We start from the raw sequence: 72,089 nt of genomic DNA on the forward strand, positions 1-72,089 counted from the left end.
TTCCTCTTGCATCAATATTCAATTTCGTTTTAAATTAACAAGATATCTCTTAAAGGTGTTTTGGTGTAGATAACATTTTCAAAGCATTTTGCATGGGAATATAAATTGGGAAAATGTTGAATAGAACAGAAACTTTGTTATTTTTCAACTTCATACTTCATTCAATAGCAAAAAAAAATGTGATTCAAAAGCACTGTGAATGAACATCCTCTGACTTTCATACGACATAGTGCAGGCAATATGGCATGCATGTAGCTTTCGATCGGTATATCACACGTTTTGTGTGTTGCTCTGGTTTCGAGAACACTTCGACACAAATTTCCATTTAAGAAGCAAACGTCAGTAGTAAAATTACAAAGAGTAAGTGTTCTCGAAAATTAACGATCACAGAACTGTCTATGCTTTACAGGACGAACATATATTACATATGTCTATGCATAAACAAACAAAATATCTACCGGATATTAAATAAACGTTTAAAGAGAGAAAACAAATATGGCAAACGTCAGTAGTGCGTTTAGGAATGGCAAACGGCAGTAGACGAATAAATGCAGGCTTTAAATTAATGAAAACATGTGAAACAATATAATGTTAGTGCTAATAAAATTGAAATGATATATAACAAGTTAAGATTGATGTGTTTAAATTAATGAACGACATATATAAATTCTGTGACAACAAAAATGAAACTAATGTTAAAGTGATATTATGTGCATCTAACCATCAAGTAAGCAGTTTATAAGGTGTCTATCGCAAACCGTTGTTTATTTTTGGTGTTTTCACATCATATACACTTATATTTTGTTAATGCAGCATCAACTATTAAAAAATATCCCCGGAAAGAGAAATATAATGCTTTTGGAATATCACCGTACTTTCGTTTTGAAAACTGACGACAGGAATGATTCGATGAACAATGTGAATATAAATTGAGTTTTATGCAGATCGTTCATACGACACAAAGACACTTATTTTGTTTTACGGATCATTCGTTACGTTCAAACAAGTAAATAGTATAAGTCACACATCAATAAGATTGCATATTATTTTATTAAAGTGATATTATGAATTGAGCTGAAAAAAAAACAGGTCAAAAGAGTTAGTTAAATGTGGTTAATTACCAATTATCTGCAACGCATCTTGCTACAGTTGTTTATAAAAAATATATATTAATTCGATAATTTACGTGACTGGTGAGTCCTCTTAGTCGAAATGATCCGTAAACCAAAATATATCTAATTTATATTACTGGATATGTAATAGGTAGTAGTACCTCCTTTGCATACACAAAATATTTTTTTATGCACAAATGCCTTTAAACAATTATAGAACGGATTTACTTATCCTCCGAAATTCATCGAAATCAGTGATCAGTGATATGTGGAGGGAATGTGTGGATAATTTTGCTCTCCACAACATGCATTTAAAATACATCTTTATCTGAAACAAAATAGTTATTATAGTGCAACATGTGTATAAATATCTAGTGAACATTATAAGAAGTGAAATGTTTGAAAACTTATGGGATAAATTAGTAGTTTGAAGAAGTTTCTACAGAAGAATATTATATATTTGTGTGACACCTGAGAGATTACCTGTATATACAATAAAACATCACCTTGAACAAACCCTTGGACATCAAGGTGTAGAAAGGATTAAAAAAAGGACTATAGCTTTTGATAAGTGGTTGCCAATTATTGCCCAATTATTTACTTTGATACCCCAGGCAAGAAATACTGTACTGTAACAATTGTAATAATGAGCAAAGAAAACAAAAAACCAGAAAAACTAAACTTCGCGGGAACAAACCACAGACAAAGCCTGCAGTCAAGAAATATAGGCCAGATACAAGTGGCAATAGTAACTCAAGCATGGAGGAACTTAACTCAATAAATATACAACTTCAAGCCATGACTAAAGGCATCTCCAACTTAAGGGAGGATCTCAAAGGCATGATCAAAAAAGATGAAGTCGAAATGCTAATAACAAACACTGTGACAAATCTCAAAAAAAAAACTTGAAGAAAACACAAACAAAAAAATAGAAAAATTAATCAATGAAAAAGTGAATGAAATGCAGGCCAAAATCGACAGCATTGATTTTGATAACAACCACCTCATAGAAAAAATAAAACAACTTGAAAACAATAATGAAATCAACAAAACAACACTGCAAGAACAAATTGACAAAACCAATGAAATAAGCAAAACCGCACATAAAAAAGCTAATTACATGAACAGTGCTCACGAAAAACACATAAAAATCCTAAATATCCCGGAAAAAAGAGGAAGGAAAACGAAACTCACTGAAAAAAACTGTCAGTGAGATCCTAAAGATCAACACAGAGGTCGACCTACAGCCAATAGATGTCGTGGCCATGCACCGCATCCCAACCAAAATGGGCAGATCCGCCCAGTGATAATCAAATTACGTAACAACTCCGTGAAATCTGCCATCATGCGAAAAAGGGCACCAATGAAAGCAATGGGTACAGGCTGGTGGATGACGTAACAAAACCCAACCAGGATCTCATCAACCGTCTTCTACTGCATCCGAATATCGACAGTGTGTGGTACTTTAATGGGCGGTCTATGGAAAAACTGTTGCAGAAGAACGAATAAAGTTTGATATATATGACAATGTTAATGATGTCATAGAAAAACTTCAGGCAGCATAGAAGAAACGGCGGGAGCAGCCAGTAAGAGTGATGACATTTGCAAGCTAAAGTGGTATGTTCCACATCTTACATGTTTTATGATTGCGTTTTTAAATACAAATTAATGCCTATATTATATGTTGAACCAGCTTTTATGTGTATGGTTTTTTCTCCTCACAAATTGTAAATAACTGTTCTAACATTTAAATACCTTCCTTTGTAATAACCATAAAACTTATTGAAAAATAAATAAATGAGAAAACTACAATCTATAACAAAAAATCATTTTGATAAGTAAAACTTGCCAAACGTAAACGTAAACAAAGATACAAACTATATTATAATCGGTTAAACTCTAAAGCTGCTATAGATTTTTGCCTTCTATTTTTAAAGTGTACCCTTATAGTCTATATCTATCTATACCTTAAAAAGATCATAGTCCTTATCAAATTTCTTAAGTGTATGGTAGTTTTATCTCCTGAGTAGCACAACAAATCATAAATCTATACACAGGTGACGCAATGGCATGAAAGCATTTATCAAATGTTTATAGTAGAAATACTTATTTGTATGTAAGTCTACTTTAAAACTCATAAATTAATGCTTCTTTGATATTATTGTGTTCAATGTAATTAGACCTATTATATATGAAGGGATTGTGATAAATAATCTGTGTAGTTATATCCTATACTATAGTATATTCAGGATGAATATTTGGTTTTTCCTATATGTACATTATAGGTCAATTGTTCAAAATGAACTGTTGTTGCATAACTTGGGGTACATCAAGGTACATTATCTTGCAGCTTTCTTTGCCAGTACTGAAAAAAATTAAACATTGACACTTACTGTTATTCTAACAATTTATCAACTAAAAACATGTGTATATATGCGCTCTGTATATGCTTGACAAGTTTTAAGCTGCAATATTGTTTTTATGAATTACATTATCATTACTAAAGAGGTTTCAATATTCGACCATTTAAATAATCACAGAATGTAATAACAGTTAATCAGTTGTTGTTAAAAATACATATACTAGTATCTTAGAATCAACATAATAGTATTATACACCTATGCCCAGTGTATTGCTATTTCACAAAACTCATGCAGTAGTATAGACCTATGTAGGCCAATTAATAGGACTCTAGTGTCCTTGTATACTTTATTTGATGACAACTTCATTTATCAGGGATGTTTTGTACCTTGCTTTAATTATATGATTAACACATATGTTTTTGGTTGTTATAAGCATGCGTAGATGTAGATTTTATAAAAAAATATGTTTAGATAAAATAAGTTTTCATTACAAAAATTGATGACAATCCTTTATTTATCAGGGATGTTTTTGTACCTTGCTTTAATGACATGATAAACACATATGTTTTTGTTTGTAATAAGCAAGTGTATGTGTATATTTTGTAAAAAACAAGGCTAGATAAATTAAACTTTCCTTGTCAAAAGTTTTTCGCAATGTCTTAAATATGAACGTTAATGTAAATTCTTATTCTATCAGGGATGCTTTCCACCCTACTTTAATTATATGTAAACACATGTTTTTGTTGTAATAAAGCATGTGTATTAGTAGATTTTATAAAAAAATATGTTTAGATAAATTAAGCATTCACTTAAAAAAATTATTGCATAATGTATTAAATATTAAAATAAGAAACTTCTGAAAAGAATGCAGAATTTACTGGCCATCAAAATCTGTTACAGCATGGAGATATACATTTTTTAGAACATAAATAAGTTTTGATACATGTTTTAAATATTGTCATGTCTATAAATGAATGTAATTGATATCTGCAACAAGTGAACGTTGATGAAAATTCTTATTATCTGAGATATTTTTCCTTTCATTTAATTGTATGATTAACACACGTACATGTGTAAAAAGTATGTGTAAATGAATGTAATTGATATCTGCAACAAGTGAACGTTGATGAAAATTCTTATTATCTGAGATATCTGCAATACACGAATGTTGATGAAAACCCTTAATTTAATATATCTGGTGATGTTTTCTCTTCCATAAATATATGTTTAGCTCAATGTATTTGTAATAAGTATGTTTAAGTGTAGATTTGTTCAAATTATCCAACTTTATTGCTAAATTAATAATTATTTAAATTATAAACATATTAAAAGTAGAAAGAAAAAATGAACCATCATACATTGTTGCATTCGGGTTTTATTTGTGTGAATCATGAAGACATTAGTTTGTTTGTCACATGTTTATGTTTCACCATACATAATACATCACCCATAAAATTACATATAATATATTTTTCATATGTTGTAAATCATGTATTTTAATGTAAATAAGTCCCTATGTTTGATTGTAACCACAATCATTCATTATACCTCAAGCCTCCTTTTGTACTTTTTGTTATTTTATTTTTATATTGTATGTTTGTGTTTAAGTTGCTGAATTGTTTGTGTCTAAACATGCAGAAGCTGATGATTATTTCTTTTCTTTTTCTTTCTTTTCACTTCTTCATGTCTATAGAATCTTCATATTTTTGTTTCTCTAATTTTTGTTTTCTATTTTTGTATGTATGTATGGACATCTTCAAAATAGAAACTTACTGGACAAACCCACATACTAATATTTACACACCCTCCCTCTCTTTAAATGATTAAACTATGCACTCTGAACGTAAAAGGGCCTAAACAATAAGACAAACGCATTAAAAGCTTCAAATGGTTAGACGAAAAAGAATATAGTATATGCCTACTATAAGAAAGTCACTTGACACATACTTTAGCACAAACCTTAAAAGATGAATGGGACGGAGACATCTATCTTAGTGGACAACATACCAATAAACAAGGAATTGCCTTTCTGATAAAAAATAATATAGGGATCACAGTCAATAACTTTAACGAAATATTAATTGGCAGACAAGCAAGTATAGATATCAAAATACACGAAACAGAATAAACATTATCAATGTTTACGGCCCTAACATAGATGATTCCACATTCTACGAAACATTACAATCCTTATAATTAATAACCAAGATAAAAACATTATAATCGGTGGTGATTTTAATACTGTTCTTAGCCCATTATTAGACAAAAAGAATGGAAACCTTTATACTCATCCTAAAAATAGAAACATTTTAAATAACATATTGAAAACCTACAATATGATAGACATCTGGCGTACAATATATCCAAACGAAAGCAAATTCACCTGGCACTCAAACACAAAACCAACAATATTTTGTAGATTAGACTATTTTTAATATCTCAATCTCTTTGCAACATTATTGACACATGTAACATAAAACCAGGATTTATGACTGGCCACTCTCTAGTTGAAATTTAAACGTGTACAATATACAACCTGAAAGAGGCCCAGGATACTTTAAAATAAACAACAGCATCTTATTAGATACACAATATCAAACAGAAATAAAACAGGAAATATTAAATACAGTTCAAAATAATAAAGATGCAAACCCAAACACCTTATGGGAAGTAATTCAAGGAAATATACGTAACACAACAATAAGATACACATCATTTAAACAATAAGAAACACATAAACTTGAAACGAAACCATTGAAACACTTGAAAAACAATTTGCATCAAACAAACACAAATGATACCACCGACATTGAAAACGAAATAACACTAAAAAACAAATATTAGATGGAATCTATCATACACATCTCAATGGAATAATACTAAGAGCGCGTGCTCAGCATGTTGAACACAATGAAAAAAAACACAAATATTTCGCAAACATTGAAAAACGTAGAAGTGAACAAAATACTGTACACAATTAGTAGTCAATGGCAAAGATATAACAAACAGAAACTCAAATACTAGAAGAACAACGTTTATTTTTCGAAACCCTCTATAAACCGAACAAATGTTGAAAATAACACCCTTTTTAAAAATACACATCACGCTTTAAACCAAGAGGAAAACAACTGTGCGACGGATTGCTTAATGAATATGAATGTGGATTAGCCCCCTAAAAGAAATGCAAAATAACGAAAGCCCAGGATCTGATGGCATCACAATCGAATTTTATAAAATATCTGGACATGATATAAAAACACACCTAATAATTCGCTAAACTACGCTACAAAAACAAGGTATTATAATCACTTATTCCAAAACCCTGGAAAAAACTTAGAATCCCTTATCAAACTGGCGCCCGATTAGCTTTACTAAACAATGATTATAAAATTGCAACTAAAAGTATAGCAAACAGAATAAAAAAAATATTACCTTCAATTATTGCAAAATCTCAATCTGGTTTCATATAAGGACGTTATATTGGTGAAAACGTTCGTCTTATCCAAGAATGCATAAACTACTTCAACAATTCAAAATAGTCCTGGTCTAATATTCTTTGCAGACTTTGAAAAGGCATTCGATTCGCTTGATCATTCATTTATGTTCTCCTGCTTAAAAAATATGAACTTTGGTTGAAAGTCTCATTCAATGGGTCAAACTATTCTATACCGATATTAATGGTGTAATCATTAACAATGGCTTCTTTTAAAACAGTTTAACATCGAACGGGGGTTCGACAAGGATGTCCACTTTCATCATCGCTATTTATTATTTGCATCGAGTATCTATCACACCACATCCAATCAAATAAACACATAAAAGGCATATCACTAGAACCTGACGAAGAAATCATACAATCCCTATTTGCTGACGATGCAACTTACTTTTTAAACGACAATTACGATTCTTTCCATAACCTAATAGAGTCGCTTACCCTTTACGGAATGACATCGGGTCTAAAACTAAACAAAAGTAAATGTAACTGTGCTACGAGTAGGTACATTAAAACAAAGTAATGTTCTATATAAAAAAGAAATGAAATTTAATTGGACATCCGATGAAGCCACAACGTTAGGAATTACTTTCACAAATAATGAAAAGGATACAGTTCTAAAAACATACTACCTAAATTACAGAATTTAAAAACTGCTTAAAATCATGGCATCATCAATAAACTTACACTAATCGAAAAAACACAGTATTGAAAACGTTTGCACTTCCTAAATTAATATATGTATTAACAGTTCTCCCAAATCCACCAAATGATGTTATTAACGATATAAAATCAGCAATATTTAATTTCATATGGGACGGTAAGCCTGATTAAATAAAAAGAACTCAGTTAATTCAATCAGTAGAAAATGGAGGTATCCAATAACGAACATTGACATCATTCTTGAATGCAATCAAATGCAGCTGGGTTTAAAAGATACTAGATAAAACCAATACGAGTAAATGGAAATTATTCTACCAGAAAATCCTAAAAAAATATGGTGACTCCTTACTCTTTGAATGTAACATCAGCAATACTATCTTACATGAAATTGCAAACGAAAAAACATATTCTGTCAGATGTTCTATAGCGTGGAGTGATGTCATTCATAACTTAGAAACCAAAACCAGCAGTAAAACAATATTATGGAACAATAAAGCACATAACTTCAAACAATAAGACGTTTTTCTATAAAGAATTGGTTTGAACGAAGCATTAAATATGTCGACCAATTATATGACTATAGAATTAAGGATTTCTACTCTTTTGATAATATATGCTACATATACGGAATACCTTCAAATAATTTTCTGAAGTACTTCACACTAATCAAAAGCAGACCCATACATATTAAAATCTGAAATCAATACAAATAATACACCATGTACTCAAACACATTTGTAGAAAACATACTTGGAAGAAAAAACTAAACAAATAAAATATTTTACAAACTACAAATAAAAACCCTACGGAAAACTCCAAAATCCAAAATAAATGGCAAGTCCTTTTTGGAGAAAATGAACTTAATTGGAAACACATATTTACCATGCCATATAAAGCAACTATTGAAAGCACACTGAGATATTTCAATATAAATACATCCATAGAATTATAGCTACACATAAATATCTCTTTAAATGCACATTATCTAACTCAAATATGTGTGACTTCTGCATGTGAAAACATTGGAAACTATAGAACATCTTTTTTGGGAGTGCAACACATCCAACCTATTTGGAATCAATTAACATCTTTCTTGAACAACAGCAACTAACATTAAACTATCTTTCTTAAATGTAAGTTTCGGAATTAACTCATTGAAATCAATAGACGGTAATAATATTGTGAATTTTATGGTTATATTGATGAAATATTTATCGTAAACATGAAGTACAAAAAACAAGTACCAAATTTTAATTGTTTCGTCCATAGTCTTAGACTAAAAATCCAGATTGAGAAAGAAATAGCCCTCAGTAATGGACACCATTACAATCTTTGAACAAAATGGAATCGGAGTAAATTCTCATAATGTTTGTCCACTTATATACATTTTCACTCTTATGTTAGTTATCTTTCTAAAATAGTTTTTTTTTTTATCTTTCTAAAATAGTTTTGTTTATTTTTTCTTTTCAATCTGACAAGATCATTGTGAATATACAACAAAACACACAAATCCAGTATGCTTTCTTCCGACTTTATACAACTCATCATTTTTCATAACTATTGCTCTGTTGTTCTTTTCTTTTCTCTCTAAAAAAAATACATATATATATTAGCATATCTTGTATAACATGTCTGAACTTTATTGCTTTATACAATCAGTGTGTTGTATGATCATATACATGTTTACATTATATGTATGATAATTGAATAAAAAAAAAAAGGAAAAAAAAAAAAAAAAAAAAAAAAAAATTCATCGAAATCTATCGGCAACTTCTCCAAGCACATCCAACTTCTCACAGCATATCGGGTTTCCGGGGGTGATATTGATGTAGAAGAACGATAAATGGCACAGGCAAATTGAGGACAATGCATTCCGTGTTTATGTATTGTTTGTGTAAATGCGTTGCTGGAAATTATAGTATATGTATTTTCAAATCGTAGTAACAAACATCTTGTCGTTCATTTTATGAAGACCCACCTGTTTGGACCATACAAAAATAACCATGTTATGACGTCGACGTAAAAAACATGCGCCTGCGATAGAAACAAACATGTTAATTAAAACACCGTCTACTATTTTTATAAATGACATATTTTGTTACAAACCTAAGACTGAATAAGTGATTCATGTTTTAAACCATGTTTTTTTCCGATTGTATCACACTAACAAATAGACTAAACTGAATGTTAACGTAATTGTCATTAATATATTTACTATGACGTTAGCGTGAACAAGACAGTACTTTGTAAGCGTCTTATTGTCTGTAATTTTCGTGTCGTTCATTAGTTATAATTTTATGTGTAGACGTCTCAAATGCTTTAGACATAAACGAGATAAACCCATTAAAATTAAATACTGTAAAGCGCGACACGTCATCTCCTAATAATAAATAATGTTTTATGTTTGGATTTTCAATCCACATTTTAATCTTACGATACGTGTATGTCAATGAAAAGACACGTTACTTTGAAATTTAATACTGACAGCTTTACAAATAATACATAATAATAATAAAGGGCTAAGTCCCTATACTTACAGAACTGGTGGAGTATAGTTAATACATCGCCCAAACTAGAATTATATAAACATATTAAGTCACAATACGAACACGAATCATACTTAGACAACCTATGTGTGAGCAAATTAGGCGCAGTTTTTTCCCAACTTCGTTCCGGAACCCTTCCGATAGAAATCGAAACAGGCAGAATATCGCGGTATAACAAGAGAACAACGGCTTTTTCCAATTTGCAATACTGGTGAAATAGAAAGCGAATTACATTTCCTATTTAAGTGTCCTGTATTGCAGAATATACGAAAAACCAATAATACAACGTAAATGTTTCATAAACCCAAATATACAAAAATTGGTTATAATGCTGTCAAGCAAAAATGAACAGACAATAAAACAAACTGCTTATTACATTGTTAAAGCACTTGAAACGCGAAGATTAATTCTTGATATTTTATATAACCTAATTTTAGGGTTGCCACAGGACTAGCTTTATTTTTAAATAAATGTAAAAGTGTACTTCTGCTTAAAATGTAGTCTCTTACCGAGAAAGTCCTATATTTCGTTTCGATAGGCTTACTACTGGGTATTCAATTACTGTCAATTAACTGTAGGCCCTACCTATATAACCTAATTTCAGCTATACAACTTGTAACATCCTATTCGCTGGCTCCTCCTTTTTGTAGGTTATATACAGGGGTTATACCGTAATATATCGTTAATATACTAAATACCATTTGTTTATGTGTATGTATGCATATAAATAATATATATTTATGTACATGTGTGAATGTGCATGCGTTTGCGAATGCGTGTGTTTCGGAAAAAAGAGGCGAATATAAATCCTTTGGCTCTACTACATGCAAAAACTGTATAATGTTGTAGCATGCCATTGTAAAGCATTGTTCACCACTCGACAATATGTTTATATGCTATGCCAACCATTTGTGCACACACAATTGTTTTGCATGAATTGTAATGCATATGTATATGTGTCAGGGGCCGGAGGCCTTTATCACAAATAAACAGATACAGATACAAGTAATAATTTTGCAAGCTCCGATTTATTACAATGGGTAATTTTGTATTCATACATTTGCAGAACTATTTGGTCATTTGTGATTAAAACTATTAAAAAATGTCATGATGAAGTTGCATTTGTTATCGTTCAACATTGGTCAATTTAATGTTTAACATTTAATAGGCTCAAACTGATTGTTACTGAAATCTTAATGGAGTTTGCTCACAAACAGTTCTGAAGTTAGTTTTGTAAAATTCGACAACATTTAAATAATGCAACTTATTAACCACGACATTGTTAAGGAAATATAACACAGGGCAAAATAATAATTATGTTTTTACAACCTGAAGCTGGAAATGCACAAACCGGTACGTCAAATTGCGGTGAAATACGATTAGCCAAAGCACGATCGGATCAAAGCATAAATCTGTTTTATCAAAAAAGAACGCAACAAATCCTGACAACATCATTAATTTCAGTTCTAAAACGTCGACATATGCAAATTCACATGTGGTTATCTGTCACTCTTTAAGCACTTTATGTACAGTTGTGTTTGTCAAAGTGTAATGTAATGTAATGACATTTCCGCAGGATTTCCGGATGCAACAATTTTTTTTCGTTTTTGTGACAGTAAACCATTTATCCTGCTAGGTTGTTCACGACATCAGGTGACAGGTAGGATCTACACTGCAGTGAGCATTGACAATAATATGTATGTTGTTCATTACATACTGAAAAATATGACAATTATAGATCGAAAAACATGACCGTACCACGATACTATATTTTCAATAATTTTGCATCCAATCTTCATGTACCTACGACAATGTCTATCGTTAACCTGATTTTAATTAGTTAAAAAAAGACTACTTTCCTTGGTCAATGATTGTTTATAACGACATTTACAACATATACATCATTTTATGCTAGTATCTGCAGTCAATATAGTCAAACAGTGTTACTGCACGTAAACATAACCGTGATTTATCGAAATTGTGTATAATTCAGCTACATTGTTGTCAGGATTATGGGTCTTTATCAGTTACATTGCGCAATAATACTAATAGCGTGTGTTAATTTTCAACTGAATATGTAGAGAAACTAGAGAGATATGAACGTCTTGGACGAAAATATTAATTTTAATATCGTCTTTAACACAGAATTTTACCTAACGTGTTCAAGAACGAAAGGGTTCTTAGAAGGCTGGTCACAATCATAATATGAACTAGAACACCTATGTGAAGTTTCACATAAACACTATCAGTTGTAAATGCAATTCAAATCGAACAGAAAAATGCGAAAAGGTTAAATTAGTTTACTGCACGATTACTATTTAATTTAATCGATAAACTAATAAGACAACTAATTTTAAGCACTCAAAATTGCTACAAAGTGACAAGTTTTCAAGGCCTTACACCATGTACATGTAAGATACATTACAGATCATTTTCGTTCACCTCTTGAAGATTTATTGATGGTGAAAACCTATTAACGACACTTTGATAGTGTAATTCGAGTTCATTAAACTTATGACACACACATGCGTAGCAATGGCTTTTATTTGCCGCATACTTTGAGTTGCCATTTTATGATAAATATAGACTTTCAAATTTTCAATTCAAGGTCCGATGAATTTGCATTTTAAATTTTAGATAACAATTCTTTTTGTAAAAAAAAGACAGTGCGCGTGTTTAACCTGCGTAATTTGTTCGTTATTGAGTTTTGTAACCCGCGAATTCAAGTACTTAGACAGTAAACATAAACATATTTTCATAGATCGCAAAAATATGTAAGAATGAAACCATCTGTTAAAATTAAAATAACAAATCAATGAAAATCATCATCTGTATATTTTAACTTATTAGTGACTAAACGTACTGTTGCCTAGACAGCTGTGTTTTGGCCTACGCCGTTCAGAGGTTACCGCTGTGTTACTACAGCACGGTACCAGAACACAAGTACAATACGCAAGATATAGAAAGTGGGTGATTAACTTTACAAGATTTCCAATTGGCATCCAATAAAATGACTTAGAAACTTTTGAAAATGGTATTGACTTTTAGCGATCAAAGCAATTTGATGGTAAAGAGAAGATGATTACCAGACTATATGCACTTAAAATCGTCAAGAGTTATTTCAAGTCCTAGATATGCCGTAAGAAGATCTGCCGTCCCGTGTGTGAAGAATGTATATATTAAGAGCACCGTAATCGCATACATGGCATTTCGTCCCAATTCTACTTATTAGTAATGTTGCAGGGATACATGCATGATACGTACTGGCAAATTCGACTGTACAGACATTTCGATTTCAGAATTAAATATCTGGCTTATTTCGCATTTTCCGACACATGTTATTCGAAACTGTTATTTTAATTAATATTGAAATATTTGTATAATAAGTTTTTTACACATTGTATAAAAATTCATAATTATTATTTGACAAATCATATAACCCTCCCTTTAATGTCTTTTTTAAGTATGTTGCCTGCAAAAAGTGCTATTCTTGTTGATTTAAAATAAGCGTTTAATATTATTTCAGAAGAGGAAATATAAAAAAATATTTTAAAGGGTGGTCGGGACAGAAGTAAATACATTATATTTCATTTTCCATAAACACTCAATTTTATGTACTCACCATTCTTACTGAATAAATGCTTTGTTTATGTCCATTTAGGAATTATATAAAGTAAAAGTGCGTGGAAGTCGTTCCTTTTGTTTCACAATATAAACTGCTTCATTAAATTTTTTAACAAATTAATATTAAATCACAATTGCAAATAGTTTCAGACAAAGAACCTTTTATTTTGCAAACTACGCATGCAAATTTAATTAAATTATACAGATATACGTATCTCACAACTAATAATATTCTTATAAATGCCATAAAATATAATAGTTTATGTGAAACGTGTTTATAATGTCTACAAAATTAACCATTTATCAGTGTTTAATAACTGTGTATACATTCATTTTAAAGTCGAACTGTGTGCACCTTTATAAAAACCCCACACCCAGGTCATGTACTAAGGGCGCTCGTTTGCGTAAGCGTATTAAAAGATGTTCGCACCGAGTTGACTCAATAAAGACAAAACACCGAGTCGCACATATTTTGTAAAATTATCGAACATTTAAAAAAGCCTCAATACCACATACAATAACAGATTCAATTGTTTTATTTTTTTATAACGTATTTATAAGAAAATATGAATTTGAATGTTTGATAAGTTCAATAAGTAAGATAAGATCGCTAGATAAGAAAACAATGGGCGAAAAAGTACTTTAGTAAAATAATAACATAAATCTTATGTAATCTTCCTTTCTGATATAAATTAAGTGCATATTTGATGCAGATAAACTACGTTCTTACGCTTACCGTAAAGTTATAGTTTCTATATGTAAAACTGCCTATTAGACAAAACAGCGAGATGACATTTATACACTATGAACCGTCATATTAATAACGTCGTAGACGATGAAAATGACCAGACAAAGGTTATGAAAACAGAACATAATGATTGTGTGACAAACGCGGCTGTTATAAATAAAACGTTTTCACAATAGTAGCAATTCCATTGTATTCAGACGCTGGATTTGGTATCAGAGCCCCTTTGGGCTAACCCCGCCTATAACACTTTTCTCGAGCAAATAAAATAAATTACCCAACTCTTGATTCTACCGTTCAAATGTATAACTGTGTGCCTAGGCTCATGTTTTACAGGTGACGTTTGTAAACAGCCCATGCTAGATGTACATAATGCAGCGAAAGTATACATAATTAAAAAAATCCAAGACATTTTTGCAATTTTGTTAGCAGACTATTATTGTTAAAGTAGGTGTTAACACACATTTTGAAAGATATCATTAAATGTTTTCACTGACACAACGTAAAGATTTAAAATGATATTAAATGCTAAGTTAATCAAGAAAAATACATGCCAAATATCTTCAATGGGTTTCAAAAATAGAACCTTTATGTTATCTAAAGTGCTACCTCTGGCTTATCAGGCTTTCTTTTACAAAATATTGTATTGTTTAAGCTTATTTAGTAATATAGAATGGAATGCGTAACATGAACCTTATTATTTTTGTTTGTCTATGGATCATTATCCATAAAATAAAAGATGATTCTTATTCGTAAGTGCCATGACCCTTGCATTTAGTTATTTATGAATATGTCAGAATAAACACGCATCGGAACTCCCGGCCAATAAACAAAATTGGATGATTTGGCTGTTGAATGAAAGTCAAACCTCGCCCTTTGCAGAGAGCAAACACTCATATTACACACATGTTAATTCAAGTTAACAATCATATAATTCTAATGTCAAGCTGCTTGAACTAGTACAAATTATTATAACGTAATCAATTCGTTTGATTATTGAGCTTATATACATCAATTCGGGTAAATTTAGCATCATCAGAAATCAAATATAGTGTGCCGTGTGCTGTGTTATGTTATAATGTTTTGGTAAGGTTTGAATATATGCTTATATATGGACAATATATAATTGTTAACGCATTATTATATTAAAAAACATAAACGCACACGATATTATATTGAATAAAAAACAATGTAAATACAACTACACGTTTAATAATATATTATAATACAACGTAATACCATAAACTCGATCATGTTAAGCAGTTATTACAAAGATATTCATAATGAACTGTAAGCATATACGGAATATGGTTTAAGATATGAACAAAATGCTCACACAAAAACGATGCAACGTTTTTTTCCATGGCTTAGAAAAGTCAACAAACGACGTTCAATGTTTTATAATTGACACGTGCCTCTGTTTGAATGATAGTTTATGGTACTAAAACACTGGAAATAGAATCATTAAGTTTGTCACGAACCTAATAAATTTAGGAGTTCATAATTTATGGTAATGCGTAATTTCACGGTTGTCACTTTATAAAAAAAAAATGATATATTATAATAGGCTTGTTCTCTCACTGAAGAGCGAGTTATTGTATAAATGCAAAGCGTATTACCACACACGTATAAACACTAAAGACATTGTGGTAGATGCTGCGCATTTTCGAAATAACTAAGATTGATTTTTTGTTAATAATTGGAACATAATGATGGTTTGTTCTGTAGGTTTCCTGGTTGATATTGCAGCATATGTTTGTGTTCACTTCTTTTGATTCGTATCTTCAGTCAGTTGTATATGAAAAAAAACGGCTATATTTTTCATCGGATTCTGTTTGTAGTTTGAAGATCGAAATGACATTAATGTTGCTACAACACCAAGTTCGATTTGATAATACTTTTACTACAAATACATGAAGTGCATGCTGAAAACAAACCCACACAATAGTTGCTTAAACTGTCTTTAAAGATTTTTTTTAATGTAAATGGACATTATTATGTTAAATCGACTTCCAGTGTTACGTGTAAGAATATAAATACCATAGTGCAATAAGTCGCTGAAGCTTTAAAACATTTGCTTAGAATTTTAGGATGATAATTTACGAGTAAAATATGCATCATATAAAGATATATGCGTGTTGTCATCAGAGATACAGTATATTACCAAGAAGTTAATCAATAAGTTCCATCATTAATTAATCTAGAAAATATGATTGGTTGTTTTCGTAAGTCAATGTTTTTAAATTACCAGGAAATCGGAACGATGAATGTGACATTGCCATGTAAGGTACCTTTTATTCCCTTAGCGTTGCGTGCTCTATGTTGTAATTATTTGCACATTAACTTCTGTTGAACCTGATTCCAATATAAAGTATTTCAACGAAATATGACACTAATGCGCCACTATGATTGCAAAAGAATATCGATATATGAATGCGTCGTTTGACAGTTTGAGTGGTGCACGAACAAGATATTCTAAATGCATATGCGATATGGTTCTGAAATTGATGTTTATATTAGAATTTCACTTCCAATTGAAACTTAATATAAACTGTTTTAAAACAAACATGTTGCGGAATGTTTCATAAGGTAAAATGCTCTTTTGAAACCCGAACAGTGAGTGCATTTACGTGTTTTCTTAAAACGTATTTGGTTGCATATTGTATCGTGTATATCAACTAAAAGCACATTGGTTGTTGTGATCCTGTAATACGATAGAAACGAGAAACAAACCCGATTGTACTTATCGACAAAAGCTGCTTTCAGTTATTTCCCATTGTAAGAAGGTAGAAGCATAGCGAACTTAAGATGAATCAGTGAAGTTAAAGCGACATTTTGATGTGATCATTGTGGAATATATAAATACCTTTTGACCTTTTCACCATTTCTCCTCTAATGCCTTATTATTCCGTCAAAATTAATTTGTTTTGCAGAACAAAATTGTTGATGATAAATTTATATTATCTCTTAAACAAGAACACATTGTATTTTCTGTGTAATAACTACATTAAATGTAAAAAAAAGATTATATCAGAATTATATGCACTTAAATGCATTTGGAAGGAATTTGTTTTTATAACAGTTATACAGATTATACAAACAAATATAACTTTTTAAATATGATTAAATGCACTCGTAAATAAATCAAAGTGCGTTTCACACACCTTTTTTAAAGGTGTATCAGTTTATTCCATCGGAACGGATTTAAGTCGTCGAAGTTGTTGCTGTTATAGAATTCTAGCGTCGATCGTATAAGGAGGCTTACACTGTCCATCACTTACAAATATGATTGAATATTTGCAGCAACGCTGGTTGGTTTTATTTACTATTTATTAAAATAACGTACTTCAGGTATTTTGTGTACTTAACGTACATGTATTGCTCGTAATGAATATACTAAAAGCGGCCATACGTGATTTAAAAATGAACATGTTACGCTCTCAATCTTGAAATAACTAATGAAAATGAAATAACATAATGAAATATAAAATAATATAATCTCAAAATTATGCCATCAATAAGATATGTATTATTCAATTAAATGTAAAAGTACCAATGCCAAGCCGATACCGACACATTTACTCGTATTTGTTCCAGAACCAAATTTGTGTCTGCGTGTCGTATGAACTAATCTGCGAAGACTACCAATATACGTGTATATTGTATATACGAAGGAGAAGGTTTCTTATTTGCACATTGTTTGCAGTTGAATAAAAATGCTATATCATGTACTTTCTGGTACTAGTTCTTTTGAGCTTGTATTATAGACTTTTATTCATAAACGTTTTATGTGTTTTGAGATACAAAATAGTCGTATATACACGCTTCTATAACTTTTTTATGATTCTTGTTTTACTTTTTCTTTACAAAACTAACTTTCAATAATATGAGCTCCCTTGTCATACTTTTACTGTAATTTATGAGTGTTTTTTCGCGTTTAAATCACTTTGCGTCACGATATGCTTCTTTCATGTCTGGTTTATGTGAAAAACACTTCATTTCCTTTTACTTTTTAACAAACCAAAGAAAAGCTATCAAACTAAATATGCAGAAGCATTGTATTGTATGTCACACAAACTGATCAGAAGAGTAAACAGAATGCAATAAACTGGTGAAGCTATTCGATTTTAAATACGCCGAACTAATTTATCTATATAAATATGCGTATGTATTGATAATCTTGCGTTTTTAGCATAATACAAACATAGTTTTTCGTCGACAAATTTAAACAAACCATACTTCCAATTAGAGCACTTTTCTGCCAGAAGAACATCACGCTCGATCACTCGCTGAAAAACTTTCGCTTCAATATATTATCAGTGCGTTTTATAAACAACCAGTGTATAAAGTAATTAATTCGAAGAACAGTGATTATCACATTTAAAAGGATCTTTTCACGGTTTGGTAAATTGACAAAATTGAAAAAAGTTGTTTCAGATTCACAAATTTTCGTTTAGTTATGATATTTGTGAGGAAACAGTATTACTGAACATTTACCATAGTCCAATATATAGCCATTATATGTATCTTTTGACGATATGAAAACCTAAAAATTATAAAGCGTTGCAACGCGAAACGATTGAATAACTTGGAGAGTTCTGTTGTTGTCGTTTAAATTTACGAAACTACGAAGATTGGTTATATAAGGTATAAAATACTAAATCCGTGTATATCCGGCGGAATAGCCGAGAGGGCTCATGCGTTTTTACCTCAGACTAACTCCAGGGCTCCGGGGGTCACGTGTTCGAGCCCTGGTACCGGCTACTTTTTTTTTACTTTTTAAAATTTTATTCTTGATTTTTTTCTGGAACTTTTAAGATCCAATGTTTACATTTATCAATATAAAGCATTTAATGGCAAACTTCAAAATATGCCAAAATCTGTGAAAAGGCCCCTTTAATATATTCCACAATGCGAACGACAGTATTCCGCCTTTTCATGAAATGTCAGCACTAGTGACGCCCTCACTAACGCATGTGACTTCGGACAACGATTAAAATAATACGCCTTACCTTTATACTTGTTTGATACATAATACAAATCATGATTTATTGATGTTTATATAACAGTGATACATCTGCGTTGGAAATATATCTTTCTTCACAATCACAAAGGGCCTAATGGCAAACCTTGCTTATAACGATAACACTATTCGGACGATTTAGCTCTGATCGCTCTACATAGTTGAATGGTGAAACGAAAGTTTAATTAAGTTCGTCACAGACGCAGGTATACTTATTTGCGTTAATAGGAAACAAAATACACAACAAAATGAAATCCCATTTATTACAAATGCAATTTGAGACAGATGTATCGTTCGCAAAACCATTCATTCGATCTGCCAAAATAAATCAGATGTTTTGGCTTATAAAAAATAAAATGTTATTTTGCACACAGTAAGAAGTCCAATTTAGAATTATGCAAATATTCTTAAGTTCAATAAAACTTATGAACATGTTTAATACTTAATACTACTCTACAAAAGTCTACACTACTCTCCATTAACCACATTAAGGAACACTAATACCATTATGTAATCATTCAACTATTGAATAGGTCACTCTTTGTGCTATGCTATGGCATGTAGAGCCTGTCTGTGCAGAGTTTAAATCGCAAGGTCTTTCCACCCAGCCGACGCGTCATTCACATCTGAAATTAAATAAAACATTATATATTTGACATTGGACCTTGAAGGATGACCTTGACCTTTCACCACTCAAAATGTGCAGCTCCATGAGATACACAGGCATGTCAAATATCAAGTTGCTATCTTCAATATTGCAAAAGTTATGGCCAATGTTAAAGTTTGACGCAAACAAACCAACAAACCAACAAACAGACAGGGCAAAAACAATATGCCCCCAGCATGGGCTGGATGACATAATTAGACAAGACTTAACTTAAGACCGTCATCCTTACATAATCTGTTATACCAATAATGTGAGTAATTATAAAGTTTCGAATTTTCGCTGTACCCATTCACGGTAACGCAGAACTTTAACTTAGAGAGGGTCACTTTTGTTTATGAACACCCTGTCATTTGGAAGGCATTAATTTGTGTGGTTTATAGTTTAACGGCTGATTTAATCATATGTATTAAAACACACTTTAATTATATGTTATTGCAAGGATGGTATTAGGCTGAAATGTTATCATTACGATTCGTTGGCGACACTACACTACGCTTGCAGACGTGTAGATATTTAGTAAAAACATGAACTCATTTTAAAGGTGAAATTTTTATTTCAATAGATAGATTAGTGTGACCCGATTTATTCGCATGATCATTACGTAATTAATAGATTTGGGGGAAAGGCCTCGCATTACTAGGGCGACGTTGCACCAAACAACACATTTGTTGTCGATAGCAACCTACATTGAGTTCTATTACACGCAGCTTTTACGGGTCAAGAAGACACTTTAACGCTTCAATAGTCTCTAAAGAATGAAAACGCGCACGGAATTCTGATTATAAATGAAAATGGGAAAAATTAAAGCTTTTATATATACCCGATCTTACTTAAATGCGTAAAGAATATTTTTTGATTCATAAATCATTGATTTATTAGATCATTAATTTGGAATAGTATGAATCTCCACTGAATCATATTGAATGCTGTTTGAACACAATTCGAATACTCAAAAAAGGTGTAAATGTTGGTCGGGAACCTAAATTGAAAAAAACAAAACACTAGCATGCGCAAAAAAATATATACCGAACACGTCCGTACTAAGAAAATACAGAAATAAATGTTAACTCGTAATTCTTGATTGGTCATTCACAGTAGACAACAATGTAATTTACATAAGTGTAAGTTTTTATAGTTAATTTTAAACTGCATTAAACTTTAAATGTCAGGTTTATTACTCATTAATTGGGCGTCACACCGGAACAATGCCTTTTGTTGAACATAATAAAACACTTAATCTGCATATAAATTATATAAATGAAAAAGTTAGCCATCGTTAAAATAATTCCGATTGTGCGCGATTTCCTTCACAGAATCAACACAATATTTGTGCTACATACACACGAGTTTTTAATAATTATATCAATATTTTTAATTATTAAGAACATGGTATTTCATTTATGCATTAGTCATCATTTCCCTTTTTAACCCTGTCATTTGACGAACATATTGCTAATAAAATGTTGGCATGACGAATACAATTTATATGGCAATTTAATATAAAAATGAAAGCCTATACTTATTAGAAAGTTGCTAATTTTTAAGATTTTAAAACCTAACAAAGTAGTGTTCTCTCAATGTTGATTCTTATTCTACTACCTACACAGAGTGTTTAAGAATCGCCATCATTTCCATCGTTGTCGGATCCTGACTTCCCATCCGGTTTGTATATTGTGCCAGCGGATAACGCTATGTCAACAACGCTCGTCCCGCCGTTGGAGCTATCAGCAGATTGTGCATAACCGCTCGCCACGCCATTAGAGCTATCAGCAGATTGTGCATGACCGCTCGACCCGCCGTTAGAGCTATCAGCAGATTGTGCATAACCGCTCGCCACGCCATTAGAGCTATCAGCAGATTGTGCGTGACCGCTCGACCCGCCGTTGGAGCTATCAGCAGATTGTGCATAATCGCTCGCCACGCCATTAGAGCTATCAGCAGATTGTGCATAAGCGCTCGTCCCTCCGTTAGAGCTATCAGCAGATTGTGCATAACCGCTCTCCACGCCATTAGAGCTATCAGCAGATTGTGCATAACCGCTCGCCACGCCATTAGAGCTATCAGAAGATTGTGCATAACCGCTCGTCCCTCCGTTTGAGCTATCAGCAGATTGTGCATAAGCGCTCGTCCCGACATTAGAGTTATCAGCAGATTTTGCATAACCGCTCGCCACTCCGTTAGAGCTATCAGCAGATTGTACATATTGCTCCTTGGCGCCACTTGCCAGTAAAACTAATACCGGAGGAGGTGGCGGAATGTCGATACCAGGGGCGGCGTAATCGGTGGATGGAACGTGCAGCAACGTCGGTTGTTGTGCTTGCACGCTTTCTGGAGCACAAGGACACTGGCCATCGCATGCCGTCGCTTCACCGCTGAAATTGAAATGCTTTTATCTTAAAAAAATAGTGTAACACATTTTTAATAAATTTATAAATAAATGTTGTTTCTGATTTGTAAACAATGAAGAGGAAGCCACCATTTTATTGACATTCCTATTGAAAAAGTCGCGATTAATACTATCATGTATGACATGCCATACCCTGTTTCTCATGTAATATAACCATTACGAATATTTTTATGTATTTTAAAGCGTTTTCATTTGCTTATTTTCGTTGGATTAACCCATCGCATTTTGTTATTTTGCTGAAATGACGTTGCAACGTCAAATGACGTCATGAAATGTAAACAACATTCGGGATTTCTCATAATGTTTGCGAAAATATTTATTTAATTTGCTCATTTAAAAGCATGTGATAAAAAGATCTGACACTCGTTGTCATTTCATACCATATTTTATTAAACTCGGCCAGGAAATTCGTTAGTAATCTCGCCAAAGGCTCGCTTACGTACTAAATTCATGAACTCGTTTAATAAAATATGGTATGATATGACAACTCGTGCCAGATCCTATATGTATTATACGTCATTTGAAAAGCACTCTTTTAGCATTTAATGTTATGAACATTTCAATTTTATATTAAGCAGACAAAACACTCGATTCAAAGTTCTTACCTGCATAGTTGCAAACACTCGTTTTCGTAGTAGTGGTCATTCACTGAGCACACAGGATGAGAAGGTAACTCAAGGCATTTCGCCTCGCATAGCTGTCTTGTTGAAACCAAAGGTACATGGACCTTTCGATTAGCACCGGAAGGAGACGCTGGTACCAGTGGTTTGTTGTATACAGGGGGGAGTTGTATTTTAGTTGAGCTTTGGGCCGTGCTGCCTGTCTCTAGTCCTTTTTGTCTGTTTATATGGAACTGACCGTCGGCTTTGGTAAAGGCTTTTGATGTTTTGGGGACCGGTCTAGGTTTTGTTTCAAGAACATTGTGAACGATATGAGTAGGCAGGTGTTTCTCTCGAGGTTCGTACTGATTTGTTCCATAATTGTTAATGAAATTATTAATCTGATAATGATCATCTGTATTGACATGTCTCGAACCGCTTTTTGTTTGAGTGGCGTATGCACGATCCCCTGTCTTAGATTGGCTTACGTATGTTTGGGCCGGAACAGACTCTTTAGTGTCGCCAAGCTTGTTTGTGGATGTTAGGTCATGGTAAGGTACATGTGGCTTAAAATTGTCATATGCACCGAGAGTTTGATGCCCTGTTTGTTTTCCACCGACATATGACGGTTCAGTTTTTGAGTGTCTAGATCCACTCTTTAGGCGAGCAATAGGGTCACCGTGTCCGAGAGTATTTGATACAATAGGTTTATGTTCCGTTTGACCATATGAAGAAGACGTGATATGCTCTGACCCAAATGGCGGATCTATTTCTCGCCTTAATGCTTGTTCTGCTTGTGCATATGGCTTCTGTCCATTGTTGTTGTTATCGTACGTTGTTAGGTCGGGTTTACTTGTATCAACTGGTTCATATGGATTCTTGCCACCGTTATTGTTATCATACGTTGCATGATCGGGTTTACTTGGATCTACTAGTCCATATGGCCTCTGTCCATTGTTGTTGTTATCGTTCGTTGTTAGGACGGACTTTATATAATCTACTTTTTCATAGGATTTTCTTCCATTGTTGTTGTTATCGTACGTTTTAATGTCGGGTTTTACAGGATCTACTGGTCCATATGGCTTCTGTCCACTTTTGTTGTTATCGTACGTATTAATGTCGGGCTTTACATGATATATTGGTCCATATGGATTATGTCCATTGTTGTTGTTATCGTACGTTTTAGTGTCGGGCTTTACAGGATCTAATTGTTGATATGTCTTCTGTCCATTGTTGTTGTTATCGTACGTTTTAGTGTCGGGCTGTACAGGATCTACTGGTCCATAGGGCTTCTGTCCATTGTTGTTATCGTACGTTTTAGTGTCGGGTTTTACAGGATCAACTGGTCCATATGGCTTTTGTCCATTGTTGTTGTTATCGTACGTTGTTGGATCAGGCTTGCCAGGCTTTACTGTTCCATATGGCATTTGTACATAACTATTCATATCATACGTTGACAGGTCGGATTTTATTCGATCAACTGTTTCATACGACTTCTTGTTGTTATCGTACGTTGTTTGACCTGCTTTATCTGTATCTACTGGTCCATATGGCTTCATGCCAACGTTGTTGTTATCGTACGCTTTAGAGTCTGGCTTAACAGGATCTACTGGTCCATATGGCTTCTGTCCAATCTTGTTGTTATCGTACGTAGTTGGATGGGGTTTACTTGGATCAACTGGTCCATATGGCTTCTGCCCATTGTTGTTGCTATCGTACGTTGTTTGGGCGGACTTTATATAATCTACTGTTTCAAAGGATTTTCTTTTATTGTTGTTGTTATCGTACGTTTTAATGTCGGGCTTTACAGGATCTACTGGCCCATATGGCTTCTGTCCATAGTTGTTGTTATCGTAAGTTGTAACATCGGGCTTTACTGGATCAAACGGCCCATATGGCTTTTGTCCATTGTTGATATCGTACGTTTTAGTGTCGGGCATTATTGGATCTACTGGTCCGTATGGCTTCTGTCCAATCCTGTTGTTATCGTACGTAGTTGGATGGGGTTTACTTGGATCTACTGGCCCATATTGCTTCTGTCCATAGTTGTTGTTATCATAAGTTGTAGACTCGGGCTTTACTGGATCAACCGGCCTATATGGCTTCGGCCCATTGTTGTTGTTATCGTACGTTATTGGATCCGGTTTACTTGAATCTACTGGTCCAGTTGGCTTCTGTCCATGGTTGTTGTTGTCATACGTTGTTAGGACGGACTTTACATAATCTACTGTTTCATAGGATTTTCTTCCGTTGTTGTTGTCATCGTACGTTTTAGTGTCGGGCTTTACAGGATCTACTGGCCAGTATGGCTTCTGTCCATTTTTGTTATCGTAAGTTGTAGAATCGGACTTTACTGGATATACAGGCCCATATGGCTTCTGTCCATTGTTGTTGCTATCGTACGTTGTTAAAACGGACTTTATCAAATCTACTGTTTCATAGGATTTTCGTCCATTGTTATTGTTATCGTACGTTTTAGTGTCGGGCTTAATTGGATCTACTGATTCGTATGTCTTCTGTCCGATCTTGTTGTTATCGTAAGAAGTTGGATTGGGTTTTCTTGGATCTACTGGTCCATATGGCTTCTGCCCATTGTTGTTGTTATCGTACGTTTTTAGGTCGGCCTTTATGTAATTTACTGTTTCATAGGATTTTCTTTCATTGTTGTTGATATCGTACATTTTAGTGTCGGGCTTTACAGGATCTACTGTCCCATATGGCTTCTGTCCATAGTTGTTGTTATCGTAAATTGTAGAATCGGGCTTTACTGGATCAACCGGCCCATATGGCTTCTGCCCATTGTTGTTGTTATCGTTCGTTGTTGGATCAGGTTTACTTGGATCTACTGGGCCATATGGCTTCTCTCCATTGTTGTTGTTGCTGTACGTTGTTAGGACGGACTTTTTATAACCTACTGTTTCATAAGATTTTCTTCCGCTGTTGTTGTTATCGTACGTTTTAGTGTCGGGCTTTACAGGATCTACTGGTCCATATGGCTGCTGTCCATTTTTGTTGTTATCGTAAGTTTTAGAATCGGGCTTTACAGGATCTACCGGCCCATATGGCTTCAGTCCATTTTTGTTATCGTAAGTTGTAGAATCGGGCTTTACTGCATCTACCGGCCCATATGGCTTCTGTCCATTGTTGATGTTATCGAACGTTGTTAGGACGGACTTTTTATCATCTACTGTTTCATAGGATTTTCTTCCATTGTTGTTGTTATCGTACGTTTTAGTGTCGGGCTTTATTGGATCTACTGGTCCGTATGGCTTCTGTCCAATCTTGTTGTTATCGTTAATTGTTGGATTGGGTTTACTTGGATCTACTGGTCCATATGGCTTCTGCCCATTGTTGTTGTTATCGTACGTTTTTATGGCGGACTTTATATAATCTACAGTTTCATAGGATGTTCTGTCATTGTTGTTGTTATCGTACGTTTTAGTGTCGGGCTTTACAGGATCTACTGGCCCATGTGGCTTCTGTCCATAGTTGTTGTTAACGTAAGTTGTAGAATCGGGCTTTACTGGATCAACCGGCACATATGGCTTCTGCCAATTGTTGTTGTTATCGTACGTTGTTGGATCAGGTTTACTTGGATCTACCGGGCCATATGGCTTCTCTCCATTGTTGTTGTACGTTGTTAGGACGGACTTTTTATAATCTACTGTTTCATAAGATTTTCTTCCGCTGTTGTTGTTATCGTACGTTTTAGTGTCGAGCTTTACAGGATCTACTGGTCCATATGGCTGCTGTCCATTTTTGTTGTTATCGTAAGTTTTAGAATCGGGCTTTACAGGATCTACCGGCCCATATGGCTTCTGTCCATTTTTGTTATCGTAAGTTGTAGAATCGGGCTTTACTGGATCTACCGGCCCATATGGCTTCTGTCCATTGTTGATGTTATCGTACGTTGTTAGGACGTACTTTTTATTATCTACTGTTTCATAGGATTTTCTTCCATTGTTGTTGTTATCGTACATTTTAGTGTCGGGCTTTATTGGATCTACTGGTCCGTATGTCTTCTGTCCAATCTTGTTGTTATCATACGTTGTTGGATTGGGTTTACTTGGATCTACTGGCCCATATGGCTTCTGCCCATTGTTGTTGTAATCGTACGTGTTTAGGGCGGACTTTATATAATCTACAGTTTGATAGGATTTTATATCATTGTTGTTGTTATCGTACGTTTTAGTGTCGGGCTTTACAGGATCTACTGGCCCATATGGCTTTTGACCATGGTTGTTGTTATCGTAAGTTGTAGAATCGGGCTTTACAGAATCAACCGGCCCATATGGCTTCTGCCCATTGTTATTGTTATCGTACGTTGTTGGATCAGGTTTACTTGGATCTACTGGTCCATATGGCTTCTCTCCATTGTTGTTGTTGTCGTACGTTGTTAGGACGGACTTTTTATAATCAACAGTTTCATAAGATTTTTTTCCGTTGTTGTTGTTATCGTACGTTTTAGTGTCAGGCTTTACAGGATCTACTGGCCCATATAGCTTCTGTCCATTTTTGTTGTTATCGTAAGTTGTAGAATCAGGCTTTACAGGATCGACCGGCCCATTTGGCTTCTGTCCATTGTTGTTGTTATCGTACGTTGTTAGGACGGACTTTTTATCATCTACTGTTTCATAGGATTTTCTTCCATTGTTGTTGTTATCGTACGTTTTAGTGTCGGGCTTTATTGGATCTACTGGTCCGTATGGCTTCTGTCCAATCTTGTTGTTATCGTACGTAGTTGGATTAGGTTTACTTGGATCTACTGGTCCATATGGCTTCTGCCCATTGTTATTGTTATCGTACGTTTTTGGGGCGGACTTTATATAATCTACTGTTTCATAGGATTTTCTGTCATTGTTGTTGTTATCGTACGTTTTAGTGTCGGGCTTTACAGGATCTACTGGCCCATATGGCTTCTGTCCATTGTTATTGTTATCGTAAGTTGTAGAATCGGGCTTTACTGGATCAACCGGCCCATATGGCTTCTGCCCATTGTTGTTGTTATCGTACGTCGCTGGATCAGGTTTAGTTGGATCTACTGGTCCATATGGCTTCTGTCCGTTGTTGTTGTTGTCGTACGTTGTTAGGACGGACTTTTTATAATCTACTGTTTCATAGGATTTTCTTCCATTTTTGTTGTTTTCGTACGTTTTAGTGTCGGGCTTTACAGGATCTACTGGTCCATATGGCTTCTGTCCATTGTTCTTGTTATCGTACGTTGTAGAATCGGGCTTTACTGGATCTACCGGCCCATATGGTTTCTGTCCATTGTTGTTGTTATCGTACGTTGTAAGTGCGGACTTTATCAAATCTACTGTTTCATAGGATTTTATTCCATTATTGTTGTAATCGTACGTTTTAGTGTCGGGCTTAATAGGATCTACTGGTCCATATGGCTTCTGTCCATTGTTGTTGTTATCATACGTTTTTGGGTCAAGCTTTACAGGTTCTACTGGTTTATATGAATTCTTTCCGTTGTTGTTGTTATCGTACGTTGTTGTATCGGGCTTGTGAGGCTCTACTGGTCCATATGGCTTCTGTTCATAACTGTTCATATCATACGTTGACAGGACGGATTTTGTTTGATCAACTGTTTCATATGACTTCTTGCTGTTATCGTACGTTGTTTGATCGGGTTTACTTGGATAAACTGGTCCATATGGCTTCTTGCCTCCGTTGTTGTCATCGTAGTTTGTAGGGTTGGGCTTAATAGGATCTACTGGTCCATATGGCTTTAGTCCATTGTTGTTGTTATCGTACGTTTTTGTAACAGGCTTGACAGGATCCATTGGTCCATATTGCGTCTTTCCATAACTGTTCCTATTGTACGTAGTGAGAACCGATGTTAAATGATCTACTGTTCCATATGAACTCTGTCCATTGTTGTTGTTATCGTACGTTTGTGAGTCGGGCTTAACAGGATCAACCGGGCCATATGGCTTCTGTCCGTTGTTATCGTCTTTAGTTGGATTTGGCTTCATGTGATCCACTGTCCCATATGATTTTTGTCCATTGTTGTTGTTATCGTACGTTTTAGAGTCGGTGTTTACAGGATTGACAGGCCCATATGGCTTTTGTCCGTAACTGTCCATAGTGTACGTTGATAATGCTGACTTTATAAGATCTAGAGTTCCATATGAACTTTGGCCATTGTTGTTATCGTATTTTGTTGGGTCGGGTTTTACAGGATCTACAGGTCCATACGGCTTCTGTGCATTGTTTTTGTTATCGTACGTTATTAGGACGGACTTGATTTGATCTACTGTTCCATATGAACTCTGTCCGTTATTGTTGTTATCGTACGTTTTTTGGTCTGGCTTTACAGGATCTACTGGTCCATACGGCTTCTGCCCAATGTTGTTATCGTACGTTTTTTGGTCGGGCTTTAAAGGATCTACTGGTCCATATGCCTTCTTCCCATTGTTGTTGTTATCGTACGTTTTTAGGACGGACTTTATTTGATCAACTGTTCTATATGAACTCTGTCCATTATTGTTGTTATCGTACGTTTTAGTGTCGGGCTTTATTGTATCTACTGGTCCATATGCCTTCTTCCCATTGTTGTTGTTATCGTACGTTGTTAGGACGGACTTTATTTGATCTACTGTTCCATATGAACTCTGTCTATTATTGTTTTTATCGTACTTGTTTGTGTCGGGTTTCAGAGGATCTACTGGTCCATATGGCTTCTGTCCTTTGTTATTGCTATCGTTCGTTTTTTGGTCGAGCTTTGAAGAATCTTCTCGTCCATGTGGCCTTTGCCCATTGTTGTTGTTATCGTAGTTTGTTGGGTCGGTGTTTTGAGGATGTACTGGTCCATATTGCTTTTGTCCGTTGTTGTTGTTATCGTATGTTTTGGCGTAAGGCTTTACCGGATCCACTGGCCCATATTGCGTCTGTCCAAAACTATTAATATCGGACGTTGTGATGATTGACTTTATATTATCTACATTTCCGTATGAACTCTGTCCATAGTTTTTATTTAGGTCCGTTGTCGTATCGGGTTTTCTTGGATCTACTGGTCCATTGGGCTTTTTTCCACTATTGTTGTTATCGTTCTTAGTATGGTCGGGCTTAAAGGGATCTACTTGTCCATATGACTTCTGGCTGTCTTTATTTTGGTTTTCGCCGTATACTGTTTTCTCATATCCTCGATTATCAGTACTTACTTGATCGTATGAGTTAACACTGTTGGTGTTTTTGTTGTCGGTACCGTATGCTTTGATGAACGTTTGATATAAGTATTTATATAGATTCTGTCTATTATTATTTATTTGATCCTTATAACCATTTACTTTTGTATATGTCTGAATTGGATCTACCAGTGAATTGGTCTTCTCAAAAGTGTTGCTGCTTTGTTTATTGTATCCATACGATTTTTGATAATTCTTAATGTCATCTACTCCACCATTGTTGTTGTTGTCGTATTTTGGTATTGGCCCTGTTGGATCTACTGGTCCATATGACGTCGGTCCGTTGATGTTTTTATCAGTTGGTGGTTTAGATAAAGACCCTGATGCATCTACTGGTCCATATGGCTTTGGACCATTGTTTTTGCTATCGTATGTTCCCGTCACTGATGTTATTTTTATATCAACTTTCACATCTCGCTTTAGCGCATTGTTGTTGTTATCGTATGTTTTCGTTTTTTGTGTTGTTGGATCAACTGGTCCATATTGCTTTAGTCCGTTGTCATTTGTGTAATCAGTTGTCTTCGTTATTGGTGTTAATGGTTCTGCTGGTGGTTTTGGTATATTGTTTTTGTTCTCGTATGGTATAGTTATTGTTGCTGTTTGAACCCCTAGTCCTGATCGGTTCGGCCCATCTTTAGTACTATCGTGTGTTTTTAGATCGGGCTTAGTTGGATCCACAGGCCCGGATGTTTTCTTTTCATCTTTTTTGCTGTCGTTTGGTTTTTTCGTCCCATATTTGGAGCTATCTTGCGTAAACACTTTGTCATTTTTGAAGTTGTACTGTCCTGTTTGTGCGACGTTTCCTCCAGACATATACTGATTGTTGGTGTCGCTGTTAGAAGATTCGTACTTTGCTTGTGAGTAGGAGCTCGAGCTCTTGATAGTATTTAACGCTGCCAATGTATTCAGGTTCTGTTGTGGCTTTGATTGTGCGACCTGTGTTAAGAATGACGTTATATACTGTTTGTTTTGCTGGTAGTTTTGTGCCGGATCTTTAACAGATGGGTTGGGCCCCTTCGTGGTCGGCCCATTTTCGATGACATAAATGACGCCACTAACTGTGTTATTTCCGCCCACTGGTCTATTTTGGCGGCTGCCCTTCTTTGTTAATGTTGGTCCTAATTGCGACACATCAACCCCAACTGGAAGCTTGGAGCCTCCGACATGGTAGGCCTTATCATTTGCAGCAGGCATTGGGTGGTCCGATCTGACAGCAGTCACTGCAACAAGCAATATAATATTAACAAGTTTCAACAGGTGCACACAACCTTTCACAAAAATTACATCTGCAAAGTAACTTTAGGAAAATCTGTTTATAGTGTGTGTCTGTTTTTATTTTATAAATATTTATATCTGGATAGTTGATGTTAGTAACAATGACAAAACATTTGTTTACACAAATGATGCTTCTTCACTTATTTTTTATCATATAATCCCTGTTGGCCAAGTTTGTTGATTCGCATGCCTTTGTCAGAATTCGGAAAAAAACATAAGCTGGTCTAATAACCCCAAATGTGAATTACATATGCTATTGGTATATTATTGCAGTTAATACATTGTTGATTGACAAATGCGCACATGATGGTGTTTTACTCAGGTAAGATAACACCACGTTATTAATTATGTTTTAGTTCATTTTAATTATTATAATTAATGTAATTAATTGCCCTCTAGTGGAGGAAGTATTTTTTAAACATATTTATTTAAGCCCGATTGCATAACAAGCCTAATGCTTATATGAAACACTCTCGAGTCCGTTTTCATGGTGTCTATGGGGGAGATCTAAAGAAAGCTCCTACAGTGGGGATCAAATCCATGACCTCCAGATCGCTAGGGGGACACCATATCCTCTACGCCACGGCGACCTCAATGAAGTATTTAGTCACCTAATAAAACGCATCGATTAATGAGTACTACTTATGTCTGTTCATATTCACTTCACATTTAAATCAAAGTAAAATGTGACATGTAGGACTTTTACACGAGCAAACTATCATTTCTTATAAATAATGTCAAAAATGACAGATTTGTTTTGTCCTTATTTAAAACGTGAGCTGATCGCCATTCAAACGCACTCACTCACTAATGCAAAGTTAACACGAAAACATGACTACTTCATACAGATCAATAATTATTAATACGAGAAACTTTTTCATACATATCATTTGATATATGACACTACCACGAAACCATGTTCCGAACGTTTAGATGAATACTTTACTTCGTTTAAAATACAAGTGAAATCCGAAGCTTGGTATCCCTGTATCTCGTTTCAAATTACCATTAGAGTTAAAGAGACCTGGGCATTGAATCGACTCTCTCCCAAATGCAATAATAACGCTAGGTCTAAATGCAAGTGAACTTAAAACTACATGTATATTATATTTTGGTTTACATGACCTTGACTTTGACCCGATTAGCCCGTAATGTATTACCAAGCCGTGCATGTAACTACTTGCAGCAAAACACATACAATCAAACTCAGGTTAGTGAGCGGAAACCTTTTTTATCCTATTACCAGATGAAAACCGATAGTATAACAACGATCGTATAAACTTTAGCTTTATACTATCGCTATTTTTAGATCAGATTTGGATTGTTCCAAAAATTGGAGAATCTGTTTTTGTCAACTACGGGAAACAAAATCGTCAAAAAATGCGATAATTAATAATTATTAATGGAAAATAGGGAGGAAATAATAGGATAAATGGAATATTATGTGAGTTTTGGATAAAGATCAAGTTTATCATGCTCGGCTCGAACCTTATTAGCGCTCGGCAAGCCTCGCGCTACATCGGTTCTAAGCCTCGCATGATAAACTTGATCTTTATCCAAAAACTAACATAATATTAGCTATATATCTTAATAGTGGCATTTACATAGGCTCAACTGGCCCCATAAGACTATACAGCTAGATGTATATATGCTACATTGTACACAGTTCCTTTATTCCAACCAACGTTTTTAGCGGATTTTTTTTCTGTTGTAAGTTACAATGACATAGACCTAAGACCTATTTACTCCTAACCCCAAAACAAAAAAACTCCAACACAGTTTACAATTACGGCAAATTTGAAATATTAATTGGATATAAATAATTTATCATAATTTGATACGGAGTTATTATGTGCATATCGGTATTCGGAATATCAAAGCTCTTAGGTATTTAAACTACGCTAGTTTACCTATCAACATATGATGACGTCAACGATATGGAAGAATCACATCAGTCATTTATATAATCAATATATCAAAGTTGTTCGGCATGTGAAAGTGTTTTGGTCGTTATCTATCAACGTCACAATGACACAGTGCCATCAGTGGCGACAAACTTTTTTTATTGTTAACATAAGGCAGTGTCAAAAATGATTTAAATTGCAGAAGATAATCATTTGAAAAACAAATCACATAAATGACACACATATTAATGGTAAGATAAACGTTTGCAGATGGTATTATAATAAAGTGGGCGTAAAACTATTTATACGGTGATCAAACTGATAATAGATATAAAACATAAACGTAATATGGAGGATGATTTAGTAATTAAGGCTATCTACCAATAGACTAAATGGGCCATTAAATATATTATAATGCGACCATAAGGCGGCAAGAAATGATATCATTAAGTAAAACAACTACGTCACGTTCGTTTTTTTCTTTAATCTTATATACAAAAATCACATTGTAATAATTAATGTTGTAAATAATTTTTTATATAAATAGAAGTCGGATATTTCCGCTTACCGACAAAGCGTAGAGCCATTGAAACGATTTATATTAACATATCCAGACAACGATATATCGAGCATTTGATTGTTAAACCAAAGAAAAGGGGAAAGATTGAAATAGTTAACTAAGGAAAAAACAACACAACTGTTATACAATTGTTGTATCATGTCAGAAAGAGAATTATAAATGGCTTGGACTTGGTGACAAATTGATTTGTTTACATATCAATATAACGGTCTTCAGCGTTCAGGATTCGCACAATTAGAATGCAGGGTCATTTTGTTATTGACCACGTGCTAATTTATTAACATACGTTATTCAAAACAGACGAAAATTCTTTGACATCTTCACTATAACACGTTACGCAAACACAGAGAATAAATATATAGACTTCAATTATTTAACTATATTCGTCTGAACCGTATTCAATTTCTTTGAACAATTCTTAAATTGTCATGCGGGTACATATGAAAACCATTTTCAAACACTTAATGAACTAACGTCCACACATCATGCAAAATGCAACTCATGTTTTTCAGGCAATTACCTCAGTTGTAGGTTTGTTATATATTATTGTATTCGTTTTGTGTATGGCTCCGTATTGATTTCGCAATCCGCTTTTATTAACCCATTTATGCCTAATGGACTCTCCCATCCATCTTAATTGGACCATTTTTTTCCAAAATTAGGGATTTCTAGTTTACTTATTTCTTTATTTAGAATATTTCTTACAGTAATTCCTTCAAGCAAACAGCGCAGACCCTGATGAGATGACGCATCATGAGGCGTCTCATCTTGGTCTATGCTATTTGCCAATCCCTTTTTTCTAGACGCTAGGCATAAATAGGTTAAGGTTTACGGGAGGATATCAAGAATGTTTCTCTTGATTATTGCGTTGAAGCTTCATTTTTATATGAAACACACGGACCAAGAACATTGACCATAGATAAATTAAATAATGTTTCAACGATCGCTTATAGCTTCAAATAGTTAAGTTAAAACATGCTTCCACCTAAAAAAAAGTCCCGGCAACATGGCATTTTATAGTAGGCATTTCTTCATTCGCATTATGATTTATGTGGCTTTTAACAGCATATATTAGTATATCAACAATTGTGGTTTAACATGCCTATCATTGTCACAGTATTCATTCCACATCAGTTATACCTTTGACCACATTAACTTTTTGTGGTAACGATACGTATAGGAAAATGCCCCTCCAGAAACAATAAAAGGATAGGAATCAATTTGACCATTCACCAAAGTTAAATATGTATAACAAAAAAAAATATATATAATTTTAAATTCGTCCGAACTTTCATGAGCCAATAAGATACATAAGTGATGGGACCCACTTCGGGCCCACTCATACATGTAATGCGGCCTCAGTCGAGGAAGGGCCTTATAAACTTCGAAATTTAAACACAAGACAGTGCCCGATTGCTAAACAAATAACGGACATGGTATGAAACACATTTAAGAAATAGAATTTTCAATGATTAAAGCTTTGGTCATAGCTTTTGAACTGTGAATGCAAATAGTAAATGAGCGTTTTAACATTTTAAAGCCACACACCTTGACATGAAATATATGTTAATCAATACATATAGATGAAATTTGAAATTTTACGAAATTGTCATTAAATCTATAGCTAAGTTAGCAAGTTATTTAATTTTTTTTTAATTTTAAAACCGAAAGTAGGATTAATATAATTATACATCCATTTCGACAAACGCGATTATTTTTAAGTTTTAAAGAGCAAAACATACTGATTTCTACCTTGTAATCACCAGATATATTCTAATTGGCATAGGAGGTAAAATATGTTTCTAATTTATACTTTATTTACCATGTCATGTACTTCATTTCAAGGTGTGTGGCTTTAATGATCTTTTCAAAGAATATGGTCTTAAAGGACCTGGATAGGTTTGCATATCAAGACTACTGAAATCGACATCTAATGATATTGGGAAAATTCGGAAAAATCCAGATATCTCCGGCTTCGGTTCATTTATATTTATTGGCTGTCTGGCTGATCACTTTTATGTCATAGGGCCCTATTTGTTTTCGTTAGTATATTAAAATAATATTATAAACATCATGGGTTAATTACACAAAATGTCCAAATATCATTTTTTAAACAGCTATTATAAATGCAAATGCACGCTTTATTCACCAAATTAAGTTTGTGTCTACCACATAAATTTCAAGTTTATGATTTAAATCATATGGATCGCGTAATGCGAAAATGTGTCGTAAGCCATATACTGCAAACCTAGCGCCAGACCAACCTGCGCATTCTGGTCAAAAGCTACCGTGTTCGCTTATGAGACCAAGGCCCTTCGCGTGAGGTTATAGCCTACATCGTAGCTTCTGACCAGACTACGTTCGCTGAATATGGCATAGCCAAAATGTTCTCATTACGCGTCATGTTCTCATCATGTGTTGTTTTTTTTTCCCTGAACTTTTTAGGCAATTGATCATTTGCATTAAGGTAGCGCACCTCTAATGATTTCCCGCGATTTCTTCGAAGGTTGAAAAGCCTACTATTAGGTGCCGTAGCCTAGTGGTTTAGGCGATAGACTAGAAATCTTTTGGGATATTCCCGCGCAGGTTCGAATCCTGCCGACGACGTATACTTTTTTGCGACGCGTTTTATTTATTTTCTAACGTAATTTGATTTAATATGGCATATAAGCTATATTTATTGTTAAATATGTTGCAATTTTTATGCACATTCTTCAATTATTAAAATTAAAACAACGTTATGGCGAAATTGGGTGATTTACTGTTGAAAATACGAACCATGCATGTTGCATTTTTATTTTTATTTCAAAAAGTAAACGGTAAATCTGTCTATTTCTTAGTATTTTTGCTGTATATAGTGTTTCTATAAAAAACTAAGTTTAAAATATGACTTAAATGATACTATTTTGAAATTTATGACACTTTGTTTTTAACCGACCCAATTTTTACTTGGCTGAAATCACTTACATTTCATGGCGCTCTTCCATAGATAAAAAATTGTAAAAAATAAATGTCTGTAAAAGAATACTTATTTCATCTTGTTTAAACTTTAAACACCTTTACAGCATCTGTACACACCAACTGCATGCCCATATTTGGAAATTTGAATGAATTATGGAACTTTTATATACCCCAGGGGTGAAAATAAACTGGACAAAAGCCGAGCGTGGGGGTGGTTTTGAAAAAATCGGTATATTTTTTTAAAAAGCATGGAAAGCCTACCTACAAATTTGCATGTAGTTCAGTGAAATGATGCTGAATAAGAAAATAATTAATTAGATTATATTTGGATATGTGCCCATTAGAGGTGCGCTACCTTAAATACAAGACAATCGGATGGTCACGAGAATTCCTCTTTTAATGTTTTGTACTTTCATCTCTCTTTTATATGACTTCTAATACATATAACAAGTTCTTTGAAATATGTCAAATTGTACATCATTGCTTTTTTATTTATCCTGTTTTGAAGGTTTCCGAATTCTAATTGTGTTATATACAGTCTAAGTTTGGCTATAGTCACTTTTCTCGTAGGACATCTGTGTTACTATTTAAAGCACAGCATCAGCATAATTGAGAAATAATTTCCAGCTAAATGTTGATTTTTTTTGTGGCAATTAAGTACAGATGTGTCTTTCGATTAAAATAATTAAACCAAAGGCGATTGGTTTGAAAACAAGCAACGGACTGAAAAATCGTGTGTTTTTACCGCAATAACAAACATTAAGACGTAAATAATTGCTATTTACATAATTCGCCTGTCGTATATAAGAAATATTTTAACCTTTTCCCGCAAAAATACGCATGCTTTTCCGTGATGTCAACACACAAAAATAACTAAAAAAACAACAACGCCGATTTCATGATGCAAATGGTATTGTTCAACACTTTAAAGCTTATGTGTTAAAATGCAAAATAAATGCCAAATTTAAATGACGTAAACATTAATTTGTCCTTAAAATACAACCAGTTGTCATTAAATGTTGGTTTATGATGCAGAAATTATTTCATTGTAAAAAGTTTGTTGTATGGCGCTGCGCCACATGCATTTTACTCAAAATCCTTAAAAAAAATATTTTTGAAATATTTTGAAATCCTGATATCAGGGCTTCTCCCATTATTTGCTGCTATAAACCACACACTAATATTACTTTTTATATAAAAAATAAGTTGCGTGTCGTTATAGACTGAGAATTAATTCATGAAATAATAACCAAGACTATTAGAAGAAATATAATTGATGGTATACAATACTTATAAAGGAGTCACATAAGGCGTACAATTTACTTTGCGAAATGCGCATAGACATCCATTATATATTCTATTATTAACAATTTGTATTGTACCGGCAATTAAGCTCATTCGATGTTTTTTCATTTTATTTAAATTGCAATAAATTGCAAAATGTATGCTAACTTGAAGTTTGACATCCTTGTTAACAATGTACCTTATTTGAAAAGCAAGTAATGTTTAAGTGCACGCAGCTTTTACGCTATTAGAATGCGTGGATCATTAATATTCGCATAGTGACCACACATATGAGGTCGAAGTAGTTTAAAAACACACAATATATAAACCCGTGGAATACGTTATTTAATGTTAAGCTAATAATTGGTACACTATTGTTTATTGGGTTACAAATAACTACAGTTACATATATTATATATCAACACCTCTCGAAACGACTGGAGCTGGAAATGGTTTCAATTCTATATATCTTAACTATTTCTTAACTAGATGTATCGCACTTGTGTCTAACAGCAAATAAGGAATACGGATGCATATGTTATATCATGAAAATCAAAAATCAGAAGCAGAAGCTTCCTAAGGTTCATTGGCACACATAATATAAGACAAGAAGCTTATTCTAGTATCGTTATTTGAAAGAATTTATGCACAGTTATTAAACATAATTTACATTTGTACATTATACAAATTAACAAACCATAAATACCGACATGTTTTTTGTTTGTTTAATAAATTCGCACGTTTATCTGCAAACGTGGGTATTTATCTTTTATTTTATCAACAATTATTATATACAACTTTTTTTATTAACATGTAGGATATAAATGTTTAAAGGGACCGTCAACCGCGATTGATCAAAAAAGAAAAGTTTTAAAATACCGTATCTTTTTACAATTATTAGTTTATATTGATTAAAATATCACGACTTTTAAATTACATTACTTGAAAAAAGTTGTAAAGTTTTCATATTTTCAGTATATTCGGTAATACATTTTACTGGGTACAGGTACCAGGTAACTACCAGTTAACTATAAATAACGCAAGTAGATAAATCATAATCGTCACGTGGTAAACTCAGGAGTGCAAATTGTGCATGCGGAGTGAATTGTATATATTTTATATATAAAATGATCAATCTATTTTCGGTATTTATAGTGTGTGTATCATTATGTCACCTTTTTTCGCGATGTACTTTCGATTTCACATCGCGAAATTATTTTACCCAATATAATTAAAATATAAACTATTTTCAAGTTATGTAATATACCAGTCGTGATATGAAAATCAATATAAACTTATAATTGTAAAAAAAAATGGAACTTTTCTTTTTTCGTCAATCGCGGTTGACGGTCTCTTTAAAAATAACGAGGTTGCTTTATTTTAAGTTTGTTACAATTGTAAAAAATGCGGCAGAGGATGTAGTATATCGTGTAAATGTTGCTGAAACTTTTAACATACCTGCCACTATCGCAACCAGAATTGCATTCAAATGCATTGATTTCCTTGAACGTAGTGCACTTCTTAGGAATTAGCTCTAACAAATCTGCACCAGTTAATTCGCAGTGTAACAATTTCACTCGATGGAATCCATCCTTGTCGAAAGCGAAACTGGCTTTGAGATGTCCACAACCTTCCTGTTTATACTAACAATCGTTGGATGCGCTTCAATAAGTAAAATTCCTAATTATTTTAAAGCAACAATGGCACTGGCGATGCATGGCCAAATAACACAGACATAAATGGTGTACAATGTCGCAACGTTTTAGATAAACCTGTTAACGTAAACATGGGAGCTTAATCGTTTAGAATAAATAGTTCTTAGCTAATAGAAATACAAAACTCTCTATTACTATATTTATATGAATACACAACCCTGTAAGTTGTGATAATTTTCATTTTATGATAATTGCTCGACACAAGTTTTTTAAGTAATCATATTCGCGAGAATGATTACAGGAAAATTTAGTTTGGCGTTTCAATTTATATTTATACAACTCTTTATCTATGTTCTAATGATAAATACTATTTCAGATTTGTGAGTGTTGGGATAATCCAAAGCGGCAAGTATCGACACTCAACAGTTTTATGATGGCGTGACGTCATCGCAGTAAGAAACCCTTACGTCATCATAATTTATGCTTACACGTTATAACATTTTGAAAGAAATAGCATTTTGTTTGCAATTAAAGATTGTTCTTACGATTGAAGATTATAGTTCATCTTTTCTAGGTTAACGTCGATGATAGAACCGTTTTTCGCATAAACTAACGCGTATTTATTACAACGTTTTAGTGTTAATGTTGATTGTGCTGTCGACGTTGCAATTGACAGTAAAATCTTAACAAACTTACCGTCAAATCTCAACGATCTGGCCTAAGGTGGTACCCATTAACGAGCAACTAATTATTATTGTTAGAAATAAAAACTAGAATATCTCAATAAAAGGGTGTTCATTAAAATCCCTTTTTTTGAATGGCATATGTTATAAATAGGCCATTGAAAGATTATCAGCCCCACAAATACTGTTTCTAAAAATAATACTATTGACCGAAAGTTGTTTTATAGATTAAGACATTTCTTTGAGCTTTAGCTACTTTAAAATTGTATAGATAATGAAAAACTATCGAGTAAATCACATAAGCGCCACAACTGTCAAAATTGTTCCTGTCACTTTCATAAGTGACAAAAGAGCGTTTGATTAATGACAGACTTTCATGATGACTCATGAATTAACAAAGATAGAGATCATTATGCGCATGAATTAAAATATATATTATTGTTAGCTCCGCCATATCGTGCATTCCAAAAAACTATTTAGGGACATTTAACGGTGTTTCCTTGTTCAACTTGTCTCGAATTAAGTTGAAATAAAACCGCACACTTGTCATCGGCTCATAAGCTTGAAGGTAAACGAATGACTTGCACAGAATTTGCGCTTAAAAATACAACATTAAACAAAATAAATTTTTAATATTGTAAGTTTTTTAATTCCGTGAACTCTATAACTTAAAAAAAAAATGATTATCATATTTGAGTATTTTAATTGTTTGAACTGAGAAATGTTTTTCATTCAGCCGAATTCGTCTTACTTTAAATATGAAGAACAAAAATCGGTTTTAAAAGAATCATGACAATTATTTGATTACTAACGTATTTGTGAATACCTTTCTGCTTAAACAATCCATACATGTTCAAGCATATTAGGCGTATGAAAAGGCGCAGATGCTGATTTTTTGAATGTCAAAAGGAACGTATCAGTAAGAAAATCCATAGACTTTGCCAGACGCGTTCCAATGCGTTGTACTAAGTTTTCACCTGAACTCTTTCTTGTTAATGAGAAAAAATGCTCAACAAAGCAAACGCTCAGCTCAACCGCTAAATTTCGTCCTATTCTGTTGCGAACCCAATCGCACAATAATCGAAATACACATGCAATTGATCATTCTAACTATTAAATTTAGATGAATGTTTTCGTCGAAACACATAAAACGACGCCTTATTGAAAAGATATAAAAAGTAGATGTATTCCGGGTTACGCTAGTAAATATTTGACTTGGCCAATTCGTCATTCGGTACATGATATGTGTCACTTTATTTTGTGCTCTGATATGTAAAACGTTAAGGAAAATACCAAGTATACACTTTGTTGACTCGAGGTTTCAAAAAAAAAATATACAAAATTATCTCGTTTATGCAGAATCAGTCGGTATATGGGAGGGGTCACCGTGCATAATTGTTTGACGTTTTTTTGTTTCATATTGACCGACATTTACTGGAAAGTTTCAAACTGTATAACGCTTGAAAACTGATATTGAAGTCAATTTATAATTAGTTATATTCACATGAAATTAATTTTACTTGTGAAATGCGAGACGTTTGAAAATACATACTGCGACTATCAAGGCTATCATCGGTTACTACTGTTTGTAATTACAATACTAATAAATGCGGGTTCAAATCGAAAACAACGGATACCAGTGTAATGCAATAGGCCATCTAGAAGTGGTGTTACCCCAATGTTTGACGCAAAAGTATCCATTAAACTGTCTGCATAATAAAACAAATGGCAAAATTAAATTATTATAATAGTATTCATATGTTTATAATATATTGGCGAAAATCGACCATTTAGACCTATAATCGATACGATGTTTAATTCTTTACACAACTACCAGAAAGCATGTGTGGAGTCGCCATTAAATATGCATAGATTGTAATAGAACAGTTATATTAAATCAACCATGTCGTGTTGGTCAGTGTACATTCTTTGTATTTATACTTTAAACATCTTGCATAATTGAAAATGTATATATTGGTTAATACAATAATGATACCCCACTTTCGTTTCCCCAGTAAAATCCCATATGCCCACCATTTCATAATTTGTTTATATGACATGACTTTGAATGTAATTTATCTTGATCGGACTACAATTTGGTTCTCAAATCGTAACAATGTTTCATAAATTATACATCAGGTAATATTTAACGTTTACCTTTACTTAAATATTTACAGAAATCAATCTCGATGACAACTTAATTTTCCAATACAATCTGCATGAACGACACGAGTGGTTATAAACCGTTTGTTTTATAATAGAATAATACTGAAAAATCATATGTTTCGTGGTAAAGTTAAAGTAAATATATCTATTGTAGAATGTGGTTTACATTGAAATGATATTCACATATTGTAGAACGCATATTGCGTGCACAGTGCTTATATTAAATAAAAATTAAATCTTTTCAAACGTTTTAACTCATTTGCTGATTCGAAATAATTAAAACAATAAGCAATGTGCGCATGTTCGTCGGCTCCTACCACTGCTATTAATTGTAGCTTGAACTAACCTAATTTGTATATGTTTTACAATCAAACCACACGTTTAAGCAATTTAAACGCGAACTAACTGTCAAACCTATTTCCTGCGATACCGACACAGTAGCTATTGTGCACAATCCGACGCTAAGTGCACTGTCACTTTATCTTCCACTTTACAGCCTTACTATCATTATTTGTCTAGCTAAGATCGTGCTCTTGCATTCGGAAAAAGCGGAATATGTGACAAGCTGGCGTCAATCCTTAGAGGTTTAACACGACCTGCTGTGACAAAATTCAAGACACATTTACTGATATGCACATGTTAAAAATGGGAACCATGCACATGTTTTTGAAAGCGTAGCTTTAATTTGGATTATATTTGAACAGTTATTGTTGAGAGTAATTGTGCGGAAACTAGCCATGCTGAAGGTGTGGTAAACACTTTCATCAATTCAAGGCTACGCTCAATTTTGAGACATCGTACAAAAGTCATAGCATTTAAACGTGTTTATTAGAGTAGCAAAGGATTTTTATTTTTATTAGCTCGGCTGTTTTCGGAGAAAACCCGAGGTATTGTCATAGCCAGCTTGTCCGCCGTGCTAAAACCTTAACATTGGCTCTAAAATCAAAGTGCTTCAACCTACAACTTTGAAACTTCATATGTAGATGCACATTGATAAGTTCTTTACGCCACATCCATTTTTGGGTCACTAGGTCAAAGGTCACTATGACCTGTAAAAAACCCGTTATGCGGTACTATTGTTACCGCCAAGTGTAAAGCCTTTAATAATCGCTATTAAGATTATTGTTTCTGTCAACGAGGGAGGTATATGTTAACAACCAAACCGAAATGACATATACGATGAAATCATTTTATGAAGTAAGTGCCTAAGGAACGAGTTTACATAGTCCTCAATCATTGTCCAATGCTCGTATAGTTGCGCTACAAATGGCCAAGCATCTGGTCAAGCATTCATAATTATTCCAAGTTAAACATTTGCAATCGCCCAAACTAAGATCAACTACCGCCGTGCTTATCAGATCTCCATCATACAACAGTCACTTTCTTAAACAATACGACAGTCGTTAAGAAACATGAGTTTTTCTTTCTCCATAATCTTTTCTAATCAAAGAAGAGCGGTTATTAAGGATCCATTACGCAATTCGTTGAATGAATTCTTTAATTAGCCGGTATATCCTCTTCTATTCCGTGTGAGCTTCATTTAAAGATTTAGGCAAAACTAACACTAAATGATGTGGGTGTATTAAATTACGCATTAACGTGGTAAAGTCATATGCTAGTTGACCAATCCGGTGTTTGTTTTAAACACAACACATAAACTAATCAGTAAACAAGAAACATACGACTAGGCGATATATTATTTATTAACGGGGATTTCGAACACAACAAACATATCAATGGGTACATATGAAACGTGCGACCAGAGAATACATAGTCAGTTAAATTACGCAATGGAAATTACCTTTATGCTTTCGGCAAATTGGTCTAATATGGGTTTTTACATAGATGTTTTACGATAATATCTGCAGCGATAACAATAAACGCAAATCTATTTATTGACATTTCAACAGTTCAATGTATTTGTATACGATGTCAATGGTTTGATGCTATCAACAGACGTGAATCTCTTTCTATAGTAATATATCGCAATTTTTGACAATACGTTCCTGGTCATAACTAATAAATATAAACTAATTTATTTATTGTCTCAATTTATTGTGCTTCTGAATCATCATAATGTGCATAGTGTTAGCCATTGACATCTTATTTCATACCTGAAATACAAATGGCAAATGTTAAATAGGATTTATATTTAATGCTTTTCTTTATTTTACGTCATACGTTACGGTACGTTTACTTGTTATTAGATTAATTCTGATCGTCCTGTCAACTCGTTCACATGGAAATAACCTAATATGGGCATTGTTTTCACTTCATGACTAAATGCACACTGCGAGGATATTGTTCTCCCTGTTTTACCGAACCAACTATCCAAATTAACAAGCTGAAACAACAGGCCGCTATATTATTCAGAGTTTTTACTTGGTTTAACCGTCGAATGCATCTGACAACCATAAATCATGGTGCATACCATTTACACCTATTTTAAGTATATCATCGCTCACGATATAAACTGGCTTGCCGTTGTCTTAAGCTTACATCGCATTATTATTGGTTGGTTTTTATGATTTGTATCGTTTTCAATTTGTAGCCTGAATCATTGTTTACTATTTTATGATAATAGATTTTCATTCATGCCATAAGTTGTAAATATTGAATATATCCAATTAAACTTAATCATATAAGTTTGCCGGGTTAACCTGTTTACGTGGTGGACATTCTGAGGTTTAATAATTGTTGAATATAATTACAACTAATCGCACTGTGAAAAAAAGGTGATAAGGAAACTTTGGTCTAGATATAAACCTAGTTTGAAGAGAATACTTCGATAGCTGATTATTCACGCTTTCAGACAAATATACGTACGTAGCAGCAGCATATCACATAACTAGGGACAATATAACGGGGAAAGTTTTATTTTATTTTGCTTTGTCATAACATACCAACAATGAATTTATTAATTTAAATCTAAGCTGGACTTGGAAAAAAACTTGAATCGTTTTGAAATGCATGCAACATTACTAAATGTGGAAATTTTAAATGTTGTCATTATTTTTTTGGTAAGTTAACCCATTTATGCCTAGCGTCCTGAAAAAAGGACTTTGCAAACAGCGTAGACCCAGATGAGACGCCGCATGATGCGGCGTCTCATCCGGGTCTACGCTGTTTGCTTATAGGAATTTTTATATGAAATATTCTAAATATAGAAATAAGTATACTAGACATCCCTAAATTTGGAAATAAATTGATCCAATTTCGAAGTATGGGAGAGTCCACTAGGCATAAATGGGTTAAGTTTGGCTCTATCTTTCTAAAACACTCGAATCAATCAGACTTCTTTGGCAAATAAGCTTCCCTCACTTCCGTTGATAAATATATTCTGGGATTTTCATGCACGATCTGCGTATATAATTGTTCCTGTTTAAAACCGAATACAGAAAATAATAAATATGTTTTCTGTTAATGCACATTTATCTAAACCTGATTATGGTTCGTTTTCTTTCCTTTCCATCTAACTGTGATGCAGTTCGTTGTCATTTAATTTAGTAAATTTCATATACCCCACGTGTGATCCTTTTTGATTTTGTTCGGTGTGTACGAGATTATTCGGTTATTTAAGTCGCCGCGGCGTAATGGATATGGTGTCCGCCTAGGGACCGGATAGTCACGGGTTCGATCCCCACCGTGGGAGCATTCTTTATATCATCCCCAGAGACACCAAGTACTGGTACTAGTCTGAGGAAACGGGCGTGTCAAATAAGCCTAAGGCTTTCTATGCAATCCAGCTGAAATATATAGGTTTAAACCACTATACGGATATATAAAATTAGTTAAATGACGTGTCGTCATTAAATTATCATTGAAGTTAAAATGCACGTTTCTTTTAACAATTACTTCACAAATACTAAATATAATATAGTAAATATAATATGAATATCAATTTGCTCAGTGTTTTTCCTAGTTTCTACAAAATTCACTAAACTTGACTTTAGGCATGATGGGACGAATGTTTTTTATTAAAGCTGTAATTTCCAGCTAAATATATTTAATTTTGATATGGTCATGTGCTGTGCCTTATTAGTACTTGGGGAAACTCCACATGTCCGGTAATACACACATTTACCAAGCCCACATGCACCGGGTGCGAGAATACACTAAAACACGTGCATGTTCATAATAAAACCATACCGATGTTTTATTCCAATGCAATGACCGCAACTCTCACACTTCATATCGACAGTCAATGCATGAACATACTAAATAAACATTGAAGAATGAAATAATTTTGTATTAATCCATACCTTACACTGGAGTAAATAAACTCAAATATGCAAGTTTGACCCAGGTGTGCACATTCGCAGTAAATGTGTTATTTCTATTGCATTACATCACGATTCACCTTATCATTTATTTATATAGGATCGGTAATTTTTTAGTTGTCTTCGTCTTATGTATTGTTTAATCATCTGCACGCTTTTAAAAGCGTAGGGGTATTGTAATGATCTCACCTTTTCTGTCCTTCCGTTCGGCCACTGTCTCCTCCTACATTATTAGCACTAGAACCTCGAAACTTACACACATGGTAGCTATGAGCATATGTGCGACGGTGACTGCAACGGAATTTTGATCTGACCATTTAGTCAAAAGTTATGGGTAAAAAATTGGGTAAAATTTGTAAAAGAATTTTTTTTTACTAATAACATTCGACGTACATAATAATAACTTTTGACCCAGGGGTCAGATAAAAATTCCAAATAGTGCACCGTCGTACAGTTGTTAATAGCTACCATGTGTGCAAGTTTCCATTTTCTAGTGCTAATAGTGTAGGAGGAGGTAGTGGAGAACCACGCCCACCCAAAACTTTAAAATGGGGAAAAACTTATTTTACTAACAACATGCGACGCACATGATAATAATTTTTTGACCCAGGGGTCAAATCAAAAATTCAAATAGTGCACCGTCGCACATATGCTCAAAGCTACCATGTGTTTAAGTTTCAAGGTTCTAGTTCTAATAGTGTAGGAGGAGACAGTGGACAACCACGCCCACCTAAAGTTTTTTTAAATATAACTTCTCCATTTATTCACCAATTGACTTCAAATTAATACTGAACATCTCTAATGACAACACGGTCTATCTCGATCATCCATGTCCACATTACCCACCCCAAGGTCATTGATCAAGGTAAAGGCAGCTTGATTCCCGTTCTCTTTTAAAGTTATCTAGAAGTCCACGGGTAATACTTCTCCGTACCCCCAATTTTTCGTGGTACCTAAAATATTTAGTATCCAATTTTTTTTCATGACCAATTTTGTGTTCGTACCCCAAAACAATTTCATACCCAATTTTTTTTTCGTACCGATTTTTTTTTTTCGTTACCAAATTGTTGAATACCCAAATTTGTTTTCGTACCAAAATTTGTTTTCGTACCCATTTTTTTCGTACCCAAATTCTTTCGCACCCAATTTTTTTTACGTACCTTAAGTTTTTTTACATACCAATTTTTGTTCGTACCCAAATTTTTTCGTACCTAAATTTTATTTCGTACCCAAATTTTTTCGTACCCAATTTTTTTATACCCATATTTTTTGGCACCAAAATTCTTTCGTACCCAATTTTTTTTTCGTATGCAATATTTTTTGTATTTTCCAATTTTTTTTTTCGTACCCAAATTTTTTTGGCGTACCCACATTTTTTTCGTACCCAATTTTTTTACGTACTCAAAGTACGTACCAAGATTTCATACCAAATTTTTTTGTGAACACAAATGTTTTCGTACCTAATTTTTATCCAAAATTTTGTTACAAAAATAACTTCTTCATTTATTCACCAATTGACCTTAAATTAATACGGAACATCTCTTATGACAAAACGGTCTATCTCGATCATCCATGTCCACATAACCCACCCCGGGGCCCCAACAACATAGGCCTTGCCCACCCAAAATTGCGTTTTAATATAACATCTATGCGGCGTGTGGATACGCGTCGGCCTCTGCCGCGCTACTTCCAGTTTCCTGTTTTTGTTTCTTTCTGTTAAGTTTTTCATTTTAATATACTTCTAATGCAACACAAATGGTGTGTGTCTACAAACGAGTTTCACACCTTTGATAAAAATTAAAATTTTGACTGGATGCTATTTAAGGTATCGTAATAAGACAACTTGAAGTGAATAAAAACATACCTCAATAGTCCTGCCATTAATTTTATTAGTCTATTTTGCATAAAAAATCCTTTATTGGGTAAGTTGTGTGCAACTCATTTGCGGTCATCACGCATCGGTTCATACCAAAATACTTGTCATGACACCGAGCAAAACAATGTACTTGTAATACAAAAATTTGCTAGTCTCTGTTTAAGGTAAACTAACATGCAACATCCATTTTGCCGGGATATCCAGTTGAATGGTTTTATAATTATGGACAATGTTTACTTCCTTTAATTGTTGTTTTTATAAAGTCAAGACTTACAATTGCAAATAAAAGTTGCAATAATGATTTACTATTTAACGACATAAGGGCATACTTGCCAGATTCTGTTATTCAACAAGTGTAACATTTTCTTAATTGATCATCAAAGTTTTGAATATAATACACATTAAGTTAACGAAAACACATGTAAGTTTTGTACTAACGGAAATGTTAACTAGAAGCAATTTGTCATTTGTATCTAAAAATTGACGATACTAACCTACATAAGAAATCAATGAAACGTTAGACAATTGATTATAGCCCATACATGTACATTTATTATTTCCCTTACAAGCTACACAAACAATATAACATACATCATTCGCACACATGGCCATAAAGTCACTATTAACAGGTCAAGCATCATACTCATTCTCGCTTAAAAAACAGTGTTGAAGCAATTAAATAGAGGATATGTGTTGGATTCGATGGGATATTGATTTTATTTCACGAGTGATCATGTAAAATAATATTTTCAAGAGTGGCGCAGCGCCACGAGTGAAAATATTTTTTTTTTATATGATCACGAGTGAATTAAAGTCAATATTCCATCGAATCCAACAAATTCCCTTTTTATTTTATGCTTTTTTACTGTTTATTTACATTGTAAAAGCGTTTGACTGGATGATTTCGCTGGATTTATGACGTCATTTCGTCGAAAAAATGACGTCACTTTACAGTTAAACAGCGACAAAGATCGATATTTTTCTCTGTTATTTTTCATTGCTTGAAACAGTGAAACATCAGTTTTTATTCACTGATATTCCTCTATAAACCACCCGAAAGCATAAAATAAATTTGTTTATTTTAACAAACACATTGTTTTTTATTAAGCTGTAAAGCTTGTGCAAGCTCAAAAACTACAGTTTATGTGAATTATACCATTTATACTATATCGTAGAAGATAGTAGTTGGACGGTAGTGTTATGAACTGCTTAATATGTTAAGTTATGAATGGATTACATCTTGCATCTAATATAGCAATTTGACATCCTATTCTAACTAATATACTTGAAAAACATTTTATTAGAAGAATCTGGGTAATTATATAGAGAAGTAAACACTTGTGGATACAAATAATACATATGGTTGGCCTGAAAAGCATTAATCTAAGAATCTTCTTTATCGATACAAAAACAATCGTTGCATATTATTGTGTAAACGTTTTAAAATATCATAGGTAGAGAAAGGAGTATATTGATAAAGGGTACTCAAAACGAAATTATCAACATGGAATATTTAAAATAAATGGTGTAAAATACCTTACTAACAAGGAAATTAAGTTTAGATTGTACATACACGTTTGTTTTATTGACTTACTGTTAGTGTCTGTTAAATTGGTAATGTTAATTTTCTGAAACATGATAACAAATGAATAGACACAAACTTTTTTAAGGAAAACAAATAAAATATTTTTTTTTATTTAATATAGTGTGTTTTGTTTTCAAAGTCTAATGTTATACAATTTAAAGATGATAATGTTGTGCATTTTATTATATAAATGCAACAATATCAACATTTATTTAGCAATAAAGCTTATACAACTTTATAACCTACACATTTAAAACAGCATACATTTAATATATTTACTAAGTTATTGCAGAAGTGGAACTATTTAACACCTTTTTATATGATGAGGTAGAAATGCCCTTACAAATAGGCATTTCCCTATATCATGAGCGTATATACGAAGTCGAAAGCATAGGATATATGGTGTTGGGTCAAAGACATGTCTATGTCAACCTATATATATATTTTAATTCCGGTGTTGTCAAATGCCTTCGACGACTGGTTGAAACCCTTAATTTAACCGTCTCTTCGAAATTGAAAAAAATATATATTGTTGCTATGAATACATGTATACTAATTACAACGTTAAACTATTTCTAGCATGTATTTGCATCAATTGGACAGTTATAAAACTAAACATATATAAGTTATATCATTTCATACCTACATGCATGTGTATATTCCGCGTTCATATATACAAGTGTTTGTGAATATTTACTTATAATGGAATTTCAAGATGTACACACATGCGTGTAATCAAATCATCCTTAGCCACATATATGCTGTTAATTGCGATCCTATATGTGGGTACATTTATTTGTTGCGAACACCAAGCTCATCTTTTGGTTGTAGTGTCTCCTAATGCGAAAGAGTTGAATTAATTTTACACTTAAGTGCACTAAACATCACGATAACTCATTAATTAACGAATAAATATAGAATTACGAATCGAGATATCGTCTTAAGTTAGTTGCTTTGTACATTTATTTCACTGTATTTATCAAATCAGTTTAACTTCCGCTGTGCAGTAATTTTGCACATGTAATAACTGTAAGCCATTTGCAATAGTGCGGCTTAAACAATTTATTTCGTGGATGTGCATATATTGGATATACTAGAAGGAAATGGTATTCATTTATTATTGTGTTCATTATTCAAAATGTAGACTTGCCCTTTTCTCGTTCGATATTATTATACGGCCCACTTTTCTATATCAAGATTATGTTATGATAAGCAGACTTTTCTAAATGCAATCCCATATTTGCATTCATTTACATGATCTAAATATGATTTAAGTGTAAAATGTTTTTAAATAGACAATGCGATGAGAGATGAGTGGAATTTACCACTTCACTATACCATGTTTGTGTATAATTCACTAGTATTTTTTGTTTAACACATTATAGCTGTACTACAGTAATGTTTTGGTTGATCCATTGCTAATATAGTCCATTTTTTCACAATGTTATAGTATAACCGTTCTTTGCATTTACAGTAAGTATTGGTTTTCAAAAAATGCAATATGATGGCGCTTTAACTATGAGTTGAAATGCTTTTACACGTCATAGTTATAAAATACCTACATATCAAAACCAATTGCTGCTTCATTAGGGGTGATTAATTCCAACCGGTTTCATCTCATTTCTCCAAAGTCTCTTCTTTATAACAGACATTTCAAACAATGAAATCACACGAAAACGAAAATATTCCGATATATTTAGAAAAACAAATATAAACTTGATAAAATTCACTATAAAATTACTCTACGGAAACTTGTCTCAATTACTAAGTGTAGAAATAAAAAACACCAGTGTTTTCCTATTTTAAACCGTTGAGGTTGACATTTTGTCTTTCTGTTATTTTATTCTAGTTCTTAACTGGAGCTACTTAGCAATAATGTTTACATTAAGCAATGTAAAACAATCATGAAAAACTGCAATTCATGCACAAATCTGTGAGAATGACCCTTTAAATTCCCATATAACCACTAAATTTGTTTATGTTGCATGACGTTTAACGTAATATATCTTGATCGGGATATAGATTGGATATAGTTACAAGGCTCCGAAAATTATATATCAGCCAATATTTACGATCACTTTTAAAAACTTTGAGAACAAGAATATCAGTGAAGCTGATGGATGCTTCCCGATGATGCGCTTTGTCAATGTTTGTATTAATAAACGCCTAAAATCTATTATTAGCCTCAGTGACCTTGAACTTAAGCCCAGTGACCTCAAACCTCATCAAATGGTAGAATTCCATGCAAGGTTCCTACATGCCAAATATGAAAGCGATTGGTAAAGTATTGAAGGCGCTATGAGAAACGGTAGCAAAAGTGTGACGGAAGAAAGGAAGTAAGAAAGGAAGGACAAACTGGCAACTATATGCTCCGCAGAAATTTTATTTCGGGGAGCATTAAAATATAATGAGTAAAAAGTAACGTACGACCAGGGAAAACGTTAAGTCAGTTGAATAATAAAAGGAATGGTTATTAACTTAATGCTTTCGGCGTACTTGTCTAAGATGGATTTTTACGTAGATTTTTTGCGATAATATATGCAGCGAGAACAATATTTGCAAATCAATTTATGGAGATTGCAAACTGTTTTATGTATTCATTAACGATGTCAATGGTTGGATGTCATAAAGAGACTTGTGTCTCTTGATAGGGTAATGTATCGCACTAATTGACAATAAGTTCCTTGTCACAAATAATATTTATAAACTAATTAATTTATTGTCTAAATCAATGCTGCCTTTATATCGCAATTGCGTTCATAGTGTTTGTCATTGACATTAAATTGCATTCCTTTAAAACTAATAAAACACCGGTTCATGTTAAATATTATTGAATGATTTACATAATTTAAAGTCAAACGTTACGGAATGTTTACTTGGGATACGATTAATTCTGGATTTCCTGTAAATCCGTTCACAAGGCAATAAAATAATATGGGCATTGTTTCCACTTCATGACCAAATGCACATCGCAACGATATTGTTCTCGATTGTTTGCATAACCAACTACAGACTGCAACAACATGACGCTCTATTCTTAAGGGTTTTGAATTGGTTAACCGTCACATGTTTCTGACAACCATAAAGCTTCGTGCGAACCATTAAAACCTCTAAAGTAAATTATTGTAACGGTTCACAATTTTAACGGCTTGCAGTCGTCAAAACTTACATTTTCGTTGTACATTGATGGTGTTAGGATTTGTATTGTTTTCAAATATTAACCTGAATTATCTTTGACTATTTTATAATTATAGATTTTCACTAATGTCATTAGTTGTTAATTTTGAACGTATTCCAATTTAACTCAATCGTTCACGTGGGTGGGGTTTAGCAGTTCACGTGGTTGATATGAGGAGGTTCAATAATTGTCATAATATATTAACTGCTAATAGCTGATTTGTAGCACATGCGATAAGGAAAATTTGGTTAAGATATAAACCTTGTTTGAAGAGAATAGGTTAATCGGCTGATAAATTATGCACGCTTTCGGACAAATACTTTTTTGTTTACATCACATAACTAGGGGTTACTTCACGTTTTTTTTTCATACCAAAGAGGAATCTATTGATTTTTATCTATACTGAAAACGGAAAGCTTACTTTCATCGTTTTAACATAGATATACCTGCACAATTGTACATGTTGTCATGATTTTTATGGTAAGTTACATCCGGTTTAGACACTTTTGGAAAATAGGCTTCCCCCCACTTCTGTATATAAACAAGCCTTGGGTTTAAGTGCACAACCTGTCAATAGTAGTGTTTATTTAATACCAAACACATAAAATGTTAAATGAAATTATTCACGTTTCTAAAATGGTTCTATTTATAGTTTTCGGAATGATCGTACTTGTTCGTTTTACGATTTGATTTGGCGGGAAATAAGCTCGTGCATTGCAAGGTTTCGTGGCGTTATAAAGGTGTATAGAGGCGTTTTTTGTTACTCGAGGTTTTATTGGCAGCAAAGAAAGGTCGTTTGTTTTATTTCACTATGTCTGATTCAGAAAATGATTTAAAAAATAAAGTTGTGAATGATTTAAATGGCTTCTTTGATGACGAATTTAAGGATTTGAAGAGAAGCTTCCAGGAAGAGTCGGACTGAATTGGAGAGAACGTGCGGGAAAGGTCAGACTATAGTCTAACATTGTGTCTAAATCGGTTGCTAACAGCTCTTGTTTGTTTTCTTACGTAATGACCGTTTAATTGTAAAAGGTATTATTATTTTTCCTATTACTTATTTTTTCGTTTTTGTTTTAACTGGTTAGATGTTGACGTCGGTTTAGTACAGTTGATGCCAAATTTCGTCATATGCATATATATATATTACTCGGAATACTTTTTATCTACACTCTTTTTAGGTATTAATTTATGGATTTAATGTTTGAGTGATTTGTTTGATTCTTGTTGATGTCCGGGGTGCGTGCAGGGTCCTTTTGATATTTGTTTGTTATGTTAATTTGCGCAATTAGTTTGATAATGTGTCATTTACACGTTTTGCTGAAGAATACTTAGTTTTACAATATAATAATAGCTTCTAATTTGTAGATTACTCTAAAATTAGAGGTTTCGGGAGGTGATGAAGGCACCTAGACACCGGTCTTGAGCCATGGGTCCTCATACGTCACCCTGCCATTTAACGAATACATAAAGAAAAGAAAAAGGAGCAGTAGGGTTGCGTATCCCGCTCGCGGTTTTACCTGAATCGTTTATTACTACCGATTATTGTATGGGTGTACGTGAAGTCATTTACACTTCTCTTGATTAGTGGTAGTGAATGGATCTTGCAAATAATAGCAGTTTCTTTAAACAAAATGTTATGTTTCCCATTTGTAAATTTATTCTATTTTAAGCAAGTTAACGTGATTGATTGGTGTTGGGGGCATCCTGTGTGCGCTTTGGGCATCGGCGTGGATCAGTTTATTCAAACCTTAACTCTTGATTTTAGTTCTAGACTTGCCGTCTGATTTGTATGACTATATAAATTTGCACTATTCACATGCCACACATGTGCATGTTAAGTATACATAATGAGATGTCCTACATCATTAAATTAGTATCGTTTCAGTTCTTTAGACATCTGAACAAGGATGTTACAACGTTTACAGTCGGCACGATGCTAATCAACTGAAGTTATGTGCTCTGCAATTGGCGGAATGCCGGCCCACCCCCCTTACTTGGTTAAATTTGCTATATCATATGTATGATATATGTGCATATTTTGTTTTGGTTTTATTAATTATTATTTTCAGAATTTACGTCTATGACGGTTTTAAGAGACGTTGTATACACTATTGTTGTTAATATAGTAAATGCAGTTTTTTTCAGATTTTCATCTTAGATGCAGTCAACGGTACTATTTTTATTGATATTTCAGTATTACTTACTTGTTGACACCTTTGCTGTAACATTATTTAGTGTTTGTTCAGCTACCGAGATGGTCTTTACATTTTGGGTGCCCGCTTACTTCAAGCAGTCAATCATCAGTATTCTGTTCTATGAGCAAACACGCCCTGGGTCATTGCAGTTGGATGAAGTCCGATTAATCAACATTCTATTGAATTTGTATTTTGCTGCCAATAACATGCCTTATACCTAGCTGTTGTTTTGTTGATCGTTTTTGTTTTGTGAAACAATTTAGATAAGGGAATAATTGATTTACTCACAATGAAATAGTGAGTAAATATGTTTTATCTTTAAGCATTATTTGTCTGAACTTGATTAGTGTTCGTTATCTTTCCTGTCTGTTTAACTGTGAGAAAGTTTGTAGTCATTAAATTTAGTATAGTACACATATCCGATTTGTGATCCTTTTAGATGTTTTCGTAATGTACTAAATTCAACAGTTATTGGAAATGAGTTAAATGGCCTGTCGTTATGTAATCATCATTTAAGCTATAGTGTGCATTGTTTGCACCATCATTTCACCACAGAGACAAACACTGACGAAGCACACACTTGTATATAGTGAAGAAGTGTTACACTATAAATGTGAATTTGCCCAGTGTGTTTTAAAATTGATAAGGTCCTTCCGCGCATGAGAATGCAATATGTGATGACTGAAAACGTTCCCCAGCACTCCTACCTCATTGACTTTACTAGACTTGGCAATGACGGGACGAATGTCTGTTGAATTAAACCTATAGTTTCCAGCCTTTTGACCTTGACTGAAATAAATTTAATTTTGATGTGCTCTTGTGCTATGGGGGTAAGCCTTAGTACATGGAGGAACTACACATGTCGGGTATGACAAACACCAAGCCCACATACGCCGGGAGCAGATTCCCACGTTTTCGAGCACGAATTCGCCTGAAAGACGTATCCTTTCATGCACGCTATTTTCATTTTCTTGTTTACATTGTGTACTTCTGCACAAAATATTATATTATAAGTGATGCCAATAGTATTTTAAACACCAAAATAGTGACATAATCAATGCATTTCAAGGTCTTTGTCAGTAAATGTAATGCCCTTACACACACACACGCACGCACGCACGCACGCACGCACGCACGCACGCACGCACGCACGCACGCACACACACACACACACACACACACACACACACACACACACACACACACACACACACACACACACACACACACACACACATACTTGTAAAACCTTCCAACCGGGGAAATGTGTTCTAAACCTACCAACCGGGGACCACCATTTCCACATATTCTAGAAAGCTGAAAGTGATAAAAAACAGACAAGTTTCGAACCTAAAATACGATTTTGACATAACAATTATGATAAATAGGGTAATAAATCAAAGAAAATTTTACATGCACACCGGGGAATTATGTGCGTACCAAATGAGGAACTGCGATGTGTGCCAACTGGGGAACGGTGTATACCAACAGGGGTACTAAGTGCGTACCAACTGTGGAACTTCAATGTGTACCAACAGGGGAATGGTGTATACCAACAGGGGAACTTAGTGCGTTCCAACTGTGGCACTTCAATGTGTTCCAACTGGGGAACGGTGTATACCAACAGGGGAACTATGTGCGTACCAACCGTGGAACTTTAATGTGTGCCAACAGGGGAATTGTGTTAACCAAGAGAGGAACTTAAGCGCGCTATCCCTGTGGAACTTCAATAATGTCCAACGGGGAACTTGCGTTTACCAACAGGGGTAATTGTGTGTAATCATGGTACCGTTGTTGATAGGACAATGGCGTGCACGTTCATGGATAATATTTAAGTTAGTACAAAAATTGAAAAGAATATGTATGAAACAATATTTAAATTAAATATGTTTATTATATGACCTTATATAAGTTCTGCAAAAATGCCTCATTTGATTGACTCAAATATTATTCACATCAAAATAAGCATACGAAACATAACGCAAATCAAACAATACATTTATGACTTTATTAGCTATAAGCCGACTACAAACATGCAAGTGCTGCATTATAACATATCAATCATGGTGAATTAATCAACAAATGAATACAATTCGTTCTTAAAACTAAAAAATAATGTTTTTGTTTTAGGCCACGCTATTTGTCAAACCGAATGAAGGAGAGGGGGAGGCGGCTTATTTGTTTAATTCCTTTTTTCCATCAGAAAAAAATATTCACGATGTTCACGTAATATGAAGTTTTTTATCCTAAAAGTAGAACTGCCCATAAGCATGTAGATTGAGTAGTGTAAATTTACTTTGTCCTTACTCTGACATTATAAAATAACTCATGCATTTAATCCCCTGAAACAGGTAAACATCAGAAAATTCATTCACACGCAGGGCAACTTCCACTTCACTTAAATTGTCTTAAATACATTTATTGCATTTTCAAAAATAATAAAATCTGTAACTTTAAACAATCATGAACGTTTCACAACGAATGTGGCGAGGTCTGAGAAACAAAATAGTTTAGTAAACTAGCAAAACGACTTGATAACAATGCATTTTGATGCGCCAGTGACTTAGTCTACGGCGGTAGGTCAATCTGAATAATGATCAGTATTTATTGTTATAATATATGAATTCCAATTCTACAACTGTGATACCATTACACATGTGCTGTATTAAAAAATACAGTATGTGTGCACTTGTTTGAGTAGAGAATGCCAAAAACGGGTTAACGTTAATAATGAACTTACATTAAATTCTACCTGTCGTAATAACAGATTATATTTTAAGGAAAATAGTCACTGGCAATCGCTTAGTTTTCCCTTGCAAACCAAACACCTTTTTTCAAGATTTGAAGTCACGTATTTTGTTCAAACTACCTATATGTAAACCAACTTATGTACCTAATTTTTGCATAAAATATAATAGAAAGAGTGTATTTTAAGCACTGAAAATTTATGCCGATGTGTCAACCATATATTATTTGTTGAAAACAAGTTATAATTAATGTTGTTATACACGTATAATCATCGCTGACTTTGACAGCATTATCATTTTATAAAAACACTAATATTTAAATATGTACCAAAGCAAACACTTATCAAACACGTAGTTTAATATTATTTTGCATCACTTACATTATAGTATATATACTTACTGGGGAGTGCACATGTGAATCAATTGTTAGACCCTTGTTGGTGCCAACTTAAAAAATAATATGTACCAACAGGGAAATTATAACAGTGTGACTCAATTCTGAAAATAAACATACCAATTATATACACAAAGCAAATATGTGAATTGATAGTTAATGTGAATATCTACACGCAAAACAAATGCACACAAGTCTGTGTAGGAAATTATTGTAATATTTAACAACTATTTAATCAATTCTAGTGCGATATTTACGCAATAATTTACATATTGGTAAATTTTTACTTTAAAATAACTATTAAGTACTCAACTGCAAGTCAGACAACTGTCATTTAAAACAAATTTTGTAAAATTGACAAAATATTCATTTGTATTCTTCACATTGTAGCAGTAGTTTAGCAGTAGTTTTTTTTATGTTATTTACATTAATCTTATTATATCTAAAAGTGTTTGTTTGTTATGCTTGAACAAAATGTTTGTTTCCATTTATCCGACTGAATTTTTTTGTGCCTTCTCTGAACGTTTAGCCTTCTAGATTGATTTGTTATCATGTTTGCTATATTCATTCATATTCACCAAGTTTGGGGTAAAAAATAACTTGTATAGTGAGTAACTCGTAGAAACTCGTAATAGAAAGTACAAAGAAACACTCTTTGACCGAACTATATACCAATCCTAATTTGTTCGGCGATATGATAATGAACAAATATCGTTTTTGACTGAACCGTATTAATAAAACATTCAAATACAATAAGCACACATATATCGTTTTCGAAAAGAGTATATAGAACAAGAAAACACACAAAACACATGTGGCAACTTCATCCTTTAACGTATTCTCCTAAACGTGCATTATATGTGTTATATTTTTTTAAGTTAAAAGTCCCCGTTGCTTTTTTGTTTCAATTAAATTTATGCAAAAGTCTTTGACATTTTTCCAACTTCTGTTGTGAAGGTCATTCTCACTTTCAATACATGCAAGTAATGATTTTTTCCCTGGTAATTTACCCATTATCAAAAAACGATCAAAGTGTCTGTGAACAGCTACTTTTTCGTTTTCACTCCATTGCTTTTTGGCTGCTTGTTTTGTTCTCCTGGTATTTGAAGTACCCTTTTCTGTACATGGATAATAAAACACCATATGACGTCGCTAACTGCCATGTGTAAGATATCCATATTAAATATATATACTTCAGTACAATTTTTCATAGCAAAATTACGACAAAAGCGTCCAGGTACTTACGGCACCTGATAATGACATCGATGTCACACGACAAATTTGGAAACATTATTTTGCCTAATGAATCAAACAATTACATGTAAGCAAATCATGTTCTAAGAAACATAAGAAACTTGGAGATACATAACTTAAATGCATTCACATGTGTATGCATACCTTTGTCTGTTATTTTTGGTTGACTGGTGCTGGGAAGCAGAGTTTCAAGGTCTTTAGTATTTTCATTTTCTGATAATTCAGAAGAATATTGTTCATCTGTCGTGTAAATCATAAGATCAAAAATTATATATAGTTTATAATATAACACTGATGGAAACAACCGAAGCACACCAAATAAATATGCAGTTAGTGCATTGAAATTGAAAAATTAGAAGTAGCCAATGTAAACCTTACTGAGCACAAAATGAGTGTAGACGTTAAATTCCGCCTTACCAGGTCGTCTCCGATAAAAAAGAATTGCCTTGCATAACACAAGTATATTTCAGAAAATGTTTGTAATTCTTTTTATCACTTTAGGTAATCAAGTTCGGTAATGAGCCCATTATTAACATTAAGTTTACTGTATGAATTTAACACTAAAAATGCGACATACCTACAATACATTCGTCGTCCACATCAATATCGTCTAGCGAATTGACAGAATTTCTGGTAATTTGTCCACTTTCCATCATCATGAAAAGCTTGCTGACTTTGGCAACCTGCATGGTTCCATCTGGTTATCTGTAGAATTCTCTATGTACCCGAATGTCGTGACCAAGAAATTTAGCTAGAATGTCTATTTCATTTTCAGACAAGTTAAAAAGCCTAGTCATTGTGGCAATATGTTTCCTTAACTTTGTAGAACGAAGCCTTTTCGGATGTTCAGCTCCACAGTCAATTGCAATTGAACGTAATGCATCTGTCCCACGAATATGCGATGATGCAGATTTTGTTGGGAAAAGATATTTACTATTTAAACAGTTTGTTAGAGAATTTCTGCTGCGTATGAGCAGGTCGATATTTTCTTTCACCTGTCTTGGAAACAGTACTGCAGCTATTCGACCTCGTTTTGCAATAATCTCTGTACGGTAAAAATAACGGCACAGGTTTTTTTCCAGTTTTGTTAAACATCAATCTAATTCTCCATCGTCATTTGTCAATTTGTTTTTTGAATATTCTTCGACTGTCATTTTTGACACATCGTTTGATGGTTTTGATTAAACACAAGCAGATTTCAGACAACTTATGCCATGCTTGCCTTTTCTCGCAATCACTTGCTGATTCTTGTAAGGTATTTGCATGTGTTTCTTCTTCATGTCGTAAGTATTCAGACATTACTTTGACATCATTTGCCAATGGCAACAGTTCTTTCTGACTGTTCTGCTTAGCCTCATGAAGTGTTCTTAAGGCATTGGAAGACACGTCATCCGTCCAATTAATTTCAAATAGTTTGGAAAGCTCCTCAGCCCTTGTTTGCAGATCCTGGTTGTTTGTTTCGATTCCTTTCGAAATTAGAATTTTTAGACATTTCTGAAGCGTTGTGCCAATCTTTAAGGCTAATGATGGTATAGCATAAGTATTGGTGTTTCCGTCGAAGCCTGCAACGTTTTTGCAAGATTGTGTAATAAATTTGAAAGCATCTGGATACATGAAATTCTCCAAAGACTTTTCAACATTGCCTGGACAAGATCGCATGTCTTTCAGCAATCTACCAACTTCTCTTAACTTCTGTCTAATATAATTGTGTTGCTTTTCATCATGGCCCCTTTTTGTACAAGTTTTTCACCGAATGCAAGGATTGTATTATCACTTTTGACTTTGCGACTTATTTCGTCGTTTCTCATGGACTCGATTACTCGTCTTAAAATAGTGCTTCCTTCTTTTGATTTTGGTAATAGCAGGCTGCTCTCTAAAGCGAGTCGTTTTCTTGATCCAGCCGCATTGTAAACTTACATTTTTGAGTGTGCCTCCACAGGATTTTCTTCGGGTAATACCCGTAACAGTAAGGACAAGGTCCATACTCGTCTGCAGCTACGCGTTGATTGTGACTTTGTCTGTATGACACAAACAGCTGTCCTTGGCCATCTCGCAATACTTTAACATTATGGAGATGGTTCCCTACGTTCCTTATTTTTTCATACATTTTTTTATTTTCTGCTGAATTTTCCGTATTTAATAGATCTTTCACATCTTGCCCATCTTTATGCTGCAAAAGCAAATGTTTTTTTTAGTTTTATTTGAGCCTTTTCGCAAAACATGCAATAAAATCTCTTATCGTAATGTCTTTATTCACTGTTATTTGTTTGAGCGATGGTGATGTTGGTTTTGTGTGCCTCTGCGGATGATTCGTCACGTTCACGAGATTTCAAGGATTCAACAGGAGGTAGTGTTGACGCTGTCTTCTTTTGAAATCTTTGAATTTTTGGTATGAGTTCGACAACTATCGACTCATCTGACGATGCATCGCCTTCTTCCGGAATATAGTCTTTGTCATTGTCACTGTCCTGTAAAATAAAGTTGTTTTCCTGTGTGTGAGATCATATAAAAATATGAAAATATCACAACATCATAATTTGTTGTTGGTGAACTACATCCATAAAAATGTGTAAGTGTAACATAACACTTACCAGAATGCATGTCTTAATTACAGTTCGATACTAGAGCTTGAAAAAAATCGGAACTATATATAATCTTAGATAAAATGTTTAAATGTGTGTACTGTATTGCAATCACAAAATCGTTATAAGTTTACGTACATCGATATCCGATGATTCACTGTTCAACATATTTTCTGCTGCATCTTGTGAATTGTACTCGTGTGCAGTGTCGCTATGTTCTTTAGTTTCGGTACTCTGCAACACAATTCAATGAGACAATAATAGAGTTAGATTCATACATCCACGTTACTTAGTATCAGTTGAAATTGCAATTCTTTAGTAGCAGCATTTTCAATTGATATCATCACTCATGTGGCTTTTTATTAAGATGTAGAAAATCAAAGTGACATGAGAATTTTGTGTAAATGTTTGCAACCGATGGTATAATACAAGTTTAATTCACCTTCGTCCAAAATAGTTTACTTTTGCTTATCTTACATCACATGTTTTATTTTTTGCCGTTCACTGTCATTGGGGAAGATTTGAAACAGATTGATAGCTTGTTTTGTCGACATAATAACAAACTGAAAAACACCCATAAAACATTTTTAAAGGTTGCATTTAAATGATCAATTTCAACAAAACGGTTTCAAATTTAACATATCTTTGATTATTTATCTTGAACGTATCAAGCTTGTTTAAAGATTGGCTGAATACACCGACGTAGCAAGTCTTAACATATACCAGGTTGTTCCAAACATGTTATCAAAGTTCGAAAAAGTATACAAGGAATATTTTTTTACAGATACTAATAAGACAAAATGTATGCACGGTTAAATGAAAGGTATTGTACTTCTCTGGACAAATGTGTTGGAAGAAAAAAGAACTGGTGAACGGACTGTGGTTCACGGTAAATCATGTATGTATTGTGCTGTGGTTGGTGTAAAATGAACTATCTTTTCTTACCCATGTCAGAATGTATCGTATAGCAAAATATCGAGTAGACGCTATTGTTTTTTTGTCGTTAAGATGAAATATCAACCAATGACCATATGTAACACGCAAGTTAAATTTCTTAATGTCTCAGAGTTTCATACACAGTAATTGGCAGCGTATAAGTCTTACACTGAAAATTAAAATTAATGATATTACACTTCTTGGATAAGCGATAATTAACGTTTTTGTGATTATGATGAAGTCGATGTTTATAAACTACAGTGGTTAATACACATGCGCACCAGTTTCATTGGCAGGTGTAAATTCTAAATTCTTTGTGTATATGAAGATTTTGAAAGACAAGTAGTTCAAAGTCACTACAACTGGTAAACAATATTTTATTCTTTTAAAATTCGCATAACATGTTAATATAATGATCATCGACGTACGTGTTATGTTAAGCCCAAATACCAATTAGCATCACCCGGAATAAATATTGGCACAATATAATTTAAGGCAAAATTACGCCTATTTCACCGAAGACTAAACCAAACCAGAAAATACGCCTTAGTAGCTTCGACATAGTGAAATATTACAAACCGTCTCATCGACATCTTCCGTTTGTACGGATGTTGTTTGTCCTGGTTTCTGGCTGTCCGTAGATCTAGTGGTCATTGTGTTGCCTATTCACAACAACAATAAAAATGGTATAACACATAATCTAGTCAGAGTTTAAAAGTTCGTTATTCATAAAACCATTTAGTACAACACATTGACATTAATTCCTTGTACACAAATTACATTAATTTCATGATATACATAATATGTATTTAGGCATGTGTAGTAATAACAAAATCACTAAGGAGCCATAATTCTTACAAAATGCTGTTTACAGTAGTCTGCTCTTATTTATAGATTGGGGTCATGTTGGTAAAGAAGTACGCAAAATATAAAAGCAATATGTCAAGGGACATAGAAAGTATTTGAGGTGGTACGTAAACTTTAACAAAGATTTATCAATAATATGCATATTTTAAGTGGAAAAACGGGGCCATAATTCTTACAAAATGCTTGTTACAGTTGTCTGCTCTTGTTTATAGATTGGGGTCATGTTGGTAAAGAAGTATGCAAAATATAAAAGCAATATATCAAGGGACATAGAAAATATTTGAGGTGGTACGTAAACTTTCACAAAGATTTATCAATAATATGCATATTTTAAGTGGAAAAAAGTGACCATAATTCTTACAAGATGCTTGTTACAGTTGTCTGCTCTTGTTAATAGATTGGGGTCATGTTGGTAAAGAAGTATGCAAAATACAAAAGCAATATGTCAAGGGACATAGACAATATTTAAGGTGGTACGCAAACTTTAACATTCCAACGCTCACGCTAACGCTCATGCTAACGCCGACGCCGGGGTGAGTAGGATAGCTCCACTGTATATATATAGTCGAGCTAAAAACTGCCTAGAGCTCTACTTTGTTTAACGTATATTTATAAAATATATTCTTGAAATATGTACCGTAAAACAAGCTTTGTAATCAAATGATATTTATATAAATCGATCTTTAGAATTCGTCTTCCAGTATTACTATAACGTTTACATAAAAGCGCTTTTTAATATTAATTAAAATTATAAACATAATTAAAAAACTTACCTTAGTTTAATGCGTTTGTTCGCTCGAAACTCCATTTTTCCAACTGACTTTCACTAAATGATATAAATACCGAGTGTATGATTTTTAAACAGCGCAACCGGGGAACTGTTATAAGCCTGGATACATATATATGGTGAAGATTTGTGTATATTTTGTGCATGCCACAAACCCGCTAATCGGGGAAGGCGTTGAATTTCTAATTTAAATTGACAGTTTGGTATTTCATTCACGTAGATTTGAGATTTTCGCCTAAAACCAACCGGGGAATTCCCCGGTTGGTAGGTGTTCCCCGGTTTGTTGGTGTGTATTCATACGATTTTCCCCGGTTGGTAGGTTTTACAAACTCACACACACACACACACACACACACACACACACACACACACACACACACACACACACACACACACACACACACACACACACACACACACACACACACACACACACACACACACACACACACACTTCCCCAACTCATTTTAATTGCTACAAATCTAAACAAAAAATAAGTTGTTGGAACAAGACTGCATGCACATGTACACACACGAAGAATACGTAAATAAATGATGAAATATAAGAAATCAAGAAAAAAATCAGTATTTTTTAACACTAATAATTGTATTTCAAGATGAACACAAATGTATGTAAATAAACCAGGTACATAACTGCTGTTGAGTGCGTTCCTATATTTGGCTTCATTTATTTGTTCTGAACACCAGACCAAAATCAACAAGGTAATACATAAATCAAAAAATGACATCTTAATTTATTATAAGATCATCTTGTAGTTGTAGCGTCATAACTTATGTGAAAGCAATTAATATTGTTCATTTTACAAATATATACAGTAAACATAGCAATAACTCATTCATAACAATTTTAATATAGAATTACGAATCGAGATGCCATCTTAAAATTATTTGCTTCGTAAATACATTAGACAATACTTATCATTTAAGTTTAACTTCCGCTACACATAAATCTTACAAATGTATTAATTGTTCGCAATTTGCAATAGTGCGACTTTAAGGTTCATGTAGAGGCTTCAATTTGAAAAATGTGGGACCCCTAGCATTGAACTCAAATTTGACTAAAGGAAGAGTGCCACATTGAAAATGTATACATATATGCTTTAAAGGATGTTTTTCCTTCAAACTGCTACCAATTTTGTACATCAACGTATCATAACATCCACAAAATCAATCAAAATACAAAGCGATTTTAACAATAAAATATACATTATTTTCAATGACCTTAATCATGTTTATTCCACGTATTTCGGCGGAAAATTATATAACTAGTGAATAATATCGACATTGACGAGGGCAAGTTACGCTTAAATAGTAAAAAAAATTTACATATCTAGAAATATCAAAACTCGAACACATGCCATTTCATCGCCATGGGGGCAGCCATTTTTAAATTAATAAAATAGAAAGAAACATGCTAAAAACTCACTCATCGCCTAATTGACATTCCAAACGGTTGACGATGACAAATGCATTGGATTGTAATCTTTCCGTTGATGTTTGCAAACTGACCGATCAGACCTCATAAACACTCAAAAGAATAACTATGTAAGAAGCATCTCACCAATGTTTACAATCGTTGTCGAATCACATTACATATATTATTGAGCATACAATAGTTCGCTTACAGACTAACAGAAAGATCGATACGTAACTCCGTTCAATTAATCACGGTATACTATTATAATGATAATATATTATAATACATCGCTTTAACAATCTAAAAGTAGAAATAATTCTTTTAAACCGAGTTTTTAACAACGAAAGTGAAAACAACGGAAGTTGGATGGATTTTCTGTTAGATGCACTTCGGCTCCAGAAAAACAATACAAATAAACTAAAAAAGACGTTTGGGGACAATTTTCAGCTGGAAAATATTTGAAATAGGATAAGTGATGATATCTCTACGTTGTCATTTCTGTTATTTAGTGCGATCTCTTGCTGATTAATGTTAATAGTTGTTTTACTAGTTGCCACCCAACTGTCAAAATAAGTTATGTGTTTTCTCAGGTATGTGTATACACATACCCGGTTATCTCACTACTACACGTGGTTTCGACCGATTTGTTTTGCACGTTTTTCTACGGAGCACAGCGATGGCCACGCTTTCAAAATGGGTAGAAGGAATCGAAATATAAAATCAATCGGTTTGCCAATTTCTTTATATTCCTCTACAATTGTATATGTCGTCTGCAATCTATTTCAATTTGAGATGGTTTAAAATTTGCAATTTGGTTGAGAGGTAAATAACAAAATTGTTAAACCTTTGAAATAGAATTGTGACTCCTATTATCCACCATACCTGGATTTTTAAAAAGTAGTTACGTTTTAGTTATTTTTAGAACTTTGTTTTGGAAATTTATCCAAAAAAGGCAGTTGAATAAAAACTCATTTGTTGTTTTATGACAATAACTTTCTGTGAAATGTTGCTAACTTGACCTTGTATATGTATATAGCTTTGTATTTATTCAACTTAAGGTAGTGCATATCCTTCCTAACTTTAGATTGAGATTTTGTAAATTAGTGTAAAAATGTATTGGTTTTAAACCAAAATATGAATAAAGCACACCAATATTGAATGTCAAAAATGTGTTTATGTTATTCTATCCGTCTTAAGCTTTAAAATGGTATTAAGTTTGACCATATTGTACCACATTGAATGAAGAAAATCCAAAGCGAAGTTTTAATGAATTTTATCCTCCCCCCCATGAACCTTAAACAATTTCTTTCGGAGGTGTGCATATATCGGCTATACTAGTAGGAAAAGGTATTCATTTTCTATTGTGTTTATGGTTCAACATTTACACTTGCGATTTTCTCGTTCGCTATTACGATACCGACCCCTTTCTATTTCAAGATTATGGTATGATAACCGGAGCTTACCAAGTGCCATCCTATAGTTTGCTTCATTAACTGGATCTAACTATGTATCAAGCGTAAAATTGTGATTTAATAGGCAATACGATTAGAGACGGGGCAATTTGCCACTTCGCTATGACATGTTTGTGTATAAATACCAAGTATCTTTTGTTTTCAACATGGTAACTATACTTCAGAAATGTTTCGGTTGACCAGTAGCTCAGACACTCTTATGTTTGCAACAATGCTTTTCACGTGCCAAACCCAATTTTGATTCCCGTAAGTATTATCATTGTTTCCATATACACAATGTAGTTGTTTTCAAAGATAGCTATGTTATGCTTGTACACTTCATAGTTATAAAATACCTCAATATAAAAATCATTAACTGCCAAAGGGTTTCGTCTCATTTAACAGATATTTCAAACAATGAAATCACATTTTGATGAATATATTCCGATCATTTTAGAAATCTACATATAAACGCTATATCATTCCCTTTCAAACAAAACTCTAGAGAAACTTGACCCAACTACTGTGTGTACAAATAAAAATACACAAGTATTTTACTATTTTAATTAGACTTTAGATACAACCAGAAAACATATTTAGCCTTAAACTGGTAATTGTGCACACTCATTTGTATCAATGAAGTATGGTTTAACATTTATTAACACGATTGATTGCAATATACATGCACTAGTTATGAACGATATACGTACATGTACATGATCGTAAATAATTCAATGTAGTGTTGTAGGTATTCATATTAAATTACTTGTACTTCATAAATGGTGTCTTTCTACTTACCGATTCATGTTACAAACAGCTCTATGTTTATATACCGAAAACTGCATGCGGAAAACACTAGGCATAAATAAAATCAGGCGCCGCGTTCTGGGCTTTTAAATCGGTTGCTTTTTTCGCGCAAAATTAAAAGGTTCATTTTTTTTTATCTGTTTCTCTTTTTTTTCACAAGTAAAATCAATACATCGAAAGCTTCCTAAAAGTTATTATGTACATCTATATAATATTAAAAGGGATTACTGTACAATAAAAATATTAATTTTGATCAACAATCGTGTGTTAAAATATTCCTTTTAAAATCAGAAAAAAACAAACACACTTCATACATTTTGTGGTGTATTCATACTCAAAAGAATTTGATATTAAATCAGTTAATGTACATGTTAGCGTTTCAAAAATGTAGTTGCTCATACAAAAATGACTGATTAATATGTCATGGCTAATAAATGAGTGTATACCGGGAAAGAGGGAATCTGCATTGTTTCAATAAATATCTCTATAGTGTAAATCTATATGGCCGTGCTCTGTGAAAAAAGGGTTTAAATGCATGTGCATAAAGTGTCAGGATAGGCAAATCAGGGACGACACTTTCCGCTTTTATGATATTTTTCGTTTCAAGAAAGTTTCTTCTAAGCAAAAAGTAAGTTCAGATGGAAAGTGTCGTCCCTAATTAGTTTGTGCGGACTGCTCATGCTAATCTGGGACGACGCCTTACGTACATGCATTAAACCCCTTTCCACCGAGCGCGGCTCAAATATTCCTTTAAGTTTCATACTGATACGAGGTGAATTGATCTTGTTTAATTAAATAATTGAAGTCATATGCAAACAAACTGCGTTTTAACGTATTTTCTATGGTAAGATTTTTGTTTAGTTTGCACTCCACTGTAAGTCATAGGGTTGACGGTTCACAATAACGAAAGTCAAGTCCAATAAATGCTGTTATTTCATTATAATTAGTAGCCTTAATAACGGTATAACTATAGCAAACTTTGCCGATAACTTCGTGAAAGGTATTTAAAGCTCCTTATTAGTTCGTATCTACCTGAATATCTGACAATCTGCAATAAGTGAACATTGGGTTGTTGAAGCGAATAAGGAATGCAAATATTGGCTTTGCATTATTAGGCTGCGATACTAAGTGTGAACTGATAAATGAACCACTTCAAATGTGTGCTTGTAATATTCCGATAACCGTTATGTAAGCTCACTCTGGAATTGAGAATCAGCAAAGCAAAGGCTAGATATTACTAGGCATTTGCACGCCGTTTTATTAGGAATAGACAGGCAAGGTGTATACAAGGTATTTTGATAAGTCGGTGAACTAACAACACTTATAATGGAAAATTACATGGCTTATGAGCATGCAGTCAACTTATGGAAGATCGTTTCTCCTGTTTTGATACTTCTTGGCAATGCGGGAAACATCCTCGTTGTTATTGTTCTTACTCGCAAGCGAGCGCGTCGATCATCTACGTCCGTGTTCTTGTCTGCCTTAGCATTTTCAGATCTATTAGCTTTGGACACTGGGCTGTTACGGCAATGGATCAAATATACCTTTGCCGATGACATACGCATAGACCATTCTGTGTTCGGCTGCCGCGTGCATTGGTATGTCGTTTACATTGTTACGCAATATTCCTCATGGATTCTAACTTGCGTCACGACAGAGCGCGTAGTGAGCACGTGGTTTCCACATCAAAGGAAAAAAGTGTGCAACGTTACACTATCGATTATTATAGCGATTGTAATTTTGGTGGCGTTGTGCATTCTTAATTCCCATTACTTGATCGGGTACGGTGATATGCACACGACAACAGGCAACGAAACGGTAGTAGCAAAATGTGTACCGACAACACCGGAATACGACAGGTTTATATCATATGCATGGGCATGGATTGACTTAGCAGTTTATTATTTAATACCGATGTTATTTCTTCTCATTGGAAACAGCCTCATCATATTTAAAGTTCTCCAAAGTCGACGAAAATTTCGTTCTCGTTCGACGGTGGCGCCGAACGCACAAGGAGTGCAAGCCAGAGCGAACCCGGTTTCCAGTTTAACGATGTCTCTCATGTTGGTTAATGTCGTTTTTATGGTGTGTATCACGCCCATCGTGGTGTACCCCATTGGGGAACCGTTCTGGAAAGTGAACGCATCAGATGAGAAGTTGGCAAATATGTTTCTCATAGATGCAATAGCCAACCTTTTGATGTACGTGAACCATTCTATAAACTTTGCCCTATATTTTCTGAGTGGAACTGTGTTTAGAAACGACGTTAAACGATTGCTGTGTGGCAGCAAGGTTGCACCAATATCCTCCGATAACCGTTTAGATGCCTTTGCGTCTAGAGCGCAGAACGATAACGAATGTGTCTAACTGCACAAATCATGGTTAGTACTGAAAACATGTCAAGTAAAAGTGTGTTTATTCGAATATTGACCAAGCAACCATACATCGCTAATGACGCTCGATAGTTCTATTTATGTATGTGCAATATTTGTCTTTTAACAATCAACTTGCTGATAGAAACATTAAACATTGACGAGAAAAAAAAATAGAAGCAACCCAAACTACACTGTATTTTCAATTGTTTGGTACATCACCGAAATTATTGGCATGAACTGTTGTGGCTTTTCTGTTTAGTTTAGTGTATATATTTAAACTATCGTATTGGTTGAAATACCCAGCTACAAAAGCTCGCTCAGTATCGGTGCATTGTATTTTGTATTGCGTTTGATTGTATAAACACAGGCAGGTTTTCGCCAAAGTCTACTT

The 72,089-nt window shown here is 33.6% G+C and overlaps 2 protein-coding genes across 2 annotated transcripts; both read right to left on the minus strand.

The window, feature by feature from the left end:
- Positions 1-19,814: 19,814 nt before the first annotated feature.
- LOC127878234 (putative uncharacterized protein DDB_G0282133) lies at positions 19,815-40,038 on the minus strand. The gene is made up of 4 exons (XM_052424755.1): positions 39,901-40,038; positions 23,249-31,658; positions 21,840-22,608; positions 19,815-20,195 (listed from the first exon to the last, which is right to left on the minus strand). Exons 1-3 carry the CDS (start codon positions 39,935-39,937, stop codon positions 21,849-21,851), a joined length of 9,207 nt encoding a protein of 3,068 aa, XP_052280715.1. The 5' UTR covers positions 39,938-40,038; the 3' UTR covers positions 19,815-20,195; positions 21,840-21,848.
- Positions 40,039-59,597: 19,559 nt separating this feature from the next.
- Positions 59,598-61,317, minus strand: LOC127876062 (uncharacterized). The gene is made up of 3 exons (XM_052420919.1): positions 61,033-61,317; positions 60,600-60,668; positions 59,598-60,319 (listed from the first exon to the last, which is right to left on the minus strand). Exons 1-3 carry the CDS (start codon positions 61,142-61,144, stop codon positions 60,075-60,077), a joined length of 426 nt encoding a protein of 141 aa, XP_052276879.1. The 5' UTR covers positions 61,145-61,317; the 3' UTR covers positions 59,598-60,074.
- Between the last annotated feature and the right edge of the window lie 10,772 nt (positions 61,318-72,089).

The sequence above is a fragment of the Dreissena polymorpha genome, chromosome 4, assembly GCF_020536995.1.
Source record: "Dreissena polymorpha isolate Duluth1 chromosome 4, UMN_Dpol_1.0, whole genome shotgun sequence".
Classification (NCBI taxonomy): domain Eukaryota; kingdom Metazoa; phylum Mollusca; class Bivalvia; order Myida; family Dreissenidae; genus Dreissena; species Dreissena polymorpha.

Excerpts from the sequence above, each read along its gene's own strand:
- LOC127878234 (XM_052424755.1), bottom strand. The coding sequence starts at position 39,937 with ATGCATTTGAATGCAATTCTGGTTGCGATAGTGGCAG. Across the intron at positions 31,659-39,900 it reads TCTGGTTGCGATAGTGGCAG|TGACTGCTGTCAGATCGGAC; the intron begins GTATGTTAAAAG and ends TGCTTGTTGCAG. Across the intron at positions 22,609-23,248 it reads GAGTGTTTGCAACTATGCAG|CGGTGAAGCGACGGCATGCG; the intron begins GTAAGAACTTTG and ends TTTCAATTTCAG.
- LOC127876062 (XM_052420919.1), bottom strand. The coding sequence starts at position 61,144 with ATGCAGGTTGCCAAAGTCAGCAAGCTTTTCATGATGATGGAAAGTGGA. Across the intron at positions 60,669-61,032 it reads GGACGACGAATGTATTGTAG|AAAATGAAAATACTAAAGAC; the intron begins GTATGTCGCATT and ends CTGAATTATCAG. Across the intron at positions 60,320-60,599 it reads ACCAAAAATAACAGACAAAG|AAAAGGGTACTTCAAATACC; the intron begins GTATGCATACAC and ends ATCCATGTACAG.